This window comes from Helianthus annuus, chromosome 15 (assembly GCF_002127325.2).
Source record: "Helianthus annuus cultivar XRQ/B chromosome 15, HanXRQr2.0-SUNRISE, whole genome shotgun sequence".
Classification (NCBI taxonomy): Eukaryota; Viridiplantae; Streptophyta; class Magnoliopsida; order Asterales; family Asteraceae; genus Helianthus; species Helianthus annuus.
Window position 1 is genome coordinate 60,384,174 of NC_035447.2, and position 72,089 is coordinate 60,456,262.

Sequence of the window (72,089 nt, forward strand, 5' to 3'; positions counted from 1 at the left end):
ATCACAATTCTTGATCGAAAGGTTAAAAGCTTAAGGAATAAGGAAATCGATCAAGTAAAAGTCAAATGGGAACATCGGAAGGGATCGGACACCACTTGGGAGTCCGAAGAAGAGATGAGACGCTTATACCCTTCCTTATTTGGTACGTATTACGATTTCAAGGACGAAAACCTCTTTAAGGAGGATAGACTTGTAACACCCCTAAAATATTAAATTATATATACGTGTATACATGTATAATTATTAATAACGAAAATAAAATAGTGAAATTAAAACTAGGAATAATTAACCTAGTAAAAAATTTAGTTATAAAAAGATGGGAAACAAGTGATGTTAGTCATTTTACATAACCTAAAACTAGAGAGACTAAATTCGACATTCTTGAAAGATCTTTTATTTAAAACAAGAAGTTTTAAAACACACACACTTGGTGTGTGAGAACCCTCTCGTCGATCAAAAACACAGGGCAGGAATAGAGTTCATCTACAAAACCCTAAACTCACTCAATTTCTCATCAAAATCAAAGAGAGAAAACCCAATTGAACTTGATTCTAAGCTAAATTCGTGATCACTATAGTTAGAGGATCACAAGGTATGTTTAATTTCGATCTTTGGTAATGTTTGATTCTTCTTGAATTCTCATAATTGAAGTTATTGAAGAATTCATTGATGCTATGGTAAAATTAGGATGATTAAAGGTCTAGGACACAAGTCTTAGATAAGAAATTGATGAATTCATGTTATAACTGTCACACCCCCAAAATACCACATGCGGAAACACCGCGGGACGTGTTACGTACCAGGGTCAGCCACCAATCACATTGAACTATAACAAGATATTAAATAAAAGTTTCCATTTATTTAATAAAGTAATTTCAAATCACAACTTAAAACCAATACGTTCAGCGGAAGCATAATGTAATTCATCATTCAATTATTTCAAAACAAATGTGCGAAGCCAATGAACATGTATCCAAGAGCCACGACCCATGACCACTCCAGCACTCCCAGATAGAAAATTCCATAACCATGAATCTAACGACCTGCAAGCATGCAGACAAGTGTATCAGACAACGCTGGTGAGTTCAAAGTTTGTTATCAGGATTAGTTACCAGATCTCAGTTTAAAGCTTTTCAGAAATAAAATGTTGTTAATAACTCAAGTACCGCAAGATGGCTCCAGATTATTTGCCCTTCCCCAATGCTCTATCAAACATTGGTCGAGTGGTTAAGGTAATTAGTTCACGCCCGTCCTCCCCGGTATGGTGTGAGGGTGCCAAACCTAATAGCGCTATCAACTAATAACCCCGTTGCCTCCCCGGCAAGTAGTTCGGTATATGATGGGACTTAAATGATAGATATGAGTGTATTAACTAATATCCCAAGTTTAACATTCCAGTTAAACCCATTTACTTGACATTCCTCTCCGGAATATTTACCAGATGTCCCACCCCGGGACGCATGCTTGAAAAAGGCAGTGAACTCACCTTAGATTTGCTCGGTATATTAAGTTACCCGTTCCAGTAAGTCAACCAAACCCTACCGTGGTTACCAATAATATCAGTTTCATAATCAACCAAGTCACGTATTTCACACAGATTGCATTCATCACAAAGATCACTATATAACATGTAGCAAATACTCAGTTCGCATACAAGTTCACATCCCATGTGCATGTCACATAATAACACAAAACAGGTGGGTTTGCTACTCTCATAAGTCAAACCAAGTTTCTCATTCTAAGCAACACATAGATCTTATAAACACAGACATCCATCATCATTACATCATAAACTTTTCTGTTTGTTTACACACATGCATCATCTCTACGAAGAATCCATTCTTCGTGGGATGCTCCCTTGGCGAGAATCCTCCGGCGAACGTCTATCCTTCGTCGGGGTTGAGTACGGCGAAGATCCATATGGCGAAGAATCATACTTCGTCGATAACGAATATGGCGAAGTATCCTTATGGTTTGTCATAAGCCAGTCGACGAAGGTTCATAATTGTTCGTCGAGAAGACCAGTCGACGAAGAACCATACTTCGTCGACTTGGGTTCTTCGTGGGAAGTTTCGCCGCTGCACCTCAACAGGTAAACATGATTTCCACAAGAACCCTAATTACTATTTACCCATTGCTAACCAATTTATCATTTGACAACTTCATACCAGATGAACAGATCAATCATTAATTCACAAGTACCATTCCAATCCAATGTCTAAATCTCGATATACATAACAATCATAATAATCTAACCATGTATAGTCCCCTAGATCATCGATCATCATTATTCATGCTTCTATGTTAGATCTAACAGTTGGTTATCCCAATGTTTTCATCTAGACTTCTAATATCATGTAATCATATCTATCGAACATTAAGTAATAACACATCAAACAACTCATCATGGTCTTATGCAACCTAGTACGACAAGAAGTTCAATCAACCAATGGTAATTATGCACTAACCGAGAGAACCGAGATGGAAATCATGAAGATCTTTGAGAGGGGAATAGAGTTACCGTCGGGTTTACAAAGGAGAAGAGAGGAGTGCTTAGGGTTTGATAATGCAGGTTAAGTTTTGCAAACAATAATAATAACCGTCGGGCTCGTTCTGGGCCGCGAATCAACCTGGGCCGAGGGCCCTTTCGACGAAGTATCCCTTTGGCGAAGAATCAATTCTTCGTCGAGATTGGTTGTGACGAAGACTCATCCTTCATCAGGAAGTGCATGTGACAAAGAACTAGGGTTCTTCGTCGATATGAATTCTTCGTCAATATGAATGTGGTATGCACAAGTTAAGACCAAACATTAGACATTAACAATTTCTAACTTTTCATGCAACAACCAAACATAGTAATACTATACTCATTCCTATACCAGGCACATGATACAACGTAAACAAGTTATGAACACAGGATTGAAAAACAAGTGATGCGTAAGGAAAGACCTTTTAGTCTCGGGTTGTCACATCATCCCCAACTTGAAAGATATTTCGTCCCGAAATTTGATAAGTAGTCCAAAGCCGCAAGGTGTTAGATCAGGATGACTGTGGATTTTCCCCGGGTACCACATCATCCCCAACTTGAAAGGGAATTTCGTCCCAAAATTCACCAGTTGCCGTCGGGTTTGCAAAGGAGAAGAGAGGAGTGCTTAGGGTTTGATAATGCAGGTTAAGGATGACTGTGGATTTTCCCCAGGCAAACAATAATAATAACCGTCGGGCTCGTTCTGGGCCGCGAATCAACCTGGGCCGAGGGCCCTTTCGACGAAGTATCCCTTTGGCGAAGAATCAATTCTTGGTCAAGATTGGTTGTGACAAAGACTTATCCTTCGTCAGGAAGTGCATGTGACGAAGAACTAGGGTTCTTCGTCGTTATGAATTCTTCGTCAATATGAATGTGGTATGCACAAGTTAAGACCAAATATTAGACATTAACAATTTCTAACTTTTCATGCAACAACCAAACATAGTAATACTATACTCATTCCTATACCAGGCACATGATACAATGTAAACGAGTTATGAACATAGGATTGAAAAACAAGTGATGCGTAGAGGAAAGACCTTGAAGTCTCAGGTTGTCACAATAACCTAGTGTTTTCAATGTGTATCATATGTGGGTTATATGGATTTTGAGAAAACTACTTGAATCATTGTGATAATTGATGTTATTTAATTGTTATAATGCAAGTTCAAGTGTCGTTTATGATATTCTTGTCATATTAGTATGAAATTGATGTTTTGATCTGGTTAACTAGTAAATCATGAACATGATAATAGTCTTATAAGGATTACGCCCTTAAGATGTTCGACAAAATGTCTAAATGAACTTGAAATAAGTGATAAACATGGAAGAGTCACTTAATTAATTTAGATAGACGCGTTGTAGGTCGTATATGGAAATATGAATTCTAAGAGATATGTTCGAATTGGATCCTATAGACTATTTGGGTGGATCGTCATGTAGTCAAGGCGGAACGGATAGTCGTTTGAAAGGAAAGCTTTAAAGGTACGCGACTCTATGGTTCGTAAAATTTCGCTTGTATCTTATGTTTAGTTACATGAATGATAATTGAATTGTTATGAAGTTTGGTTAATACTAAAATGGAGGATTTCCGTATGTATTAACCGATCAAAATAACTAGGGTATAGCAATAAGTCAAAACGTAAAAGTGGTGGATTCCACTTAAATGTTTAAACGGGTCAAAATGACTCGAAAAATGCATGTTTGGTTATAAGAAAGCGATGAGTTTCGTTAATAAACCAAACGGGTCAAAATAACCAAAGTAGTGAACTTTGGTAACATAAAGCGATGTATGTCCTTAATAAATGTTAAATGGGTCAAATTGTTGTCTTGACGCGAACCGGGAAGGTCGCACGATAAAAGACTTCAAAATAATGCCCGGATTCTTGAATAATACGCATTATAGTCGTTAGCCGAGAAACGATTAAGGATGAATATAAGTCATAAACTCAGGTTTGAGTATGACTAAAAGATGGCGAATTCAAATTAAAGGATTCGTGTTAAATTCGTTTAAGTAATTAAGGTTGAACAGGTTGAATAAACATACACATATAAATAAGAGCGCATAAATTGCATGTATAACGCTCCGTCATTTTGATTTGTTTATAGGAGTTAATCTCCTAGAAGTTGAAAATTTAAAACCAAGTTATTGTTCATAAAACACAAACGGGTCAAAATAACTTGGAAATTATTATAAGCCGAGGGTTTAAATTTAAGAAAATTGTTTATGTAAATGTTGGATTTTGATTCCATAGTATAGATGATCGAATTACGATCACGTAGGATGAAGCGTGACTTAATTTGGATCAATAACGAAGAAGTTATAATGATTTTTGTAAAACTAAGTTTGGCTGGGAAAAGTACAGACCTGAACCAAACTTTCTGTCGAATTGGGCTTGTCATGTCACGCGACAGCGAAGGCATTATAGCGTCGCGGCACGCGACACCTGTCGCGACACGCGGCATGTTGGCATGACTTTTTCGCGGCACGCGACGAGGCTCATAGTTGGAAAATTTTTGTTGTTTTTTGTTTGAAGCTCAGAAAATTATGTAAACTTGTTTTAAGGATCATAACTAATAAGTTTGAGTGGTTTTGTTTTTAGGCAGCTCATACAAATCTTCGGATGACGATCAAGCATATGAAAGAATTGAACACACAAATCAACAGAGATTCCGCTACTTTAATAGTTTCTTTTGTTATTAAACTTATGTGTAATGATTATAACCGTCTTTTTGGGATGTTTTAAACTTTGTAAATATCGTTTGAAGGTTTTAAAACACTATGTAAAAGTCGTTTTACCCATGTTTTGGAAAAACAGAAATTTTCATGCATCTGATGTTATATAATAATAAAAGTGTATGAAAGGGTCTTACACGGTGGTAGACCGTTAGTTCAGCGATGGTTCTGTTGACTCTTGTTAGATTTGGAAGATAACAGATAAGTGACAAAAAGTACAAATGTGTAAAGGCCTATTATTTGATTACATGGGCTTCAAAATTCAATTCACGGCCCAAGTGGAAACTTAAAAAAAACCTTATTAACTTTTTGAAATGTTTTTTTGGCTTTAAAAACTACTTAAAAATAATATAAGCAAGTGAAATAAGTCTTTTATTAATTTATTAATTTCTTTGTTAATTCGTTATTGTTTTGTTTTATATGAAGCAGTTAAAAAAATCTGCTTTTTTATGTTGTTACCCTTTCTATATAATATAGAGTTAATTGCCCGGATAGTCCTTGTAGTTTCACGTTTTTTCACGTTTAGTCCCCACCTTTTGGAAATAGCAGGTATGCTCCCTATGATTTATTATTTTGTTACTCGGATAGTCCCTAAGTAAATGTCAGTTAGTTTGGTCAGTTAAGTTGGTGTGAAATTACTAATAAATTGTCCTTACTAAACATAAAAATCTGATTTGTTATTCAAAAACTTTTATTAATTAATAATTCAAACCTACCTTTCTTCTTCCTCAGATCTTCATCTTCTCTATTCTACCAAACCCTAAAACCCACACCCCTGCACACTTCAATCACCCAAAATCCATAACCTTTCATATTCAACTTAATCAGATCAACACTAACACCTTGTAATTCAACTTGTCTTAGAAAACATTAAAAGTTGAGTAAAAGCCGATTACAAATGACTTAAAACATAGAAAGAAAAACAAATCCAAATCGATTAATTTGCAGCAATTGACTTGAAATGTGCTCTTGGAAGCAGAAAACCAGCTCTCATTTCTTCAAAAGAGTACTCGATAATCTCTCCCGTCTTCAGTGGTGGAGCGGGTGTCATTGCAGTCTGCATCAAGACAGAACCTGAAGGTGTCATTTGAATAGTGTTGGTTTCAGGATTTCTGTTTTCAACTTCTACAGCAGACATCAAGGATTTAGCAGGGGTTGTTGTGTTGGTGTTTTGAAATGTTTTATGGTGCTTTCTGTTTATGTCTTCCAATAATGTCGTTATGTTGGAATTTGATGATTCTCTTGAAGAGAACAGAGAAAGGGGTGGACGAAAGATCTATTGTTCCACTTCACTGATAGAATGTCACAGCCCCCGATCCCTAATCCCCGGGAACGGGCGGCCGCGAGTCAGTTTCCGTGGTATCACGATATTGTCTAATTTGGCAGCAAAAATTTTCATCAGTATCGTAGTTAGGAAATATTTTATCAGAGTAAACCACCACATTTTATAACATTATACACATGGGTAAAACCCAAGTTTCCAGTATACACACTTTTATAGGAATAAATCCTATTTTATTTAACAAAACATCTATTTTATTCTTAGGTAACTTTATTGCCACTTTTCCAAGCCTTCAGTGCTGTCCAGCTGGCTTCTATTTGGCTTTCACATTTTGTTACCTGAAACGCGTTTTAAAAACATTTTTTCAGTGGGAAATACTGGCAAGTGAATCCTAGTTTAATCAAATTTAAGTAAAACCATTTCACAGTGTACAGTATTGAGGGCGATCTCGCAATTACATTTGTTTCCAAGTTATACCAATTATGACCCGTCGGTACTGTCAGACCTGACTTGTGGAAATTTACTCCTTGACCAGGTGGTAACAAATTTTGTATACAAAACCCCAACATACCCACGATAATTGTATTCTTACAAATACTCAATAACTGCTTAATTAATTGATCATGTGAGGTTTTGTAAAAACAGTTAACAAAAAGAGGATTACTCACATTGTTGTTTTAGGGTTTTCAGTAAGGATTTCCTGGGAATAATCTATAAATTACACAAATGCACGTGTGTTAGTATAATAACCCATTTTAACATTAGTAATACCCTCCCCGAGACGGTATTCGAACGACTACGTCGGGCAGAACCACGACAGCCGTTACGGAACCCTAGATCAATCGGGCAGAGTATCTAATACGTCTCCAGGGTTATAATACTTAGATCGTAGCAGAACCTCACTATTTAGGGGGTATTAGACTCGAGTATAGTGCCCGCTATTTAATTTTGAGAGAAAGAAAAGAAATTTTGAACGATCGGAACTGAAGGCCCGTTGCCCTCTTATATAGGGCTGTAATCTGTCTTTCTCGCGACCCGCGTAAGGCAAAGACAAGGGTTACGCGGCCCGCATCAACCCTGGTCAAACATGTAGCTGGGCTGAGTCGATGTGTACGTCTGCCGGGTGTTGGGCCACGTGGCGGCCCAGGGCTGCGCCATAATTCTGATCTCACGAGGCCCGCGTAAGGTTGAGGTGGGGTTCACGCGGCCCGCGTCAACTTATGGCTTAACGAAATCTGATTAAAACCTCTATACCGCCCACGTGAATGTTGAGGTAGGGTCCTACGCGGCCCGCCTCAACTTAAATAAATTTGTTTTTAATTATTTTTAATGTCATATTAGATTTCGGGCTTGGTTTTCACATATGGGGTATATTTAAGACATATTAGGACAATTTAAATATTTTTAGGGTGGCGAAAAAAAACATAATCGAGGGTGTCGGTTTTCTTGAGGATTGTTACATCCTCCCCACCTTGTTTTAGAGCTCGTCCTCGAGATCTACTGGAATAAGTGCGGATATTTCTTTTGCATTTCTGATTCAAGCTCCCATGTGTATTCAGTTCCTCGTTTGGAGTCCCACTTCACTTTAACCAGAACTAATCTCTTATGCTTGAGATTCTTAATTTTCCTATCTTCAATTTGTAGAGGCCTCTCTACAAACTTGAGTTGTTCATTTACCTCTATATCCTTAAGAGGTACTACAAGTGATTCATCAGCTAGGCATTTCTTGAGATTAGATACATGAAATACATCATGTATTCCTGCCATTTCCTCTGGCAGTTGTAGCTGATAGGCTACAGGTCCTATTCTTTTAATAATCTCAAAAGGTCCAATATACCTGGGACTTAGCTTCCCTCGCTTGATGAATCTTACTACTCCTTTCCAAGGAGAGACTTTTAACAATCCCTTGTCACCTACCTGGAATTCTAACGGCTTACGTCTGTTATCAGCGTAGCTCTTCTGTCGATCACGTGCCGCTTTCAGTCGTTCCTTGACTTGAATGATTTTATCGGTTGTTTCCTGCACTATCTCAGGTCCAGATAGTTGCTTTTCCCCAATTTCTGCCCAACAGACTGGGTTCTGCACTTTCGTCCATAAACTGCTTCAAATGGTGCAGCATTGATACTCGTGTGATAACTATTATTATAAGAACATTCTATTAAAGGTAAGTGATCATCCCAATTACCTCTGAAATCGATTACCCAAGCTCTAAGCATGTCTTCCATTGTCTGAATTGTCCTTTCACTTTGCCCGTCCGTTTGAGGATGGTAAGCTGTGCTTTGATTCAACTTGGTTGCCATTGCCATTTGGAAACTTGACCAAAAATGAGAGGTAAAATGGCTATCCCTATCAGAAATAATTGATAAAGGAATTCCATGTAATGAAACAATTTCATTTACATACAATTTGGCTAATTGTTCCATACTAAAAGTTTCCTTCATTGGTAAGAAATGAGCTGACTTGGTTAGCCTATCTACAATCACCCAGATTGTATCATTACCTTTTCTTGTTTTGGGTAACTTGGTAACAAAATCCATTGTTATCAATTCCCATTTCCAAACTGGCATCTCCAATTGTTGCAACAATCCTGAGGGTTTCTGGTGTTCAGCTTTGACTTGTGAACAAGTTAAACATCTAGAAATACAAGCTGCTATATCCTTTTTCATTCCTATCCACCATAAATTTTTCCTTAAATCCTGGTACATCTTATCACTTCCTGGATGCATCGTATATTTTGACTTATGGGCTTCTTCTAATATACGGTGACGTAAATTTCCTAATTTAGGTATCCAAATTCTCTTTTTATGGAATCTCCAAATTCCATATGTTCCTTGTTATAACTCCTTAATCATCCCTTTTAATTTTTCAGTATCATCCTTGATTACTGATTCTTGTGCTCTTTTAATTTGATCATTTAAATCTACCTGTAGATTTAATTTAAGAGAACCTACCCTTTTTGGCTTTTCGTGATACTTTCGACTTAAAGCATCAGCCACTACGTTGGCTTTTCCTGCATGATATTGGATATCACAATCATAATCACTAAGCAATTCCATCCAGCGTCTTTGTCTCATATTCAGCTCTTTTTGCCCGAAAACATATCTTAAGCTTTTATGATCTATGAATATGGTAAACTTACTACCATAGAGATAATGTCTCCAAATCTTAAGGGCAAAAATTATGGCTCCTAATTCCAAATCATGGGTTGAATAATTCTCTTCATGATTCTTATGCTGTCTAGAGGCGTAAGCTATAACCTTTTGACGTCGCATCAACACGCATCCGTAACCTAACTTAGAAGCATCACAAAAGACTACAAAGTCTTCAGTTCCTTCTGGTAACGCTAGTATAGGTGTATGGGTCAATCTTTGCTTCAGGATTCTAAAGGCTTCTTCTTGTTTTGGTCCCCATTCAAACTTAATGGATTTACAGGTTAACTTGGTTAAAGGAATGGCTATTCTACAAAAATCTCGGATAAATCTTCTATAATAACCGGCCAATCCTAGGAAACTTCTAACCTCGGTTGGTGACTCAGGGGTTTTCCATTTGGTAATCGCCTCGATCTTGGTTGGATCCACATGGATTCCTTCATGGTTAACTAACTGTCTAAGAAATTGTACCTGCTCTAACCAAAACTCGCACTTTGAAAATTTTGTGTAAAGCTTTTCCTTTCTTAATAGACTTAAAAGTAAATGCAAATGCTTTGCATGTTCTTCTTTATTCTTAGAGTAAATTAGAATATCATTGATGAAGACAATTATGAATTTATCCAAATATGGCTTACATATTCGGTTCATCATGTCCATAAATGCAGCTGGGGCATTGGTTAAACCAAATGGCATGACAGTAAATTCATAATGACCATACCTTGTTCTGAATGCGGTTTTAGGAATGTCCTCTTCCTGTACCTTTAATTGATGATATCCTGATCTTAAATCGATTTTAGAGAAAAATCGAGCTCCTTGCAATTGATCGAACAGATCATCGATTCTTGGTAATGGATACCGATTCTTAATCGTGACCTTGTTTAATTCACGGTAGTCAATGCATATACGCATTGATCCGTCCTTCTTTTTAACAAACAAAATCGGTGCTCCCCATGGTGATGAGCTTGGTTGTATGAATCCTTTATCTAACAATTCGTCTAATTGTTTCTTCAGTTCTTGCATTTCGGCTGGTGCCAAACGGTAAGGTGCTTTGGTAATCGATGCTGTCCCTGGTAGCAGCTGAATTCTGAATTCAACTTCCCTGTCTGGCGGCAGTCCTGGCAATTCCTCTGGAAAGATATCTGGAAACTGGGACACTACTGGAATGTCTTTTAGTTCTTTTCCTTTAGTGTTAGTGATTATAGAAATTAAATACACTATAGACCCTTTTCTTATATAACTTGCAGTTTTCATCACAGAGATGAATTTAGTGGATCTAGATGGTTTATCTCCTTTAATTGTGATCTTTTCACCCCTTGGTGAATTTACTTGAATTGACTTTTGATCACATAAAATATTAACTTTATTGGCTATTAACCAATCCATTCCTAACACAACATCAAATCCTGCCAGATTCATTGGGTAGAGGTTTGCAATAAATTTTTGATTAAAAATTTCTATTCTTGCTCCCTGCAAGATTTCAGAAATCCTGACGGTTTCTCCATTGGCTGTCTCTACTAGACATTCTTGTGGTAGTTTAGTTAATGATTGATTTAGAAGTTTGCAAAACGGAGTATTAATAAAACTTTGGTTCGCACCAGAGTCAAATAATACTTTAGCAAAAATATCATTAACTAAGAACGTACCAGCTATGATGTCCGGAATCATCTTGGCTTCACCTGCAGTTAGAACAAATTTGCTCTAGTATTTTTAGTGTTCTTGTTGTTTGCAGTTGGAGCTAACTTCGGACAGTTTAGCTTGATATGACCTTTTTCTCCACAGTTGAAGCATAATCCATTACTGGTTTTCCTCTTGCAATCTTGTTCCTTGTGTCCTGGTGCTTTACAGTAATTGAAGTGAGTAGAGCATTTCCCAGAATGCTTCTTCTTGCAGATCCTGCAATATGGTGCAGAGGTAGAAGCTACATTCCTACGGTTGGAATTCCCAGAACGGAATTCTTGAGTAAGCCTTTGGGTTAGGTTTCTCCTCTAGTCTTCTTCTCTAGTTCGCACAAGTTCATCAGTCAAGGTATTGGCTAGTTCTACAGCTTCTTCTATGGTTTGGGGTCTAGCTGCCTTGACTACATGTCTAATCTCTCCGATTAATCCCCAGATGTAACGGGAGATTAATACCGGTTCAGGTGATGCAAGAGTTGGTACTATTCTAGCATATTCAAAGAATGTGGTAGTATAACCCTTGCTATCTACCCCAGTCATTCTAAGGTTCAAAAACTTATTTGGTATCTGCTCTTTTTCATTGGGAGGGCAGAATTTCCTTTCTACCATATTTTTAAACTCCTCCCATTCCATGTTATAAACCCTGTCGCTTCCCCTTGACCAGAGGATAGTGTTCCACCATTCTAGGGCTGAATTCTTAAATAAATTAGAAGCAAACATTATCTTATCTTCTTCAGCACACTTGCTTATTTTCAGAACAGCTTCAGTTTTCTCTATCCAACATAGAGCTGCAATGGGTCCTTCATTGCCCGAGAATTCTATTGATTTACAGGACCAGAATTCTTTGTAAGAACAACCATATGGCATGGTTCTTCTTTTTTTGAGAATGGGCACTTGAAGTACGGTCCATTGTTCACGCTGTGTTCCGGTTCAGTTGGTCGCTTACTGCTATGCTTACTTTTATAGTTTTATAATTCGCTTCTTGAACCGTTTGAATAATAAATGGCATTGCATCTACAATTCCTTGTGCCACTATATGCTGAACGACACTATTATCCATTTGGTTTCCATTGTTGTTCGGATTTTCATTATTCAGATTATAATTATTTGAGTGGTTGTCGTTCTGGATATTATCATTCTGGTTTTCCTGATTCACTTCGTTGTCCATTTGAATTTTAAACATTTACCACATATTAATATCACCAATAATATGTGAATATAGCCAATCACATGACATGCACTTTTGGTCAAAAGCGTCGAGCATTGCGACTTTTACTCTATTCATATATTATGCATCTATTACACACCAGTACTGAAATTAAAATTACAATACCGACTGAAATGTAAAGCTACAATACTAGTAATATGCATCCGTAGTTTTTTTTCTAACATATACACACATATATTATTATTATTATTATATTATATTATATTATATTATTATTACTACTGTTCCCACCATCACATTCATGGATATGGATTCATCCAAAAATCCATATTGCGCTCGTCGTATTTCCATATGAGACGCTCTCCTACCTGTCTCATTCTCTCACTGCTTTCTAAAATTTCCTCACCGAAAGTCCTAAGTTCTTGTACATTTTCTGCACTCATTGGGGGTGCAGGTTCTAGGACTGGGTTTGGAATCTGAGGTGCGGGTTCCTGGTATGGGGCCTGGTATGGGTAAGGATTTTCTAAGATCTCCCTAATGTATGCATCGTTATCGTAATAGGGATCTTGAGGATCTAACCCTGGATAGGCTCCTAGATTAGGTATTGGCACATTTTCCTGTATCGGGTAGCATTGCACATAGTCCCTAACGTCGTCCCACCAGGGGTCGTAATTGTTTGGGTCTAGGGGATTTGGTGCAGGTACCCTAGATATCTCCTCCGGGTTGAAATCAGGCATTTCTATTTAGTTGTCAGGGTTTTCTATCTCCATGGGTTGGTCAGGAATTGGTGGTTGTGGTTGGGGTGCTAGCATTTGCTCCAGGTTTGGGTCAGCTGCAGTGGTTGCTAAGATATGGATATTAGCTATTCCCCTATTGAGCATATCCTGGGCATAGGCATCAGTTTCTCTTTTGGCTGCGGCTAACACTTGTTGTTCCTGTAACTTTTTCATACGTTTCCTACGCTCGTGTGCTCCCCTACTGAACCATCCCCTCTTTTTCTGAGGAAATGGCTCTTCAGATTGAGCCTTAAACACAAAGATTCCTTCTTCCGTATCAGCAGAGTACCCCGAGAGGGCAGGCTGAGAAGAGGAGGTGCCTTCGCTTCTAGGCGAACCAGACAATTGACGATATGCGTCAGATGGTCCTTGGTCGCTCATACTGTAAACTAACAGATAGTCAGATAACACATAACAAGAAAATACAATTATGCACGTATTTCCGTAATTTATTTCCTAACACTTTGAATTTTGGTGTCAGCGGAACACTTCTGTGGCTGAATCAGTGGCATAGCTCTGATACCACCTTCTGTCACAGCCCCCAATCCCTAATCCCCGGGAACGGGCGGCTGCAAGCCAGTTTCGGTGGTATCACGTTATTGTCTAATTTGGCAGCGGAAATTTTCATCAGAACCGTAGTTAGGAAATATTTTATCAGAGTAAACCACCACATTTTATAACATTAAACACATGGGTAAAACACAAGTTTCCAGTATACACACTTTTATAGGAATAAATCCTATTTTATTTAACAAAACATCTATTTTATTCTTAGGAAACTTTATTGCCACTTTTCCAAGCCTTCAATGCTGTCCAGCTGGCTTCTATTCGGCTTTCACATTTTGTTACCTAAAACGCGTTTTAAAAACATTTTGTCAGTGGGAAATACTGGTGAGTGAATCCCAGTTTAATCAAATTTAAGTAAAACCATTTCACAGTGTACAGTATTGAGGGCGATCTCGCAATTACATTTGTTTACAAGTTATACCAATTATCACCCGTCGGTACTGTCAGACCTGACTTGTGGAAATGTTACTCCTTGACCATGTGGTAAAAAAATTTGTATACAAAACCCCAACATACCCACGATAATTGTATTCTTACAAATACTCAATAACTGCTTAATATATAATTAATCATGTGAGGTTTTGTAAAAACAGTTAACAAAAAGAGGATTACTCACATTGCTGTTTTAGGGTTTTCAGTAAGGATTTCCTGGGAATCTATAAATTACACAAATGCACGTGTGTTAGTATAATAACACATTTTAACATTAGTAATACCCTCCCCGAGACGGTATTCCAACGACTACGTCGGGCAGAACCACGACAGCCGTTACGGAACCCTAGATCAATCAGACAGAGTATCTAATACGTCTCCAGGGTTATAATACTTACATCGTGGCAGAACCTCGCTATTTAGGGGGTATTAGACTCGAGTATAATGCCCGTTATTTAATTTTGAGAGAAAGAAAAGAAATTTTGAACGATCGGAACTGAAGGCCCGTTGCCCTCTTATATTGGGTTGTAATCTGTCTTTCTCGCGGCCCGCGTAAGGCAAAGACTAGGGTTACGCGGCCCGCGTCAACCCTGGTCAAACATGTAGCTGGGCTGAGTCGATGTGTAGGTCTGCCGGGTGTTGGGCCACGTGGCGGCCCAGGGCTGCGCCACAATTCTAATCTCACGCGGCCCGAGTAAGGTTGAGGTGGGGTTCATGCGGCCCACCTCAACTTATGGCTTAACGAAATCTGATTAAAACCTCTATACCGCCCACGTGAATGTTGAGGTAGGGTCCTACGCGGCCCGCCTCAACTTAAATAAACTTGTTTTTAATTATTTTTAATGTCATATTATATTTCGGGCTTGGTTTTCACATATGGGGTATATTTAATTAAGACATATTAGGACAATTTAAATATTTTTAGGGTGGCGAAAAAAAACATAATCGAGGGTGTCGGTTTTCTTGAGGATTGTTACATAGAATGTTTTCGACTTGCAGCTATGTCCAAACCTCTTCTCCCTGAATGTTAAGTTGAAAGGTTGTGTAGTGGCGGATCCAGGATTTTATTCTAATGGGTTCCTTTTGGTAAATTCTCTTTAATTCTCACTATTTTTTTTTATCTAAATTCTTAAAGGTTCTCACTAATTTTTCTATTTTTTCCTAACGCACTGGGTTCCTGGGAACCCACAAATGTGGGCTGGATCCGTCCCTGAGGTTGTGGATTTTGGGTGATTGAAGTGTGCAAGGGTGTGGGTTTTAGGGTTTGGTAAAATAGAGAAGATGAAGATTTGAGAAGAAGAAAGGTAGGTTTGAATTATTTATTAATAAAATTTTTTAAATAATAAATTAGATTTTTATGTTTAGTAAAGAATATTTAGTAATTTCACACCAACTTAGCTGACCAAAATAACTTACATTTACTCAGGAGATTATCCAAGTAACAAAATAACAAACCATAAGGAGCATACCTGCTATTTCCAAAAGGTGAGGACTAAACGTGAAACCACAAGGACTATCCGAGCAATTAACTCTATAATATATTATTTAATTTACTTTAATATAGATCTAGCTTTTTAATAATAAACTTTCATTAAAAAATCTTAAAACAGATAATTATCGGGAAAAAAATGTCTAACTTAAAGTTACTAATATAAAATGGTTGTAGCACATCAATTACAAAACATAAATGTGTATACTTTTGTGTCTATACAAATTACATTGCGACTCCTCGGACATAAAAGTCTGGTTCCGCCACTGATTGTGGACATGGGGTGAGAGGGAAAATTTGAAGAAGATGAGGGGAATTAGATAAGGCATGAGTTATGTTTATATAGGAAATTTATTTAGGTGGGTGAAATTACTTAATTTCCCATTATGTGAGGAGCATGTGACCATTAATTAACTCTATAACATTTTCGAAGATGAACAGTGCAACCAGCTGCCATGGCAGCTTGCAATTCGCCAAGGAATTTTTTTCTTTTTTAACCAGGAAGCTCATTATTCGCCAAGGATTTTTTTTTTTTTTTTTTTTTGCAAACTGTCCATCTACCACTGACGGCTTTATCACCATCGTTGTTACAAAATCAACTCTTTCTTTGGGAAAATTATCGATTCTGCATAAGACGTTTCAGGTGTGGTTGTTTGAATATTCGCACACGACCAGCCAGCTCTCCCACCACCGTTTAAGTAGCACTTTTTCTTTGAAAAATTATCGCGTCCACATACTGGTTGTCTGAATCTATTAAGTCGTTAGAAGACATGCTGCCACCGGTAGCGGCGATAATCGAACCCAACCATCCCCAATCTATAACTGCATGACAGATTGGGGCTCCATTGTTTCAGTCATCATTTAATCGTCGTCAAAATCACGAGCCATGGAGCACCATCAATTTCGATCTGACAAAATAGGCAACATGAAGTCGCCGGAAACCCTCGCCGGTTGACGGGTGGTCCGTAGGACAACCCTTAAGACCTTTAAATAGACTAAAATCCCATACTTTATCCGGTTATTTGCTTGAATTAGGTAATCACAAGATGTTGATGATGCAGGTGTTAAAGTGTTCCAGATGATGGTTTTAGGAAGCATGGATGGATGTTTAAAGTCGGCTAAGAAGGAATTGAAGAAACGGTGAATTAAAAGAAGAAAATAAAGTAAAAGGTCACTCAGTGCCGTAACCTACGGCGGGAGGCTGTAGGCTACGGCACCCTCACAATTGCCACATTGCATCATCGTAAGACAGAAGATATGGGCCGTAAGATCATAATAGGTGCCATAAGCTACGGTGGCCTGGCGTAGCTTACGGCGCCAATGATGAATTCCGGAACTTGCTGACCACCGTAACCTACGGCGGGAGACCGTAGGTTACGGCACCGACTGGTGTTTTCATGTAACTTCCACATTAAATGTTGTTTTCAAGATGTTTTATTGTGTCTTATCATATGATTTCGGTTACTACTTGCTTGGTGAACGATTGGAGAGGAACTTTGGAGAATTTTGGGGTGAAGAACACTATCTTTTTCATTAATCTTGGTTGCTTTGATCTTGTTGAACATTGAAACTATTGTTATGATGATTCAAGCCATGAGTGGCTAAACACTTTGTGATTATCTTGGGTTGGTGGTTTGTGTAAGACTTTGTGCTTTGATTTCATATTTCTAGAATAATGAATTTGTCTTTATGATTTGTTTGTTATGGTGTATGATTGCTTGTTTGTAAATTGTTAATTAGTGTGCTAATCTTGTTCGAAACTATACGTTCTTGGTGTCATTGGCAATCGAGATATCATAGGTAGAATTGGGTTTGGGTATTGATTAATTGATCATCGGGTAACAACCTCGCGTTCTAGGAATCCGAGTACTTAGTTCCCTTTTATCACAACAAGTAATCATACATGAATCATGTCTATGTGATTCTTTCTAGTTGGATGTCAGCACGAATGTCGAAGCAATCCGAAAACCTAAGATAGTCATTTGTCTCTAAATTGTTTACAACCCAAATTTCCATTTTTGCAATTACATTAGTAATCGTAGTTTTTAAAACTCAATCAACCAAACCAACTCTTGCATTTTACTTTCATTACATTTAGTTTAACTTGGTTAATTTAGACACACTTTTAAATAACACATTTTCCACAAACTCCCTGTGTTCGATACCTACTCACCACTAGCTATTAGTAGTATTTGGATTAACTTTGATTGTGACCACGACATCACATCTAATTTTGGTGCCGTTGCAGGGGAGTAGTACGCAACGTGTGTTATTTTTGCTGTTTTTAAGTTTGTTATTTTCTGGTTTACGCTGGGTGTGTTAGTGTGCAGGTATTTATAAGTGCATGCGTACTAGAAGCTCTCATAAGCTTTCACCATTGGCATTTGATCCGGAGATTGAACGAACTTTGCGAGCAAATAGAATTTTGTTAAGGGAAAACACAATTAGCGGTTCACCAACAACACCAATCACACCGGTTACACCACTTCGATACATGGATCCACCACCACCACCACCACCCACTACGGGTGAACCTGTACCACCTTTTATACCAACATCCACTCAACCTTCACCAAATACCACAATTCCAACCACCACCACCGAACCCACTTTACATCATAATGTTACACCAACCAACACCACACAACCCATTACCACTCAAGAAGAACCAACCATTACTTTTAACCCTTCTACTACTATTCCACCATTGTCCCATTTCTTCCCGGGTGCGGGTCAATCATATTCAAACTATACCATAGCACCAAATTCAACCATTGTCCATGCCACTTCTACTTTTAGACCTTCGAACCAGTCGGGTTTTCAGTACTCGACTCTTCCATTTGGGCAATCTTCGGGAATTCAAGGAGATGGTTATGATGAGGGATATGAGGAATTTGAAGGTTATGATGAAGATGTGTATGCTTATGGTGGTGATGGAGATCAAGGAGAGTTCGGTTACGTGCAAGGCCAACTTCAAGGAATGCCAAGTGTTGGTGGAGTGCCACAACAACAACTCATACCACAACACATTAGGCCGAGGCCACAAGGGCCACAAATGCAACGTCCCGTACCATTGTAACAAGTTCGTCGACAGAATGTACAACAACAATTCCAAAGACCAATTCAAAACCCACCGATGCCACAACAACAATTTCAACAACCAATTGCACCACAAGGGCATATAACAAGACCAATGGGTCCTGTTCGTCCAAGGGGGCGGTTTGGTGTACCAAGAAGGCATCTTAGAGAACATGCGAGGGGTATTGAAGCACATTTTAGGCCGGTGATTACTCATAATCCTTCACCGGTGGTTATTCCTCACAACAACCAAGGAAGAACTTTTGAAGTAAGGACTAATTCCTTGCAAAGTTTGCCGAAATATAAGGGTCTAGCAACGGAGGAACCCTATTTCCATTTGGAGGCCTATGACTCGATTTGCAACACTCTTGGGAGTCAAGGTTTTTCGGCCGATGATGTAAAGTTGGTTTTGTTTCAATTTTCTTTGGACGATAAGGCAAAGAAGTGGTTCTATACTTTGCCTTCAGCAATCGTTTACACTTGGGCGGAAATGCAACAAATTTTCCTAGATGAGTTTTATATCGCCCAAAAGACCAATGATGCTAGAAAGGGGTTGAGTAGTTTTCAACAACAACAAGGCGAAATGTTTCATGAATCCTTCGAGCGCTTCAATATGATGATCAAGAATTGCCCGCATCATGGAATTGAACTTTGGGAGTTGATGAATGCCTTCCACGAGGGGTTGAGTGCCGAAGATGCTCGTGATTTGATGTCCATTACAAATGGGTCTTTTGGCACAAATTACGAGAATGATGATTGGGAGTTCTTGGAACAAATGGCAATTACATCAAAGAGGAAAGCTCAAGCATCAAGGAGAGCACGACCGGCCGTTACCCGAACACAAGTGCATGAAATGGACGATGGTAATGTTTAAACCTCTAATCAAATTTATGATGTTTGTGCTATTTGCAATGAAATAGGTCATGCGGCTGAGAATTGCCAAGGAATGGTGGAAGGGCAATATGAAGAAGTTCATGCGGTACAAGGTCAAGGAGGGGGTGGTAGAAACTATAACATGAATTCTAACACTTACGACCCCGGGTTGAGGAACCACCCGAATTTTCGATATGGGAACCCTTCAAATCAAGCTAACCCGAACTTTCAAGGATTTCAAAGGCAATATTAAACGGGTCATAGCTCTTCAGGTGGAAACGAAGTAATGGAGATGTTGAAGGCGATGCAAGTTGAAATTGTTGGATCTGAGTTTGTTTCTGATTGTATTTTGTGTTTGTAATTTAAATGAAAATGGATGAGTGTGCAGCGGAATTATGATGAAAACAAACTTTACATACAATCAAACGAGAGTAATACTTTGATCAAACATCTTCATAATGAATCGGAAGATTGAATTTATTTCAATAACGATTACAATGATTGATGAATGAATGCAAACTCCCCCTTAGCCAGAGCTCAGTTGTTTGTTCGTGCAAAGAAGACGATGGTGCAAAAGAGCTAATAGAACAGTACAAAGTACTGATATATTTATAGGCACTTGCAAACTACTGAGCATCTTAGCTGACGTCACCATGAAAGTGACATCTAACCTCCTAACAAACTCTAACCTATGATCTATACAAACACTGCTGTGTTAACTACTGTTATTACATTATATTACAAAACAGACTACTGATCAGCTGCTGCAACCTTCCACTGCTGTGAACCCAACAGCACTTGTCCGGATCAGCAGAGCTTGACTCAAAGCAGTAGATTGAATCAGCAGGGCTTTAGTCTTTCATCAGGTCTTTACATGAGCAGCAGTTGTAGGTCAGTGTTTTGTAAGACCAGCAGATAGGAGGTCAGCAGTTGTTGAAATCACTTTCAAGGGGAGAGATTTGTACGTAAATATCTGCTTATTCTGGATCCACTGCTCTGATCCAGTTTTGGCTTTAATTATCTGTTCCTCTGATAGGGTTCAATCCCAACAATCTCCCCTTGGAACAGATAATGCCAAAACTCTTCATTATTGTGGACATTTATTGCCTCATCAACAGTTCCCTTATCTGTCCTTTAAATTGTAGTTCAAAGTTAAGGGCATCTGTGTCTTCATCATCCCTGCTAAGTGGTAGATCAAGGAGATCCTGCAAATCTTCAAGACTCAGGCCAAGAGCTTGTTCCCTTGATATTTTCTCCACTTCTCCACCAGACCTGAGCAAAGTCAATACGCATGTCTGTTTGTCAGTTTCCCACTTTTGTATTTTTGAGCCTGGTGGGTTTCTTGGGAGATGTTTATTTGCAGAGGTATTTGGTGAGGCTGGCCTATTCATAACTGGCTGACCAATATTTGCAGTTTGACCCAAACCAAGAGTTTCTATGATCATTTTCTTTATGCCTTCTTTTACAAGGTCATCTCCTTTTATCAACTCTTGGATGGTTTCAGCTCCCAACTGTTTGTGTGACCTTCTTTTATAGATGGCAGCACCAGTTGGAGCAGTGGTTCTCCTGATTTGCGGCTTTGATGGTCTTTTTGAAACCTCAGCTTCAGGATAGTCAGACTTTTGAGGAACTTTTGGATCTTTCTTTCTTAATTCCTCAAACCTTTTGTAGGTGATCCTGATCACATCTTCTTTCCATCTAGCAATTTGTCTTTTGTTTCCATATTTAGCAGCAACCAGTTCTTCTCTCATTCTTTTTAGTTCTACCTGTTTGTCAGGTACATTCTTTCTAAACTTTGCCCAGTCAGGAGGAGTGTGAGTGACTTCCCTTTTTATCATGTCTTGAATTCTTGCTGCTTCGTTTTCAAGCTCAGGAACAGTCCACTCTTTGTACATGTATCTCTCTCCTTTGTACTTCTTGTGAGCCATGATGCTTTCAATGTAGTCTTTCTTCAAAGTTTCAGCTGCTCTTTCTGAAATTTGTTGACTGACATTTTTTGCAAATTGTTCTAGGGAACTGACTTGTGTGAGCAGATATTGATAGGTTCTAGAAATTTCTTTGTCAGACTTCCCTTGTGTGTTTCTTTTCGAGATATCCTCTGCTTGCTTGGCCTTGATCTTCAAATATTCATCAACATTTTTAGGCCAGGGATATCCTCTTATTGATGGCAAACTCCTTTTGGCAGGGTCATCCTCATAGTAAAATGATTTTATTTCTTCTCTAACAGCTGCTAGTTCAAGAGGAAACTGAACACATGCAGGAGGTAAGGGCTTGTGCATTCGAACTGAAGAGAGAGCAACTGGTTTTGGTATTGTGACAAGAGCTAAAGATTTTGAAGATGTTTGAGATGGTGAAGTGTCATCATCTTTGAGAATTAGCCTTCTCCTCTTTGTTTGAGGAGGGGCTGATGATGTTTTGGATGGAACAGTGGTGGTGGATGTAGTGGTAGTGATTTGTGATTGACTAACAGTTGTTGAAACAACTGGTGTTTCAACCACTATTGTCTTTGCATCAGATGTTGTAACAACTGCTGTCTTCTACCTTTTGGCAGGAGGTGATTTTGTTTTTGGTGGTGATGGTGGTAAGGCAGTGGATGTGGTGTGTGTTGAAGTGGTGTGTGCTGAAGTGGGAGCAGATGTTGAAACTACTGAAGTACCAACAGTAGTGGGTACAGCAGGAGTTACAACAGCTGTTTTAGGTGGTGGTTTTGGAACAGACTTTGAACGTCTGGTTGGAATGGATTTGGGTAGCCTTACTCTTCTTGTAGGCTTCTTCTTTTCATCAACAAGATTTTCATCATCTTTTGACCCTGAAGTACCCTGATCCGGATAATCCACCCGGGCTTTCCTTTTGGCCTCTCTATCCCTTTTTACACTTGCAACTGCTTCTGCCAGTGCATTAGTGGTCACATCAATTTTCTTGCTTCCATCTGGCAGAGGGATCTGTTTGGTCAAATTTGAATTTTCTGGTGCAATGTAGAGACCATCCTCTATTCCCTTCTTTTTCCATTCCTGAATTTTCTCCCCCTTTTTGGCATTATCTGGGGGGAAGTTGATCAATGAAGAGAACTGTTGGAGGAGCAGTGCCAGTGGTGTGCAGGATCTGAGTTTTGAGAGCCTTTAGATCAGCCTAAGTGTTCTTGAACCTTGACTCCATTGCATTTCTCAGCTGTTGAACATGTTTTTCATGTTGCTGATCTGCTAGTTGTGCTTGATGATGGAGAAAAGGTTGAAATAGATTCCAGAGCTCATTTGTAGCATATGCCTGTGGTGGAGCAGGTGCTTGAGGTGGAACAGCAGTGGATTGCATCTTTTGAGTTTTCAACACCTGCTATAGCATGTTTTTAAGATCTGCAACAGATGTATCTAACTTTTCAATTCGTTCCGTCAAATCCTGATATTTTAAATCATCACCCAATTTAATGGGATCATCTGATTTCCCACTAACAGTGGTTTTATCAGTGGTAGAGGTAGGGAGTATACTCCAAACATTAACCACTGATGCCTCTTTTTCTTGGTACTGGGGTCTTCTTGACAACCTTTTGATGTTGCCAGTAGAATAAATAAATCCACTGGTGGTTGGCAGAGGTGCTATAAAAGGAATTGCCTCCAAGGAAGTCTTATTGATGTAACCACTGTCCAACTGTAAACCAGTGCGTTCAACAGTTGTAGTGGTTGCTTCACTTGGATGACCACCAAGAGTTACTTGTAACTCAAGGGGTGTAACCTCCTCAGGTTGTGTTGGTGGGTTAGCAAGGAATGATACATCAGGCTCAGTCAGTTGTTGAGGTATATTCTCATTAACAGGTGATTGAGAAGGACTGAGTAATGCCTGGTTCAAATCGATTGCATCCAACAAAAGTTGTGTTTTTGGTGGAATTGTGGATCTGAGGTGGGGTGTAGAAAGAGAAGTTGCCCCGGGCATTGGGCTGTGGATGATGGAAACGAGTGTTCCCAGAGCATCATAATGTGGTGGCCCTATGTGTACAACCTGTTCTTTTTGTGAAGAAGCAGGAGGAGTTTTGGTTATGGGTTGAGATATTTGTACCAACTGCTGTGAGGAAGTAGCAGCAGTGGTTTCTTGTGACATTTGTGTTGTCACAGGCAGTAGCTCTGGTATCTCATCCTCCGGAGTTGCCGTTTTGATTGGTTTGGGGGGTTTTTGATTTTTCTTTTTGTTTGGCTTTTTGGGATTTGTAGGTGTGGGTTTCAAAACAGTTGGTCTGCTGCTTTGATCACCTAGAGCAGTGGGCTCAGCAGCAGATACCTGAGGAGCAGTGGTAGCTGCTAAATTCTGCTCAGGCACCTCTGCTTGTGTTTTGCAAGGTGCTAACATTCTTGAAAAAGTTTCAGTTGTTAAGCTGTTTATTTGAGTAGACTCACCTTGATTTATTGCAGCGAAATCATCCTTACTGAATTTCTTTTCAAAATAGTAACTTAGAAACCTTGGAAATAGTAAGAATGACTTTGTTTCAACATTATTAACCAAATCTTTAAAGATTTCCCGAGAGTAGTTAAAATTTTCTTCTTGAAGAATTGCATACCCCAGATTTTGAATCTTTAAAGGGATTTCATTGAAAGAAGTGGTCTTGTTTGAAACACATAGTAGGAGGGTATGAAATAAAAATCTGGTTGCAGAAGGAAAATAACCTTTTTGTAAGGTAAGTTTCTTCATCATTGTGGCTTCATACCGTCTTTCAATGAAGTCAGTTTGTAACTCGTTTTTAGTGAAAGAAGTTTTACCTTTCTGATCATCGAGTTGAAAGACCTCTGAAATGGATTGTGGTGTGATTTGGATAGCTTTACCCTTTATAGAAGAGTGTATGGTGGTTGCAGTGTCTCCTTGTTTTTCAAGGGTTGCATTCTTCCAGAACTCCTTTTGGGTCTCCAAATAGATTGGTGCATTGGCAGTGAACAAAGTTTTGTACTTTGATTTTGCCATGATGTTAATGATGGAATTGAAGACATCGGTGGTTCCTGGTTTTGTGAGAAGACCCAGGAGATTGTGAGATGATTTATATGGGATTTCAGTGAAGATTGCCTTTTGAGAGGCTGTTTTCGATGATGACTTGGATGTGGGTTTTGCGGATGGCTTCGATTTTGTCATTTTGAGTAGAATGATAGAAGAAATTTGTGAAAGATGAGATGAAAAACTGCTTTGAGAAAAGAATTTTTAAGAATTCAATTTGACAGTAAAACCTTGTTTTGGTGGTGAGTGGGGGATTTTATAGGGAAGAAAGTGAATGCTGACGTGGAAGCCGTTACAAAAGGTCTGACCACTATGTACTGCCGACGTGACAACCCCTGGTGAAAGTGAAGGACAGTACTTTGATGAAAGTGAGAGATGAAGGCAGTGGTAAGAAAGCAGTGGATGATTTTCACTATCAGTGGATAGCATATCAGTGGATAAGACACTGCTTTTGAACAACAGAGATTATCAAAGGAATGAGAGAACAGGGGTTGACTTTCAGCAGAGGATAGACTATTGAAGTAGAGCAGACTTTTGAACAATCAGTGGTTATGGCAGACTTTTAAGGATTATAATGAAAATTTTATTTTTAGCTATTTTTAAGGATGAATTTTTGATTTTCTGAAAACATTTTGTTGCTTTTATTCAAGGAAAAACAAGATGTTGCTTGTTATTCCATGTTCAGCGTCCCAATCCTAGAGACCAAGCTTTCAAAAGTGGTTGTATCAAGTGCTTTTGTGAGCACATCTGCCAGCTGGTCTTTAGTTGGGACATGATGCAGAGAAATCAAACATTTTTCATAGCAATCCCTCACAAAGTGATGTCTGATGTCGATGTGTTTGGTGGTAGAGTGGGAAACTGGATTTTTGATGATATTTTCTGCTGCCTGGCTGTCCAACATGAGTGGTGTTTTTAAGGCAGTGATACCAAAATCCAGTAACTGATTTTCAAGCTCCTCAAAAGTAGAGGATCCCATTGGTCTTGGCAGCAGCCATCATTGCACAATCACATTGAGGATTTTCTTTATCTTCAGCTCTTTCTTCTTTCTCACCTGCTTTTTCTTCTTTCTTTTCTTCCTTGTTCTCTTCGGACCATGGGTCTGTCAGTGGTTCAATCAAGGTACCTGAACTTTCTCCCAACAATAATTCATCAGCCACAGAAGTAACCACTGTTTCAGTCACCTCATCCACTGTTTCAATACTCAGCTGTTCCTCTTCAGTTTCAACCCCCTCCTGTATTGACTCTAATGTTATCAAACAAAATTCATTATGAGAAGAATTATTGGAAGCATAGAGTGCAAAATTTTCATCACTAAGGTCTTCAGGCATACTGCTCCAGTCAATAAACCCTTGAGTGAAAAAACTTTGTTGATCTGGTTGTACTGCTGCTGGAGCAGTGGTTTGAGGTGCAGGCTGCACTTGTGCCTGAGGGACAGGGGTTTGAACATATTGGATCTGTGGAACAGTGGTTTGGACATAGTGCTCTGGCACAGGGGCAGCAGCATAGTGAGCAGTGTTCACTTGAGCTGCTGGGGCATATTGGGTATAGTGCACAGTGACTTGATTTTGAGGTCTAGGATTTGAGCTAGGATGAGTAACTATGGGACCAGTAGTTTGACTCCTACATTCCCTAGCGAAGTGTCCCAACCTATTACACTTGTAGCACTTGATTTTCGATTTATCCAACCCAACCCTTAGATTCCCATGCAAACCTAGGAATTTTCGCGCTGTTCTTTTGTAAAATTTGCTAGTTCTAACACTTAGCAAGGCCAGTTGGTGCAGAATATCCATTTCCTCTAAGTCAGTGGGATCAAAATGTTGTAGATCATTGAGTTCAAAGCTTAGATTGCCTGACATCTGGTTTTCGTTTGCAGTGAATGCAAAACTTGCAGTGTGAGGATCAGGGTTGTTAAAATTTGCACCAGCAGTTATGTCAATGAAGTGATCATAACCCTGATCCTTAGCACTACTCCCAGATTCTTCTTGACCCAGAAGAGCAGTGTTACCGAATGTATAATCATCAACGGTTTTTCCTGACTCTTGTAACTTCCTTTTCTGGTTCAACTCCCTTTCGTAGGTCAGGAGTCGACCGTGGAGTTGGGTCAAGGTCAGATCCTTGAACTCAGGTGAATTTCGGGTAACAAAAGCTATGGTGTCCCATTTTTCTGGCAGTGACCTGAGGAACCTGCTATTTTGGGTTGAGTTTGTAAAAGTGGTCTTAACAAGCCTCAGTTCACTGATGAGACAACTGAAATGCTCAAATTGTTGCGTCAGTGATTCACCTTTAACATGACAAAATGTTTCATACTGTTGGTTCAGGATTTCCCTATTGTTCTCTATGACTTCTTCAGTTCCCCCAAACTGTTCCTTAAGCGCGTCCCATAACTCTTTGGCACTGTTACAGTGTAACAGTCAGGCATATATTTCATTGGGCAGCGCTGATGCTATGATGCTAAACGCTTTAGCATCTAGTTCGATCTTTTGAAAGTCGGTTTCGGTATAATTTTCAACAGGTTTTGGAACGAACTTTTTAGCATCTTCAGCGTTTGGCACTGTGGGAACATGGGGACCAAAGACGACAGACCTCCAACAACCTGTGCTTTGTTGAGCGAGGATGTGACCCATCCTCCTCTTCCAGATGTTGTACTCATTTCTTTTTAGCATTGGTGGTTTAAAAAGCGAGCCGATGTTGTTTTTATCATCCTGAGATTGTGACGTCATTCTTGTTGTTTTACAGACACTGAGTAATCAACTTTTAATGGTGATTAATCCTTGCTCTATTTTTCAACAAACGAACAAACGATTAGTATCAACTGTTATGAGCTGAACTATTTACGTCAAAATGATTGTTAAATCAAATTTGACTGTCCCGGCTCTGATACCAATTGTTGGATCTGAGTTTGTTTCTGATTATATTTTGTGTTTGTAATTAAAATGAAAATGGATGAGTGTGCAGCTGAACTATGATGAAAACAAACTTTGCATACAATCAAACGAGAGTAATACTTTGATCAAACATCTTTACACAATGAATCGGAAGATTGAATTTATTTCAATAACGATTACAATGATTGATGAATGAATGCAAACTCCCCCTCAGCCAGAGCTCAGTTGTTTGTTCGTGCAAAGAAGACGATGGTGCAAAAGAGCTAATAGAACAGTACAAAGTACTGATCTATTTATAGGCTCTTGCAAACTACTGAGCATCTTAGCTGACGTCACCATGAAAGTGACATCTAACCTCCTAACAAACTCTAACCTCTGATCTATACAAACACTGCTGTGTTAACTACTGTTATTACATTATATTACAAAACAGACTATTGATCAGCTGCTGGAACCTTCCACTATTGTGAACCTAGCAGCACTTGTCCGGATCAGCAGAGCTTGACTCAACGCAGTAGATTGAATCAGCAGGGCTTTAGTCTTTCATCAGGTCTTTACATGAGCAGCAGTTGTAGGTCAGTATTTTGCAAGATCAGCAGATAGGAGGTCAGCAGTTGTTGAAATCACTTTCAAGGGGAGAGATTTGTACGTAAACATCTGCTTATTCTGGATCCACTGCTCTGATCCAGTTTTGGCTTTAATTCTCTGTTCCTCTGATAGGGTTCAATCCCAATAGAAATGCAACGAATGAATCAACGTGATGCGGTTCGGATGCAAAAGGACAAGGCCCGTGATAAAGCGATTCAAACTTTGAACACCAAAGTGGGTTAACTTGCAAGTGAAGTGGCGATATTGAAGAAAGCAAAAGGCCAGCTACCAAGTGACACGGTGATAAATCCCAAAAACACTAAAAGTGTTAATATCAATGTGGTAAGCACCATTCCTAATAGTGAATTCAATGAAACATTTTTAACATCTTCTTGTCAAGAGAGTGCAGGTATAGGAAGGGATGCCGAGGTTGAAACGGAGAAAGAGCATGGAACACCACTTGTGCCGATCCGAGTGGGAAAATTAAAAATCCCCCATGCATTATTGGATTATGGGGCGAGTATGAGTGTGCTACCAGGTGACTTATATGATATGTATGATTTTGGTCCACTTCAAGATGCAAACACCATGGTGAGTTTGGCGGATGAAAGTTGGAGGTGTCCACGGGGAATAGTTAAGAATGTTATGATTCGATTGGGAGAATTCGAATACCCGGTGGATTTTCTAGTTCTAGATTATGCTTCTACCAAAATGGCAGCACAACAAAGGGTAATTTTAGGTCGACCGTTTCTATACACAGCAAATGCTCAAATCAATTGTAGAGACGAGATTATTACCATGATCGAAAAGAGATTAGTTATGAGTCCATTGAAAGGAAGGGTGGTGAGTCTAGTGTTTGTATGAAAAATGTGTGTCAAAGAATGAAAATAAATAACCCACCGAATCGTGAAGAATGGGTTCAAACAAGAGTGTATTTGATTACCCACCGAGTCAAAACGAGACGGATGCATTTTGCTCAATGGCACGAGGAAGTGATGGAGATGGCAGGAACCGTTTCTTTGAGCCACCCTAAATGGGGGTGGCACGGTCTGGCTGAAGACCTGAAAACTTAGCGCTGCTCGGGAGGCAACCCGAGGTTTTACACGGATCTTGCTATTTCGTTATTTTTCTATGTTTCAGGGCCATGACAACATTCAAGTGTGGGGAGGATGTACGGATATTTGTGTGAAGGTGGTGATAGAAAGTCGGATTATCTACAACATCTGTTTTGTCAAACTTCACCAGGTCATGTACTCTTTCCTTAGTCTTGATATGTTCTTTAGCTTTGAAATATTGGTAGTTAGTTTGTTTGCTTTTGTTTAAAAATAAAAAAAATACAAAAAGAAATTTGGGGTTTGAGAGTATAAGCAAATGTTAGTGTTTTTGTTGAAAGCGATCTTCCCTTCAAAACCATACATTGGGACAATGTATCCCAAGTGTGGGGATGGGGGAAATTTTTGGGAAGTTTAAAATTTTTGTAAATCCAAGCGAAAATTGTCAAAAATTTGAAAACTTGATATTGTTCCACTTGACACACAGACACCCAGTCCTAGTCTTTTCTTGGTGAGAATTTGGGCCACATATGAGTGTTATTGATATTTCTTTGTTTGAGTGGCAGTGTGTGTAGTGTGTTAATAGAACTTGTGTGTGAATACTTGTTAAATCCTAGAGTTAGCATGCTTTTGGAAATGATAGGGGACTTTTAGGTAGCCTCGTCTAGATGTGTGAGAGTGCGGGATTGGTGGGTTGGACCTCATACGTTACATATATGAACTTGGTATTGTGAGGGGTGGGGGTTTGGTCCTTAGAAAGCCATGTTTGGGCCTTAAACCATTCGGTTGTGACCCAAACCTACTTCCTACATAAATTTTACCTATTGAGATGACCCGGTTTAGGAGATTTAGTATGTAGTGTTGATGTTCTTGTATATTTTATTGAAGTTTATGAAAAAAAATGAGAAAAATACAAAAAGAAGAATTTAGTTGTGTTAGTTGTTGAAGTTGATGGTGTTTTGTATATAGTTGATGTTGCTTTGTTTAGTAGTTAAAATAAAAAAAACCGGGTCAAATCAATTAGCTCTTTCATATGTGTTCCACCATTTTCCTACCTTTGCACCTAGCCCCGTTACAACCCGTAAGTTCCTTGGATTCAAAAGCATACTAGATATTGGTTAGGAGGAAACTTGATTTTTATACAAGCTTATTGTCGCACACACACACACGCATTGAGTGGTTTAGCATTACATGCTAGTAATTCTTGTCACCGAGAGATTTTTGTGAGGGGTGTGTCTTGTGGCATGATTGAAAGTTAATAAAAGGACGACATATTTTAGCTTGGTTTGCATGATTGATCGCTTGTGTTTGTGAATAGTTTTGAATGAGTTGCTTGGGACAAGTAACGGGTAAGTGTGGGGATGTGACGGGTGGTCCGTAGGACAACCCTTAAGACCTTTAAATAGACTAAAATCCCATACTTTATCCGGTTATTTGCTTGAATTAGGTAATCACAAGATGTTGATGATGCAGGTGTTAAAGTGTTCAAGATGATGGTTTTAGGAAGCATGGATGGATGTTTAAAGTCGGCTAAGCAGGAATTGAAGAAACGGTGAATTAAAAGAAGAAAATAAAGTAAAAGGTCACTCAGTGTCGTAACCTACGGCGGGAGGCCGTAGGCTACGGCACCCTCACAATTGCCACATTGCATCACCGTAAGACAAAAGATATAGGTCGTAAGATCATAATAGGTGCCGTAAGCTACGGTGGCCTGGCGTAGCTTACGGCGCCAATGATGAATTCCGGAACTTGCTGACCACCGTAACCTACGGCGGGAGATCGTAGGTTATGGCACCGACTGGTGTTTTCATGTAACTTCCACATTAAATGATGTTTTCAAGATGTTTTATTGTGTCTTATCATATGATTTCGGTTACTACTTGCTTGGTGAACGATTGGAGAGGAACTTTGGAGAATTTTGGGGTGAAGAACACTATCTTTTTCATTAATCTAGGTTGCTTTGATCTTGTTGAACATTGAAACTATTGTTATGATGATTCAAGCCATGAGTGGCTAAACACTTTGTGATTATCTTGGGTTGATGGTTTGTGTAAGACTTTGTGCTTTGATTTCATATTTCTAGAATAATGAATTTGTCTTTATGATTTGTTTGTTATGGTGTATGATTGCTTGTTTGTAAATTGTTAATTAGTTTGCTAATCTTGTTCGAAACTATACTTCCTTGGTGCCGTTGGCAATCGAGATATCATAGGTAGAATTGGGTTTGGGTATTGATTAATTGATCATCGGGTAACAACCTTGCGTTCTAGGAATCCGAGTACTTAGTTCCCTTTCATCACAACAAGTAATCATACGTGAATCATATCTATGTGATTCTTTCTAGTTGGATGTTAGCACGAATGTCGAAGCAATCCGGAAACCTAAGATAGTCATTTGTCTCTAAATTGTTTACAACCCAAATTTCCATTTTTGCAATTACATTAGTAATCGTAGTTTTTAAAACTCAATCAACCAAACCAACTCTTGCATTTTACTTTCTTTACATTTAGTTTAACTTGGTTAATTTAGACACACTTTTAAATAACACATTTTCTACAAACTCCCTGTGTTCGATACCCACTTACCACTAGCTATTAATAGTATTTGGATTAAATTTGATTGCGACAACGACATCACGTCACCGGTAAACCGATTCACCATCGTCGTCCTATGGTCATCGGAGACCATCGTCATACCCTAGCGGCCTAGCCCAACTGTTAAGATGTTCAATGGTGGATGATAGACGGTCGCTAGGATATTTGCGGCTGTTAGAACGGTGGATGATAGATGGTTTTGAGATTTTGAGACTAAAATAAGGAATGTAGATCAGTGGTATAGTGTGCACCTGCTTTACTTTACTGCCTATGTTACCCACAATTTTGTAATTGATGAATGGATACGTGGTACTGTCTTCATTTAGCCAGGTTTCACTGGGTTGTAGAATGCTTCTAAATAACCCTTGAATTTAGGTAAATTTTAATTTAGAACTTTCTAACTTCATAATTTTCATCATGTACCCCTATATTTAAATCTAATGAAATACAACCCTTGGAACACTTTAGTAAAATCGTTGAAAGTAGACACATATCGATATTAATTTAGTATTTTAATTTATTTTTATATTTGAAAATGTTATTTCTTCCGCTTTACCACCCCGTGTAAATTTCTTTGTATGGTTTTGATCTATGTAAAAAACAGATAGATATTTTCTTGACATTTCTTGCGGTTACTACTATACTGAGGGTCAATGTCGCACCAAACTAAACCGATATCGATTAAAGCCCCGCTGCATAGCTCGGGCATTTTTACTAGTTTATTCACATGAGTTATGGATGGTGCTAGTCGCAGGACTCAAAATAGTTAGATAAAAAGACGTTGGGGTACATATGACAAAAGTTTCCTTTTTGAACTAAGGGGCTGTTTGGTAGCCTCTGAATGGTCATTAAGAGTCTACCTCTTAATGGAACCATTAAGAATTTTACCAATGAAAATGTAGAAGAATGTGACATATGATGATTTACCATTCAGAGGTTACCTCTTAACCATTCAGATTTGAGGTTACCTCTTATTTATTCAGAGATTTTAAACCATTAAGAGATAGCATCTGAATGGTCATTAAGAGGCTACCAAACAACCCCTAATAGTGTAAAAGTGATATAACTCCATATGGGCCAAAATCGTAATTTACTCGATTAGAAAATTTGGCTTGTGAGTATCTGGTATTGTAGCAAAAAAAGTAGTATTTTAAAAGCTTGATGTTCAAGTCTTTGAAGCACCTTAGTCTCCTTTTTGTGCCACGTTTATATAGATTGAGATAGCTATTCTTTTTTTTTTTTTTGCCACGTACACGTGCTTTACACCTCTTCTTCTATCTATGCATTTCCGTTGCTTGCTTTGACGCTTGATTCGATTGCATGTGGTCTTTCGATGTGTGTTGATTTGTGCAATTTCTGTTTTTTTTGTTGAACAATATTTGAGTATACTTCTTTCGCTAGCCTGTTCAATTAGGCATTTTTGTGTCTCATATGTTGGTTATGCGATAGGCTTTGTGATTACATTTGATGGAAGAATTGTATAGTCAGGGATTTGCTTTGAATCTCTCTCTTCAATATAGAATTCCCCCTTTTATGTTGATTGTGGGTTATGTGATTACAATAGTTCTAAAATTTTCAAATATGCTGTTGTGACTGTTGTTTTTTATCTAGGTGTAATTTTCATTCAAACAGAGTTGTGTATAATATTGTACAAGTAATCAAACCATAAATGTATAAGCCGTCAAAGCTACTTCATAGTTTTGATATTTTACAATGTTTTATTTTTATTTTCCTCCACAACTTAGAAAATAGGGCGTTTTATAAAATCCAAATATGTCTTTTGCAACGTGCTTAGTTTTTACTAACGTTTAGTCGAGAGTTACTTTTTTTTTTCAAACTGAACTGCAGATATTTTAATACTTTTGCCACACCGTGCAAACGGGTGAATAGACATATACAATTGTTTTTTTAAATATGGACAATCCAAGCGAAATGACATCTTTAAAGACATTAGGTCGGCCACAATATATTATTATATCTTTTAAACAACAAATCTTATTTTTACACTAAATTACACCATCACCTGGATCGAACCTTGGTATCCTCCAAAGTAGCCAACCTAGCCACTTAGATCATAGGGTATGGTGGGGCTTGGGTTGGGCATTAGTTGACACGTGGAATGGGGTGGCAAACATGGGTAACCCACAAGAACACACGGTATGGTGGGCGGGGGTTTGGGGGGCGTGGGTTTGGTGGGCTTGTGGGCTGACCCGCTGGGCAGACCCAATAACACAAATTTAATTTTTTTAATAATTTTAAATAAAGAAAATTACAAAAAAAAAAAAAAAATTCCTAACTTTTATATTTGTTTTTTATCTCTTCTCTCAACGCAAAGACTATTTCTAACTCGTCACCCTGTAGGTGATCAATCGGCTGGGATAGAATTTTCAAATCATCCCGTCTTTGTTTCAGGGCATCTCTAGCGGCATCTCTAGCTTCTTTGCTCCTTCATATTTCGGCCCTTTGTTGTTGGAATACGTTGAATGTATCCAACTTGCATGAAATGTCATCCAACTGGTCGCTGTATATTCCCCTACGCGAGCCAGAACTCCCAGCTGAAGGCGATGCCGTTTTTTTAGCACGCCTTCTTGAGGCATTTCTTCCATGCTCAGGCCGGTTTGGGCTTGGCGAATCATCCAAAAGGTCCTCAAACTCTTGATCTCGTGCATCAGATTGGGCTTGGGACGAGGCCCTTGACCTTTTGGAGGACGAGTTAGTTTCGCTACAAATGGGGATAGTCGACCACTTTGGATGAAATTCAACAATGCATGAAACGGAAGTCGGTCTTCGTATTTGATTTGAATCCATTTACTACATTTGCCGAAACATCGGCTTCGGTTTCACCACTTTTAGGGTTTTGCTTTGCTTTATTTAAAAAACCACTAAATTTTGTAAGTTGGGTGCTTATCTCGCTCCACTTTGAGGATAAGCTATCGTTTTCACGATAAGTTCCCCTACCCATTTCTTCATGAAATAGTCTACTAACCGATTCCCACAGGGCGGTTCGATGTTACGAATTTCCTATTTTAATAAAAAAATATTAATATATTACAAAGTTATATAAAAAATAACCATTCCATTAATATAAACAAAGGTTAAGAATACCTAAAGTTGAATGTTGAGATTGTTCACACCAAGCCCTCGCCAATGCAAGTTCTTCAGCGTAGACCCATTTTTGTTGTTTTCGTTTGGCGGTTTCAACAACTTTATCCTCCTCGGTTTTTTTCTTATGACTTCTCTTTTTGATGGGTTTCGATGCGGAAGGACCATCATTGGGTGGTTGAGTTTCGGGAACGGTTTCGTTTTGTGAAAGGTTGATGGGCGATTGTGTAAACGGGGTTGGTATCGAATCTTCGTGATACGGATCGGAAGCATACTCAAATGGCTCAAGAAACTATTGATAATCAAAGACGATAAATCGAACCAAAGGGTTCAAGAACAAAGTTCTTATCATTAAAATTCAATCAAAAACTACTTCAACAATAAACCATAGATGCCCTACTTATACTAACTAATTAAAAGATAAACATGGTAAAGATAATTCAAATATTAAATAAAAGATAAACTTGATCTTCGTTATTTAAAAGATAATCTCGATCTTTTCTATTTAGATTCTCCTGCGTCATACTCCCCGTCTTCGAAAAAACTCGTCCTCGAGTTTTGTCTTCGAACCAAAGCCACCCGGATCAAAAGGCACATCAACCCGATTCTTCTTTGTTATTATAATGGTGACCCGCCTAAATAGCTTAACTTCACGGGTCGTCTCGCCAAGCTTAGGACGTATACCACCTGGGTCGAAGGGAGCACTGGACCGTCTCTTGTTCACATTCATAAGCCCACCCTTTGCATTAACAATATCATATAAAAGGCTTAGTTTTGCTATTCAAAAAGGGGTAGCGGCGCAGCTTGTTGCCCGTTTACCAACTATTTCGATGTAAATTTTTCTCCTATTTGAATATCATATAACATATATAAACTAGTTATTAACAATAGGCTTCGTCGGACCAACATTTGATCCCCCATCACTAATTAATATGTAATCCATATTAATATAATTGTTATTTAAAGTCACATGCCCAAATTTATTTTGTAAGCCCATACGAGATGCATGGAGTTGTGGTTCAGTAACTTTAATTGACAAATTAGATGGGCTAATGTAAACTGTAGGAATGATATCATTAACTTTAATTGTTGTAAGCGTAGTCTTCACCACACCCCGTGTGCTTTATCGATAGAAACGTCTCTCTTTTGTAAAATAATCATACCTCGCCGTTGAACTTGTCTTCCTTTATTATTTTTCGGCAGATTGCATGGATATTCCAAACGAAGCACGTCGCCAGCTACAACACCATTGTTTTCTGCCTTTGCAGCTATACGAAACTCGCCAAAAAATAGTCGTGTCTCCTCTTCGGCTTCACTTTCATCCAATAGGACAGTGCCCGAATCAGACCCGTCATCTGTCAAACTCTTCTCATCCTGTTGAACTCCAATAGTTTCACCTAAAACACCAACAGTTGCCCAAGAATACCATTCATCGTCCTCGTATTCATCATATACGGGAGAAGAAACATAGATAAGGTCAGGCTCCTCGTTGCCTCGGGCGGCGAATCTACGGGGATGATAACCATCACATGATTCACGAAAGTTTTCATCGTCCACAATCTCGTTGCCTCGGGCGGCGAATCTACGAGAATGATCACCATATCCTCGCGGATTAAAAGGAACTCCGTCGTTGCCTCCGGCGGCGAATCTACGAACGGAAGTTTCTTCTTTTCCACGTAGAGCCATTTGAAAACCAAAAGCTCTGATACCAAATGATACGGATCGGAAGCGTACTCAAATGGCTCAAGAAACTATTGATAATCAAAGACGATAAATCGAACCAAAGGGTTCAAGAACAAAGTTCTTATCATTAAAATTCAATCAAAAACTACTTCAACAATAAACCATAGATGCCTTACTTATACTAACTAATTAAAAGATAAACATGGTAAAGATAATTCAAATATTAAATAAAAGATAAACTTAATCTTCGTTGTTTAAAAGATAATCTCGATCTTTTCTATTTAGATTCTCCTGCATCACTTCGGAGTGTGGGAAGTTAGTAAATACACGATTCCCAAGAAGCGATGCATAACTCGCTTCATGGGGCATAGAAGAGTGTATGAAAAATGGACGAGGAATTGGACGAGTGGGTGGTGGGCTAGGATTAGTTTCTTGGATTCCATACGGGTTGCTCGGGTCAAAAGGACGGTTGTAAGGATGCATTTTTTCATATTGTAGAAGGAGAATTTGAAAATGTATAGAAGATGTGGTTGAATGTGGCAAAAAATGGAAGAAAAATGTGAGTTTTATAGTGAAAAAATGGAAGAAAAAATTAATTTTTTTTTATTTTCATATAGCCGTTGGCCAACGGCTAGCCCAACGGCTATTTTCTTTTGGCCATTGACAATCCGCCAACTCACCTTGCTCAACCGCCCCACGCCCGGCTTGAAAGCCAAGCCCCAAGGGGCCACGCCCCAACCCAAGCCCACCTAGGGTGGTGTCTTAGGCGTTTTACCCCAATCCACGCCCCAACACAAGCCTCATACCCCATGGCCTTACCACTGAGCGAAAGTCCAAGTGGCATACATCATTACGTTTAAAGAAATCTATAAGATCCTCACAAGGCTATTATCAAATAATATAAAAGAATCAAAAATACATACGAATTGAAGGAGAGACTATTTTAATCAGTTAGGCTTTTAAGTTACTTATAAATCGTAAATATATGGTAATTCATTCATTGGGCTTTGAATAAAAATGTGAGTTTTTATTTTAAGTATCATTTTTTTTCCACAGATATTCTTATATTAAACATAAAAAAATTACACTTTGAGACGAATTTGAGCCATAGCACGGGCGGTCCCTCCACAACCTTTTTGTTTGCCACTGGGTGTGACACTTTCTTAGACCCTCTGTTGTGAGACTGCATATCACGCCGGAGCCATCTATGACGCCCCATAGCGCCCGGCTACACCGTTACGAACGACACTATGGGGTAAGTTTTTGCCTCCCCGCTATGTATATCACGGCATTACCAGATGTAAAACTTTCATCGAAACGGTGCTCCAAACGATGAAAACGGTGCGTCAGTTCGGGTGTTTAAATTTCCAATTAACCAAAATCAAGTCACTTGGAGCACCATTTCGAAGTAAGTTTTACATCAAGGGACTCGTATAATCGTTCTGATCAAAAGCCTTAAAAAATCTGCTTGTAGTTTGGAGAAAAACTTAACTCCGTTAAGTTTTTTTAAGGCTTTATATAACTTGAGTGTGTAGTAGGGTTATATATGTATGGGGATTTATATATATGTATGTATTGGGGAGATACTCTCTTAGTTTTTGTTTTCTAAGCGATGTGGGACAAAAAAAAATGATATAAACCTATCGAGCCAGCTCACGAGCTGAGATTCGAGCCAGGCCAAGCTCGAGCTCGGCTCGTTTACAAACTAAGCCGAGCCGAGCTGACTCGTTTACAATTGAGCCAATTTCGAGCCGAGCTTTCTTCAAGCTTTTTACAAGCGAGTTACGAACCACGAGTTGTTGAACACCCCTACTTATCACATAACCCATCACTATGAACTATGAGGCTCCATAGGTATCTACCCCTACACATGTCATTAAGAAAAAGGTTATTAACTATTACATAGAAAGTGCTTCAATCCATCTGATAGTGAGCATTTTATATTTCCCAAACACAGCTTGAATTTTGAAGCTACCATTTTCATAGGTTAAAACATATTATTTTTTAAGAACTAAATAGTTAACATGACAATTAAAATATGTTTCTTTGATTTGCTCGTAGGATAAACTGATTTTCAGACACAATGAAGTGTAGACTAATCTTTAAACCATTTCGAAAGATCTCACTTTTCTCAAAAATCTTAAGACTATGGGGTGTGAAGGGGCTTGGGTTGGGGGTATTGTTTAACACGTGGCGAGTATGGGATTCACAAGGTAATACTCAAAAACTCTAGGGTTGTGGTGTGGCGTGGCTTAGATTGGCATAACCGGCCATGTGGATTTTTTTTTGTTTGACAACGGCTGCTCTCAACGGCTAGATTGAACTAGCCAACTAAAGCCAGCCATGTCACTCAACCTCCCGTCCCACACTAGACTCAATTTTCACGCCAAAGAGGCAACGCCATGCCCAACACAATCCACGCCCCACACCCCAAGTCTAAAGATACAATATAAAAAACACATTATATGATTAGTATTATGGTCATGAGAAGTCATTATACAATGGATATATTAGTTTTCCGTTTCACCATTTTACCCTCCTCGTACATCCACATCTCTTGTCTTTTTCTTTCCCATCTTTCAACTCTTAGTAAAATCACCATCAGAAACCATAGATTTGATTTTGTCTCATTGGCTCCCTGACTTAGTAAAATCACCATCAGAAACCATAGATTTGATTCTCTCATTGGCTCCCTGAGTTCGTACTCTATATATCATATATTATTTATATGTGTATATCTATACCCCTTCTCCCTCAAAAAAACACCCTTGAATTTGAACAACAACGGCGATGACGATGAGCTCCACATCAGCTGACTGTATTACAATCCTTGTCAAGGATCAGGTTAGGTTTAACAAACACATAGACTACTTTGGCTACTTAATTTTTGTTGCAAAAAGAATTTTATCGAAACTGTTGAGTCCAAGACGAGATCAATGTTTTGAGTTCGAGCTCTCTTAAGTTAAACAAGTCAAACTCGGGACATGGCTTGTTACACCTTATATATATTACACTTTGTACAATATACTTTAGCTCTTTAAACGAGTACTTCCGGGTATAAGACTATAAGGTCACCGATATACTTAAACTAGTTATAGAAAATGGTTTCATTTACAGCTAAAACTTAAAACACTGAAAAGAAAGGGTAAACAACCTTTTTTTCACCTTTTAAAATTAACATAGATTACATAAGATGTAGACTTAGATGTCCATAAAATAGCTTGGAACACATGAATGATCTATTGAAAAATCGATGTATATATTTGAGTTTATTTGCCTTACAAGTTCTTTTTTTCTTTTTAAAAAACTTAGTTCCCTGATATGCATTATTTAACTATTTGTTGGTGTTCTTTCAGCACGACCATAAGCTTTTTTACAAGATTCACAAAGGTAAACCCGTAAAGAAGGTTTTGATGGATTTTTGCAAGCGAACAAATGTCGATTTTAGAAGCGCCTACTTTCTTCTCAACGGGTCTCGGTTTGATACCAATCTTACCATTAATCAGGTAAATGGGTGATAGTCAATTTTGTTTTACAAATGCGTACCGGGTATTTTAACAGTTTATTTGTTTATTGTATTTTTGAACACATGAAGAAGGTGTCTAAGATATAGGGTGAAACAAACCATTTTCTCCATATTTAAAACATATTCACTACAGCAATCTTCGTATGATGAGTCAAACTTTTACATGGCACTAAAAGTCATTGCAATAGGTTTAGCGACAACACGTTGTCGCTAAGTTCCGTCACTATAGGCCTGTCCCTAAAGTCTATTAAGTCATTGGTAAAGATGACGTAGAAATAGGTGACCCTCTCTTTTGACAACATGTCGTCACTAAAGACTCATTTTATCAGATGACTTTTCTTGTAGTGTTAGTTTTGACGGGGAAATAAGGATGTGTTTGGTAAGCATAATTCAATATTTTTGAGGGGCCTTTATCTCATGGTTTTACTTTACAATAAAAGTATTAATTGAATAGTATATTAAAAGTATATTATTGTCACATAGTCACCTCCTTTAAAGTTAATTTAATTATAATTATAAGACAACATTATAAAGTACGGGTTAGGTTCATTAGTGAACAACTCCCTTGATTGTGAACATTAGTGAACTAATCCTAACCCTTGATTATCAATACACAAATGTATACACTAGTGTATTTTACGATTTGATGATGTAAATCAATGGTAAGGATTTGTTCACTCAGTTAACAAATACACTAGTGTTCACTCTAGAACTCCACCCTATAAAGTACTATATAAAAATATAATTAAAGAACACATTATTGATTTTTCCCCGTCTCTTTACGGTTACTGATATTTGTGATTTGCGATCTAACTCCTAACATGACAAATTTTGATTGTTTTGTACATAGCTTAATATGGTGTGATTTAATTTGCGATATAACTCCTTACTCGACAAATTTTATTGTTTTGTAGCTTGACATGGAAAGCGAAGATGAAATTGAAGTCATGTCCCCTATGTTAGGAGGTGGATGTTGATATTTGCCATTCTAGCCATACAAGATCAAGTGAGAAGGATCATGTAGTTACTTTAAGTTATATATCCAGTAATGGGTTAATTTCCTAAGTATTAGCATAGTGAGTTGGTTTTATTTCAAGTCTTACTTTCCTTTTGTTTAGTATGCCTATAAAAGGCTAGGTTATTTCCAGAATGGTTATGAATGAAAGAAATGAATTAGTCCTATTAATCTCCTAATTATCTTATACCGCCTCAAAAGGCTATTTTCTCCTGCCTCATGGATGCTTGTTTAAAGAGTATACTCTTTTTTTAAATGGCAAAATCAAATATATATTGAATTGATCGAGGCTTAAATTGAAAAGTAAAATAGAGAATTGGTTCGCATGAATTTTGTTGGTTTAAAGAGTCACAAGTACGGTCTCTTGTTTGATTCGGGCTGATTTTATGAAACACACTTTTGTTAGACTTAGCTGCACCTATTAAGGGTTGTAGTGTTCAAAATATCATGGTTCAAAGGGTCGCAATGTGTGATTACCATTCAATCATTGTGACTCTTGACTAAGAAGATGCCTATTCGTAGGCATTTCATAAACCACATTCAAAAAATCACAAGGACACCTATGTATAGTAGTAACAAGAAAATTATTTTATGCTCAAACAAACACGTACATCACTTGTTTCTCTTAAGTCTTAATAGGGGATTACTAGATAATTATGCCAGCACCAAAGAATATCTATTCTGCAAATCTTTGTAAGCTCAGTAAACTCAACCGGTTTATCATGAACATGTTGTCTAGTGCTGATAGGTGATAAGTTTACCACTCATTGTTTCATTGTCTGTTGGAAATAATTTGGTAGAAACTCAAAGCACATTATTCAACATAACGGGTGAAATTGCTTTAAAGACATATATCACACTACAAATCAAAGAACTTTAACCACAACAAATATATCACACTACAAATCAAAGAACTTTAACCACAACAAGATCCATTGGCACTCCGTTGGTGAAGCTGCGATCTATTTGTACAAGTCCATGTGAAAATCAGATGTGGACAAAGACTTCAAATTAAGGATTATCGATGGAGCTTACCAACGAATTACCAATGGATGGTTCACCGACGACATATCCACAAGAGGAGCACCAACAAACTTACTGACGGATTACTGATGGATGCTTTTCCGACAAATCACCCACAACGCATTCTCACACACACCAATGAAGGTTTACCTGAAATCTTATCCGAACTCAAAATCAACTAAAAAGGGAAAAAATATTGAAGGAAATCACATCGAAAATCAAACCAACAAATATTCTTCAGATTAGTGATTACCGAATGACAACCTGCAAGGACTACAAATACTTTCTACTTTAATTTTGTACAATATTTAGGCTCTCTTCGGAGATCCTACCGTGATTTTCTACACGTCACCAACAAGCACCACCTATTATGGGTCAAAATCAAGATTATTATTTTAGTTTTTTATTTTCTAGAAATTTCATGTGGTGATCAAATTATCAAAATAGTAAATCGTCATTGAACCGAAGCATTTAAGGTTTACCGGGAATTTAATTCCTAACAAAAATGACAAGAAAACGTGATCCTGTTAACCTTAAAATATAATTGTTATGTATCCTTTTTTTTATTAGGGAATTGACATGTAATAATCTCAACTAGACGTCATTGTTCATTGCCAGTTCTACCTTTGAATATTCACCATGCGAGTCCCACCTTTCACATATTTTTCCTCCACCGGTCCTCAGTTAAAAAAACTTAACGGAGTAAAGTTTGTTTTTTGTTTTTTTTTTTTCTGAATTACAAACTGACGTATTAGGGCTTTGGATCAGAACGAGGATACGAGTCCATTAATGTAAACTTACCTCGAAACGGTGCTCCAACCGACTTGATTTTTGTTAATTGGAAGTTTAAACACCCGAATTGAAGCACCATTTTCATCGTTTGGAGCACAATTTCAAGGTAAGTTTTACATCATTCGACTCGTATCCTTGTTCTGATCAAAAGCCCTAAAACGTCAGCTTGTAATTTAGAAAAAAACTTAACTCCGTCAAGTTTTTTTAACTGAGGACCGGTGGAGGAAAAATAAGTGAAAGGCGGGACTGGCATGGGGAATATTCAAAGATGGGACTGGCAATGACCAATAACGACTAGTTGGGAACTAGAGTACTTACCCTTAAATGTCCCTTCCTCCTTTATAAGGGTGAAAGTGAGAAGTAGGGCTCTAAACGAGCCGAGTCGAGCCAAGCTCGACCTAGCTCGAGCTCGGCTCGAACTCAATTCGAGCTGGCTCGGCTTTAGCTCGAATTATAAATCGAGCTGAGATTTGAGGCTCGAGCTCGACTCGATTAAAATTCGAGCCAACTCAGTTCGGCTTGATCTAGCTCGAACTAACAAAGAACCGCAAAATTTTACTACTTAAAAAGCCCTAATAATAAATCTTTTCATTGACTAATGGCCATAATTGCAATTTAAATTAACCAAATGGCTAAATATGCAAGTATAAATAGTTAGCTCACTTTGTACATTTTCTTTACATTCTTTTATTAGGGAGATACTCTCTTAGTTTTTGTCTTCTGAGCAATATGGGACAAAAAAATGAAGGATGTAAACCTTATCGAGCCGGCTCACGAGCTCTCGAGCCGAGCCAGGCCAAGCTCGAGCTCGACTCGTCTACAAACGGAGCCGAGCCGAGCTGGCTCGTTTACAACCGAGCCAATTTCGAGCCGAGCTTTTTTCGAGCGAGTTTCGAGCGAGCTGCGAGCCACAAGTTTTTTGAACACCCCTAGTGAGAAGAGGTAAACTTCCACCTAACTAATCATCTATTGTCATCTCAACTCCGCTCTCTAAGTCCTCTCTTCCCCAAAAACATAACGGGTCGTCACCTCTCTTGGGTAGATTTTTTCTTTTTTATAAATTAGAAATAATTAATAAATAAAACATATTTTTAACAAACTAAAAGTACAATAAACTAAAAAAGCATTACATTAAATTAAAAATAATTAAAATTACATTTAATTAAATAAATTAAACTAAATAAAATTACTACTCTTCGTCGGATTCCCTCAATAGCTGGGGTAAAACTAGTCTTCCGAGATGCTCAATGAGATCATGTTTTAGTCTCCAATGTGTATCTTCATCCATAAGCTCGTTTCACACCCTGTTATCGATAGCAGGCTCGACCGGAGGATCCCGAATGTGTACCGGTGCTATCGTGTTTCCGTCGTCTTTTAAAATCATGTTATGTAAAATAATACACGTATACACCACATACCTTGTTTTTTTTTTCCACAGTCCTAACATGCATTGGCCGATTCATTCTACCTCATTTTGACTTCAAAACACCAGATGTCCGTTCCACGTCTTTTTTTACCGCCTCGTGTTGCTTCTTGAACTTCTTTTCATTTACTAGTTAAGGATATGGAAACGATTTGACAAACACGGACCAGGATCCAGCCACCAATCATATTGAATAATTATAATAATTATAACAACCCTCCTAAAATTTTTCTAACACCCTAATATATATTAAAATATTCCAATATGTCCTAAAATACACCCCGTATGCGAAAACAGGGCCCAAATACCTTTATTTTTATAAAATTAAATAAAAACAAGAAAAATAGGTCTCTCGCGGGGCGTGTAAGCCACCCCCTTGACCTTACGCGGGCCGTGACAGCTAGACGGTTAGGCGACACCCTGAGCTGCCACGTGTCACCACGCGTGTCGACCCTATACCGCTGACTAGGCCAAGCTAGGCCCTAAACCCCTACTACGCGGGCCGCGTAGACCTAGGTCTCACCTTACGCGGGCCGCGAGGAGCTGCGAATCAGCTCCTATAAATTGGGAGCTCAGCTTTCAGTTTCAATTCGCACCACGAACAACTTTCTCTCTCAATTTTCTGTAGTTTAAGCTCTATAGCAGGAATAATATCCCTCTAAATATCGAAGTTCTGCTCCGTTGTAAGTATCATAACCCCTGGATACGTATTAGATACTCTGCCCGATTGATCTAGGGTTCCGTAACGACTGTCGTGGTTCTACCCGACGTAGTCGTTGGAATGCCGTCTCGGGAGGATATTACTAATGTTAAAATGGGTTATTATACTAACACGGGTGCATTTGTGTAATTTATAGATTTTCACCAAGAAACCCTTACAGAAAACCTAAGACAGTAATGTGAGTAATCTCCTTTTTGCAAATTGTTTTTACAAAACCTCACACGATTAATTATATATTAAGCAGTTATTGAGTATTTGTAAGGAAACAATTATCGTCGGTATGTTGGGGTTTTGAATACAAAATTTGTTACTGCCTTGCGAGGAGTAACATTTCCACAAGTCGGGTTGACAGTACCGTAGGTGGTAATTGATATGACTTGGAAACAAATGTAATTGCGTGAACACCCTCAATACTGTACAATGGTTTTTACTTAAACTTGATTAAACTGGGATTCACTCATCACTATTTCCCACTGACAAAATATTTTTAAACGCGTTTCAGGTAACAAAATGTGAATGCCAAATAGAAGCCAGCTGGACAGTACTGAAGGCTTGGAAAAGTGGCAATAAAGTTACCTAAAATAAATGGATGTTTTATTAAATAAAATAGGGTTTATCCCTATGGAAACGTGTGTATTTAAACTTGGGATTTCCCATTTGTTTAATATTATAAGAGCGTGGTATTTTACTCTGATAAAATATTTCCTAACTATGGTCCTGATGTAAATTCCGCTGCCAAAACTGACAAACACCAGATACCACCGAAACTGGCCGCGACCGCCCGTTCCCGTGTTGGTTAGGGGACGGGGGTTGCGACAGAAGGTGGTATCAGAGCTAAGCCACTGATTCAGCCACAGAAGTGTTCTGCTGACACCAAAATTCAATCTGTAAGGAAATAAATTACGGAAATACGTGCAAAATTGTATTTTATTGTTATGTGTTATTTGACTATTTGTTAGTTTACAGTATGAGCGACCAAGGACCATCCGACGCGTATCGTCAGTTGTCTGGTTCGCCTAGAAGCGAAGGCGCATCTTCACAGCCTGCCCTCTCAGGATACTCTGCTGATAATGAAGAAGGAATATTCGTGTTTAAGGCTCAATCTGAAGAGCCATTCCCTCAGAAAAAGAGAGGATGGTTCAGTCGGGGAGCACATAAGCGTAGGAAACGAATGAAAAAGTTGCAAGAACAACGAGTGCTAGCAGCAGCTGAAAGAGAAACCGACGCCCACACCCAAGACATGCTTAATAGGAGTTTAGCCAACTTCCACATTTTAGCAACCACAGCAGCCGACCCTAACCTAGAACAACTGATAGCACCCCAACCATTACATACCATGGAAGTAGAAAATAACCCTGAAAATCAAGTTGAAATGCATGATTTTAACCCAGAGGAGATACCTAGGGTACCAACACCTAATTGCTTAGACCCATATTATGACCCGTGGTGGGATGACAATAGGGACTATGTGCAACGTTACCCCATACAAGAAGACATGCCCATGCCGAATCTAGGAGCTTACCCAGGTTTGGACCCTCTAGATCCCTATTACGATAACGATGTATTCATTAAGGAGATTTTAGAGAATCCTTACCCATACCAGGCACCCACCCCCATACCCTGAACCCATGCCCCAGATTCCAAACCCAGTCCTAGAACCTGCACCCCCAATGAGTGCAGAAAATGTACAAGAACTCGGGACATTTGGTGAGGAAATCTTAGAAAGCAGGGAGAGAATGAGACAAGTGGGAGAGCGACTAGTCTGAAAGTACGACGAACGCAATATGGATTTCTGGATGAATCCATATCCGTGAATGTGATGGTAGAGATGGTGATAATAATAATAATATAATATAATAATATATATGTGTGTATGAAAAAAAAACTACGGATGCCTACTACTAGTAGTGTAATTTTAAATTTCAGTTGTATTGTAATTTTAATTTCCAGTTCTGGATTGTAGTAGATGCATATATATATATATATGTATATATATATATTATATTATATATAATAAACATAAAGATTTGGGCTGATGTGGCGTGTTCTTAGGACTTCTCAAAATTCATTTTGGCGGGAAAATGAGCTGGGTTTTTTCCTTCACGCGGATCCTGTTTTGAGCAACCCGAACACCCATGTACTCGGACCCTATATATTATATATTATCACAAGAAACCCTAACAGCCGCATGTTTCCAATCCACCCTTCTTTCAATCCCCACTGTCAATTGCAAAAAGTCTTCTTTGAATCCTCATCAATAATACGAATTCGATCCGTCGACACAGCGACAAATCACAACCTAACTTCTCCCAAACCCTAAATCCCACCATCGCAGTTTTGCTTCATCTGTTCTTCATCGATTCATCTTTGATAATCGAAGGTATGTTGTTAATTTCATTCCACCTATGATTTTTATTGTTAATCTTTTCCTTTTCCTATTCCATTCTTAAGAATCCCATCACAAACCCTAAATTCTCTTCAAAACTTTATGTTTTCTATATCTACACCTTCAATTTGATCACCTTTTTAACTCACTGTATCTAGGGTTTTTTTCATGGCTTCATCCATTTGCTTTCTCTGTCATTTGCAATCAATGATCATATCTCAACACAATTAGTTTGTTATTTATTATTTATTTTTGTTAATTATAGATCCTCGGTTTCTATTGAGGATTGATTATATGAAGTATAATTTTTTAGTACCCGGTAGTCCACAAAATAAGCACTGATTTCAGTTTTGATGATTACTATTGGTATTCTGTTTTATAAACCAATAGTTTTCAATATTCATGCACTTTTTTTGTTTAATATGTTTAGTAACCTAAAGCTCACCGTTTGATTATGTTTAATATGTTAAATTTTATTTTTAAACTGATTTATATTTTGTAGTTTACTTGGGACTTTTTATGCATTATATTGTTAGATTTAGTTAGTTTATTAAAATTGTTGATACCAATTATCTTGCACCTTTTTGAATTAATGCTTCATTATTCAAATATTTTTAACTAATTGTTCAATTGGAATGAATACGTATTAAATGGTTGGCATTTTAATAGGCCCGTTACTATGTATGCCTCATTCTTTCCGTTTGTTCTAAACTTATAATGACTAATATGTTTTTCAATCATTTCATTCAAATTATTTTTCATCAATATGAAAATGAATTTGATGCTCTTTAACGTCTTGCGTTGCCCACTCCAATCTTATCTGGTAATCCCTATCTTTAAACGATTTCGTATTTATCTATTATTCATTTATTTACACTTTGTTTTAACTTAAGATAAAGTATTTACCTTCATTACTGCATCATTCTCTTTGGAGCTCCGATTTTGTTCATATATAGTATAGATTTGAGCTCCGATTTTAGCTTTTGTTCCTATTAGGGTTTTGCTTATCGTAATCTTACTGTGGTTCCACCTGGTCTTGGTATTAGAATTATTATTATATTTTGTATAAAAAAACTAATCAAAGGCAATGGGATGATTAAGATGAGGTGAGTCAGGTGACTTAACACCATTTCATTTAGTTTTGTTTTTTTTAATTTGGTTTAACCCCCAATTTGATTGCCAATCAAACTGGTTAGCATCATAGTTAGCCGATTTAATTGAAGATAGTTCAAAAGTGTTTAAGCAAACTAGCTGTATAGGTGGTATCTAATCTTACCATTTTTGAAATTGTGTGACACTTTACAACTGGGTTACCATTCCCTATCGCAGTTATTCCAAAAAGTTTGGTTCCGGCAACAACTCTATCTAAACAACCGACGTAAAGGTAAGTACTTCACTTTTCTAACTTGAAATTTAGTTACATAAATCTAACGTGCCACTGTCATTAGGTTTTGGTTGGCTATTTGTTGTTTGAATGTGACATATGAAAGACAAATGAATATCGAAGTGATTGATAGTAGTTATAATTGGCGAAGTCAATTCGTTTTCAACAGCATCAGCTTTTGTACAGGCTGCTCCATTTCTAACAGAGTACTCTAGCATGTGTTGGTCAATCAAATGCATCTGGTGGAAACATGTTTTCAAGCACTCCTTCATGCTTTTATTTTCGTTTAGAGAGGATTTTGAAACTAATGGACGTGGAGCATATTTCGATCAATATGGGAAATGATGTAGTCATAATCATAATATGCTTCCATCATGTTATTTACTAGGCACAAGGAAATGAATTCTGAACAATTCCATAACTTATTTTATATCATGTGTTTGTTATAATATGCAGTGGATATAGGTAATGGTATCAATGACAAAAAGCTTTATGTTAAGTGTGCAATGTACATTGATGGTGCTCCATTTTGGCTTCCCATGAAAACCAGGTTGCTATAGCATTCCTTGTATTGTATTTTTTTATTGTTTTAGTACAAAACTTTTATTAATTAATAATGATGAAACTATGTTCAGGCTAGAATTTTCTGGTCCACCCTTTTGCTGGGTGAACGTTTACATTGAGTGCCAGATATGGAGACTTGACTACCAACTCTGAAATTGCAACTGTAAGTTAATAATTAATTGCTAATGTTTTGATTGTTTAAATCTCTTGGTATGAAAAGTTTTCCTTTTAATCTATTTTGTACGACTTTTATGTCATTTGGCTGGTTATCATGTTATTAATTTGATATTCTACTGTAGCTTAGTCAAGCAAATTTTTTTTGAATCGTTCAATTTCTTTTAACGTGTAGGTTTGAGCTGCATCTTCTACTTTTGATCCATTATTTAGAAAGAGAAAAACCTTAAAATAAATTTGCAAATTCACTTGTGTAATCTAACCCAGTTACCTTGCCATAATGATTACGTGAAAGCTGGTGTGTTTGTAACTTTCATCATATTTACTTTTATGTGAATGCCTAGGTAAATAGGTGTGTGGAGATGCTTTAAGAGTTAGTTCATAATATGGCATTTGTACATCCTCTTTTGTTATACCGACTTATCTGTTTTGGTTGCGTTGAATAGGATCATGGGTGGGAATGACAAATTAGTGAAGTTGGTGTAAATAAATGCAAGTTTTGAAGATGGAAGATTGAGCTGTGGTTTCTCAAGTTTCAGAGGAAAAAGGGCAACCATGGAAGACTTCTTTGATGCCAAAACTTGCAAGATCGATGGGCAGACCGTCTGCCTATTTGGGATATTTGACGGTTATATTCTTTTTCGGTTCATATAACAGACATTTTTATTAACAAACAAGAAACTTTTCATCATTTGTTCTGAATACACAATATATATGTTTGTATAGGCCATCGTGGTTCACGTGCAGCCGAGTATTTGAAGCAAAATCGTTTTAACAACCTCATGATGCACCCTCAATTCATGACAAACACTAAAATGGTCCTAAGTGAGTCCCTATTCATGAAAACCATTCCCTATTATTCTGTAGAAAAATATTATAAGTAGTTTGTTAACCTGGAACCGGGTTGCAGGTGAAACTTATTAAGGAACCGACTCAGATTTTTGGAGTTTTAAAAGGATAATTCGAGTGATGATGGTTCTACTATGTCAACTCGAGTAATGAGTTAGTCAAGATTTTCCAAACCGCTAGAGAACTTTGTCAACCGATGGAGGTGCTAGGATTTGCTATTTTTTTACATAGTAGCGTTAAGGAAGTTAGTTATGATAGGCCGCCTGTTGGTGTGATTGGTACTATAATTTATGAAAATAGTCCTCATGCATCTGATTTTGATATAGTGTGTCATTTATTATTTAAATTTCTATGAATTTGGTTGGAATCGAATTAATATACATATTGAAAGTCATGAGTATGGTTTTAAGTTTGATGAAACTAGATGTTATTTTTTTATATGTGTTTTTTTTTTATTTTGTTTGCAGTTCGATATTGATCCAGCCAACCCTTCATGGCTTTTTGTTCTAACGACAAGCATGTGTTTCAATTTCTAGAACGAAAGGTAATGCAATTGTTAGTCACACAAGAATGTCATTCCTAATTTAGTTTTATAAGGGTTTTATAATATTGTTTTTTTTAATTCTAGAACATTAGGACGAGTTGATCAGAACTGCAAAGCATCTAAAAAGGTCCGGTTGATAGGACATATTTTTTAGTCAAGGCAAATTGATCGTGTGTTGCAGACTATCTAAAAAGGTCCGGTTCATAGGACATATTTTTTAGTCAAGGCAATTGATCGTGTGTTGCAGACTATAAATCCTCACAATGTAGAGGTTCGTTAGTGGTCCGTTAACACTTGAAATCCTACCATAAATTTAGTTATTGTTAATACTGATTTTTGTATTAAAGACATCTTATTTGGCTTTTAATAGATGTATTTTGGGTTATTTGGTGGTTTGGGAATTTCTCAAAATGTTCTATATCAATAGAAGCATTATGTAAGTCATGGTTAATGGATTTATAGGATACTGAAAATAGTTTAAGTACCCAGGTTTTCTGGAGGTGTAATGATACAAATACATATTTGAATAGTTAAGCACTTCTATAGTCCATATCCAGTTGTAAAAGTTTTTATTGATGTTTATTTTCAGTAAAACTAATGTACATTAGCTTCATAAAATAAGTTAATTTGTGTGGATATGGTATGTATAGATTAATAATTATATGCTCAGCATAACATTTTATAAATTCTATAATGCAGAAAGTGTGCATTAGCTATCGGTGTGCTACAATTAGAAAGGCATCCGGTTATGCCAGAGGTGCCTGTTGCTTCATTTACTGGCGAAGAATCGAACGCGAAGACTGTGAATGAACCGATTGTGGATCCTGATGCACTATCGTTTGGGTTTTTGGGCCAGATCCCTAGAAACTTTAGTTTGTCACACTTAACGGCTGATTTCAACATCAGTTCAGGTTCTCTCTCAGTGATATTTGTACATAAAAATTTACTCTTTGTTACTAGAGGTGGGAAAATGGACGAGTCGGGTAATGGGTTAAAATGGGTCTGGTCTGATTGGTTGGTATTAGAAAAGAGTAAAATGTGGTCATGCGGAAAACATTATTTACGTTTGCCAAAAATGGCAGGTTCCATCCTTTATGTTTAAAACTTGCCGATTACATCCGCTACGTTTATATTTTGTTACCGAGTTAGTCCTTTAGCACTAACTGAGTTTGTTCTAACAATTAAATCCCCTCACATGCCAAAAGTGTGAGGGTATATTTGTCAGTTTCTCTCCAATTATTATAAAACCAACATCAGCATTCAAACCACAATCTTATGGTATTCGCTTTGTTATTATTACCGTGGGTTGAATACTGTTGGTTTTATAGGAATTGAAGAGGAATTGACAAATATACCCTCACATGTTTGGCATGTGAGGGAATTTAATTGTTAAAATAAACTCAGTTAGTGATAAAGGACTAACTCGGTAACAAAAAATAAATAAACTTAAAGAATGTATTTGGCAAGTTCTAAAGATAAAGGACGGAACCTGCAATTTTGGCAAGCGTAAAGGATGTTTTCTGAAATTTACTCTTAAAAAATGTACAATTAGTTTTAGATATATGGTAAGAGGGAAAGTGGCACAAAGTTTATGGATATGATTGTTACTATTATCATAATCGGTTTCATTATATATAAAAAGAGTAAAATGCCATATGCGTCCCTGAGGTTTGGATTTGCTATTTGTTTACATAGTAGCATTAATGTGATTCTGTTGAAGAAGAATGGCTGGAATCGAAGTATGCAAAAGTGGCTTTATGGGGAGGTGACGAATTGGGCTCGTAACTGTGCTCGTAAGCTTTGGTTCAGTCCTACCGGGTCCAGAAAACGATATTCCCTGTGTAACAAGTACTGGCAGTCTACTAGAATGAGTATGGTATCTGTTTTTTTGGCTTTGTGTTTGTTGGTTTGCTCATGGATTCCCCGAGTTTGGATTCCGGTTATGCTATCCCGTGTTTGGCTTCCGTTTTCTGGATTAAAGCATTGGATACAAAATTGCAAAGAGGTAGTGCTGCTGATTAAGCTTTGTAATGGCTTGATGCTGCGAATTCTTTTTCTGTTGTGGGCTTCCAAATATGATACAGTTCAGAGCTGGTGGCATCAGCCTGTGCTTTTATTTTGGACCAACGGGAACAGCAGGTTCTTCTGCAAATATAGGGGCATATCGGTCATTGTCCAGCTGTACAAAGCCAAGAAATACTGCTTTACCAACGTATGTAATGCTGTCAGGGTTTTAGAATGGATGCTGAAGACTAAAAGTTGGGTTGATGAGCATCTGGGTTTGTGGTCCGGGTCTGTGATCATCTCGATCTGGGCTTTGAGCTCCATGTTTAACTTACGTATTAACTTTGCGTCAGAATTAACTTGGCATCCGAGGTTATGGTCCGGGTTTGTAGTCCAGCACCAGCTCCGGGTTCGTTGCCAAGGTCCAGGTTTGTCTGTCAGCTTCAACGTTTATTTTGGTTATCCGGGGTTTGTTTGTCAACTTCCGGGTTTGTTCGGGGATTATTCTGGCATACAGGCCCTTCTATGCTCCTGCTCCTCCATTATAAGCTGGATTTGAGGGCCCTGCTTTGGTTAGAGGTTTGGTTATAATGACTGATTTGGGCTGTAATTATTTCATCTACAATATATTCTTGGTGAAAAGAAAAAAAAATAATAAATAATTAACTAGATGTCCAGCTTGCTAATGAGCTGTAATTATTTCATCTACAACATTAAGGCACCCTAAGGCGACTATGATACAATCAACAGTGCATGCATTTTTGTTGTTTAAATGGTAGTGAAAGCATAATTATAACATTTTAATGTCAAAATTGATTTTGAATTAGAAATAAAAATTGGATTTGAGTTTGAAAGCTAAAATTCAGGTTGATTAGAAAAACCTAGATTATGATATATACTAAATAAAAAATTAGTATATGTAATATCACTAGGTTTTCACCCGGGATTGCTTCCTGGCTCAAGAAATTTATTGTAACGTAGATAACCTAAATAATCTCAAATGTAATGATACAACAGTCTCACGAATTAACATAGAAACAATATACATGGATTAAAAGTTGTTTTTTAAGACCAACCATAAAAAGCTTTATTAAAAAAAGCAAAAACAAAGTAAGAAGCTTTGAGCAGCTAAACCACTACAAACAGTTAAGATAAAAACATTAAAATTCCTCTGGCCCACCTAAGTAATTCTCGACTCCTTTGATTGGTGTTTGATCCACAGGTAACTCAATGTCTTTATTTCCTCCATAACTTTGCCCACAGGAACCTGGTCTTTATTAAAAATAACCAAGTTCCACATCCACCAAATGCACCATAAAGAGATCATCACAATAGCTTGGATGGTTTTTTTTTTTCTTTTTGGTAGAACCTTGGCAGAGCTCATGAAGAGTCAAGAGAACTTTAATATTAAACACAACAAAAGGAGGCAGCCTACACCACATAGCAATAGGCTGCCAAATTGTTTGGGAGAAATGACACGAACCAAACACATGCTCGGCAGATTCGGCGACGTCGCCGCAAAGGACACAGAAAACAGATGGAACCGCGATATTCTTAGCTTGCAATGCGTCATAGATGGGGAGTCAACCCCGCTCCACCCTCAAAGCCACAACCCACACCTTACGGGGCACCTAATTATTCCAGTTTAGGACAAAATTCGAGGGAGTAAGAGTGTTCAGCTACAGAAGCTGCTTAATGTTCTTAACCGAAAACGAACCTGTAAATGTTGTCCTAAAGCTAAGAATCTGGGGCTGCATGAAGATCAACCCTTTCAACCAGGAGCCGAAGATCCTACAACTCCCTAAGCTCCTGGAGGCGAGTAGGTCTTCACTTCCAAACCCAATTAGGACCATCCCTATCAATGTCGGGTTTGAGGTAGTCCTCAATGAAACACATTTTGACCTGTTCAGGGTCAAACAAGCTGGCAAAGACATGCCTCGGAGGAACATCCCCAACCCAACGATCCATCCAAAAGAGGATGGTGTTTCCATGGCCAACCACCCTCAACAACGCTTTCTTGAGATCCAACTCTGCGTAATTTGAAACTGAATCAACCTTAGGGCAACCACCTCTAAAGACTAAACATATATATTCTTACAGCATTCTATATATCATCAAAGTGATTTAGTGAGAATGAATCTTAAGGTTGCCAATTTCTTACCTTTTTTCCACACTATTTTCTGCAACGTCCATAAGTTCTTTGTTGTTTCCAAGATGAATAATGTGTGTTTTTGGCATCCAAATGCTGCATATTAAAGCATACAACTTTAAAACTAACAACCGTCACATTAACCCATTTTGGTACTCTTTTTTTCTAAACCAGCCCGTTTCAAGCCAAGCCCGGTTGGAACCCATTTTCACTCAAACCCAAATGACATCCTTTTAAATGGCCCGTTTTGACCCGTTAGCCTACCCAACCCACCCATTTAACCATGCTCAAGTTCAATGAAATATGTTCCAATATATATGATTGTACTCTAGCAATTAGTGGGTACTAAGTGAAAGAAAGGAGCGAACAAAAGCATACTTTAAGCGCTCATGGGTCCTATTTTTCCAATATTGAGTTGTTATAAATGAATCAATCATAGACCCGAAAAACACTAGCAAATGCTTAATATAATCCAATCTGAAGTAATGCCCACGCCTCTCATGAATCCACTTTAACACTTTTGGAAGCACGTGAGGGACATCTTTGTGCAGACAACCAAAACAACCTTTATGGCAGTATCCATAGCTTTATTACCCTTAGCAGATAAAACCTAAAACACATCAAGATTCAAGAAAATAATAATATAAGCAACCCAAAATAGTATCTATAGCTTTATAAACACTAACCGATATTTGGAAATTAAGATTGATTATTCATCCTCAATACAATATGATAACTTGGTTTTAAAAGGCACGTATAGGCGCATAGCGAGCTGAAAACGCTTCAGAGGCTTGAGGCCGCACCTCATGTGTATGTGGCATGACTTATCCTAAACCCCAAAACAAAAAAAAAAGAATTACCAATCAACATAAGACCCTAAAAATGAAGAAACGTTGTTTACTTGAGCAACTTAAAAAACACCTAACATGAATTAAGGAATACAATTCTACAAACACTTGGCGTGCACAACAATTAAGCAGAAATAAAACTGAGGAGACCCTAATTTAACCTTTCATCAAACATTTAATCAACTACAATTCACGATAAGCATAATCAATACCGCAAAAACAGTCAATAACACAAATGACACAAGTCCACAAGAAACAATGTTGACTAATCCAACACAATTTAAAAGTGAATCTAAACCGAAAACCTAAACTCCAAACCTTTCTTTTCCAAACTCTTTTAATCCAAACTCGTTTCATCATCCGATTTATGGCAAAAAGAGTGAAGAGTTGTTCAATCAGCAGGTCTTTGCAAACCAGAACTTGTACCGATCTCAGTTTCATTCCCTGCGACAAGAATCCAAATCAATTTCAGAATTTTGTGATGAAGCTAAAAATTTATATGATTCTTTACATGCAATTGAAGATCCAATCACTAAAGGAAGTCTTGTTTTACAGATTCTAAATGGATTGGACACTGATCATCAAATGTTTGTAAGAAACATTGAAAATAGTGATTCTAGACCTAATTTTTCTCAATCATGGGCGAAATTACTTACTCATGAATCTCATCTGAAATAATCTGCACCTCAGTTCACAACCTCTGTACCGATATCTACCATGGCTGCTATGAATATTAATGCTTTACCACATGAATCTTCAAATAATCCTATGTAGTTTGTCAAATTTGTGAAAAACCAGGGCATAAGGCTTCAGTTTGAGATTCATAGCTATCAAGAATCATCCCAAAGCTTGATATTTTCACCAGATCTCTTACAAAGTACTGAAAACACTTTTGATTTGACCCATTTGACGCATTAGATAGAACGTAGTTTCAACCACTGTTGTAACTCAACAGTTGATTAACTCACTGTTTTAATCCAACAGTGGTTTCAACCACTATTTTAACCCAACCATGGTTTAACTCACTGTTTTAACTCAACAGTGGTTTAACTCACTGTTTTAACCCAACAGTGGTTTCAACCACTATTTTAACCCAACAGTGGTTTAACTCACTGTTTTAACCCAACAGTGGTTCAACCACTGATTTGTAATAACTTATTAATTAAACCCTAATTCTTACATAATTCAAGACTACATGGTTTAAGGTCCTATCATTTAGGCCATTTAACATTTTGTGGGTCTGGTTTTCATGATGTAAGAAAAAAATGAAGAAATGAACCAGCAGAATTTCAAACCATTTGAAATAATCGAATACAACCACATTCCTACTCTCTCAGATCGTCAGATCGTTACCTGAATTTAAGACAAGTAAACGATTTTCATTAGAATATATAGCTAATCAAATCTTTCTAGTTTTGCTAATTAACCAATATGCTTCGATAAAACTTAGAATAAATACATAATGTTTATGGTTTTTATTCAAAATAATGAGTAACCAATTTGTAAAATCTTACAAAAATTAATTTTGACCTTGTGGAAATGGAGATTCACATATAAGCAAACTATAATTTGTATGCGTATGCACATATAAGAGATTGAAAAGGAGATTCAATAGAGATTAGGAGATGAATACCTCAAGCATACTTAGATCAGAGTTTGATTGAACTTGTCATTAGCACAATATAGCTGACACCGAATCCTAGTAGAGCCGTAACCGCTACCCTGCATCACCTGAGCACCACTCCCGACAGGTCAGCGGTACAAACAAATTTTTAATATAAGAGGCATGGCATGATCTGAGCACAACTGGTCAGCAAATCACGTTTTCAGGTTGAATACGTGAATGGTGTTACTGAATTTCTTAATGTTTCCTCTATTTTCATTTAGCTCTGCTACATATATTGGCTGCTGAAATGAATGTTGTACATGTAGACATCATGTAGCCTTTATTTGTAACAAAAACAATAGTGTTAGCTATAACAACTTAATCAAATTACAAACAATTAGTTTAAATAGATATTGTATATAAAAAGTTATATCATGTATATAAACCTGATTGGCAACAAATTTTTTGATTTTTAGTTTCTACCAAGCCATGCCTACCATAGGCTTTCATCTTCGTCTTTAACTATTTCTTGTGAAAAGATGATATTATACAACTACATGAATTGTTTGACCATTTATATAGAAATGTGCTGACAATTAGGGTTCCAAAGAACAATAAACAAATATTTATTTCCTCGTCTATGATTTCACTGTATATAGAGCTCTGATGCCCACCAAGCTTTAATTTTGCAAAATAAATAAAGAGAAAGTTCATCAGTATACATGCAACTAAAAACGTTTTGTTAGAATCTTCGTCGAATATATCGAGACAGGCTACAAATTAGGATGAACTTACGCGATACTTGAAAGCACACTCGGGATTATGCCTCTGGCAACCTCCCAACCAATACCAACAATCTCTGGGGTTCAACCTAGCAATCTCATTGTGCCTGAACTCACAGCCAATTCCCTAAAAACATAATTATCAACATAGTTATTTTCGAGAACAGTTCTTTCAATTGGGATATAAAATGCTGTACCTTTTCGATCACCATATTAATGGCATTTTACTTGATTAATAACATAAAAGAAAGGTGCAACAACTACTTTTAAATAAAAGCCTAATGAACTCTGGTTTACTTGATTAATAACATTAATAGAGCCAATCTCAAATTCTAAACCACGATTTGGTGTGTAACCCTAAACTTGGTAGTATCAAAATTAAACCTAATTTTGTAACAAATTTTACCTCAATGCAAGGGGAATATGGTGACTTCTGGCACAATTTACCTGCTCGATCTCTCTTTAAGTTTGCCCTAATTCTCGGCTCTGCTCATCAAAGCAACACAGTTACAAACCAAATCACGTTACAAAGAATAGAAGATTTCAACTCAGAATACAGATAATCGAAAACAAACATGTTTGTTGATTACAATCAGATGCACATCTTCATTCAGTATCAACAGTTGTGATGAGCAGAGCCTCCATTTGAACTGAAAAAAAATGAACAGAAATAGGTCAATTGATCGAGCATAGGGAAAATAAAAGGTATAATCGAGTAAGAGAGGAAGAATTGAGGTATAGAAACCCTAGATCGAGCATAGGGCAAATAAAAGTACCGAGAGCGGTCATACATGTCGAGCTGGTGTCGGATCTACAGAGATTCAACACTCAGAAAGCATAGATCTTGAAGCGAGTGGAAAGAAACCCTAGAATAGTTGAACAACAAAATGAAAATCATACAGATCTATACATATATCAACAAAATGAAACCCTAGAATCGTTGAACAACAAAATGAAAATCAATAATTCAAAATTAAAAGGTACCTAGAATCGCGATCTGGTTTTTGAATCGCCAGAGAGAAGAGAGAGAAGAGGGAAAAGAAATCTGGATTGAGAAGCAGACAAAAGGATTAAATAAAGAAGGGGAAGGCACTGTTGGGCGGGAAAAATGAATTGAATATGGGCAGAGGTTCATCAGTGGTTTGCCCTATTGTATATGTGGGCAGACCTTTCAAAAAGTGAATGTGGGCCATCTTGTTTATGAAATCAGTGGTTAATAAATAAAGGAAAATGAGCAGGGGAAGGCATTGTTGGGCGGGAAAAAGGGCATTTAGGGGCTCTCTGGTGTTGACACGTGGCCCAAATCACCTTTCATTTATTATATATAATAGATAAGAAAATATGTCTATACTCTCAAAAGTGCTTTCCATATATGGGCCTATTTTTTTATTTTATTTAGTTGAACAGTTAGAAATAAAACACATCGACCCATTGTTTTCCGGGTTTTGGATTTTTCGGGTCGTGTAGTTCGGGTTTTTGGCTGGGAAAAAGTGACCCAATAACCAACCCATTTAAAGTTTGGGTCAGTCGGGTTTGGGTATTCGGGTTAGTTCGTGCCAGGTTGGTCGGGTTTCGGGTTTAGATGTAAAATAAAAATATGTATTCGATGCCAATGGAAAACCAACAAATAAGACGTCTAATGTCGTCTATAAAGAAGTCTTTGGTAGCTTATAATGTAAACTGTTGCTTTTTTATTCCATTAACATGTCAGTTATTTTTTATGATTTTAAGTATGTATTGCTTATAAATAATAAGTATATTAATAACTTTCTCCACCCCAGGAAGCATTTCCCGGGTGATAACGTAGTATATATATGCGAAGAAAAATTTTAATGAGAAGAAAAAGAACAAAGGGTACAATTGTAAAACACTAAATAGTTTTTCTCTCATTTCATTTATTATTATGTTTGACTAATTAATTACTCATAAATACTATCATCCTTCACACTAAAATGTTTTACTTACACACATTAAAAGTTATCCTACAAATTTCAAAATTTAGCCTATACATATTGAAATTTATCCTACAAAACTCGTAACTTATCCTACACATCTTGTAATTTATCCTACACTATAAACGAATTTTTATTTTTATTTTTTGAGAAAATATATATTCAAAAATAAGTTACAAATTTCATATAGTTAGTTATTAAAGAGCAAGACTACAAATTAATGATATATGTAAGTTTACCAATTTACCCTTATAGTAACATTGAATACAAATATTAAATAAAGTCAAATAAAGCATTTCTATTGGTTGAAATCTCTTCTTTTTTTCTTCTTACAAATAGTTTCTTCTCATTTGAACCCTCCACTATATATATATATATATATATATATATATATATATATATATATATATATATATATATATATATATATATATATATATATATAAAGAGTAAGTCACAATGATCGACGCTTTTGACCAAAATGCGTGTCATGTGATTGGTTATATTAAATATTATTTTGTGATATTAATACGTGATAAATGTTTAAAATTCAGATAGACAACGAAGTGAACCAGGAAAACCAGAATGATAACCACCCGAATAACGATAATCTGAATAATGAGAATCTGAACAACAATAACAATGGAAACCAAGTGGATAATAGTGCCATCCAACACATAGTGGCACAAGGAATCATAGATGCAATATCATTTATTATCCAACCGGTTAAGAAAGCGGATAATAAAAGTAAACATAGCAGTAAGCGACCAACTGAACCTAAACACAGCGTAAACAATGGACCCGTACTTCAGGCGCCCATTCCCAAAAGAAGAAGAACCATGCCTAATGGTTGTTCTTACAAAGAATTCTGGTCCAGCAAACCAATAGAATTCTTAGGCAATGAAGGACCCATTGCAACTCTATGCTAGATAGAAAAGACTGAGGCAGTCTTAAAAATAAGGAAATGTGCGGAAGAGGATAAGATAATGTTTGCTTCCAATCTGTTTAAGAACTCTGCCTTAGAATGGTGGAACACAATCCTCCTATAGAATTCTCGGGCAATGAAGGACCCATTGCAGCTCTACGCTGGATAGAAAAGACTGAAGCAGTCTTAAAAATAAGCAAATGTGCAAAAGAGGATAAGTTAATGTTTTCTTCCAATCTGTTTAAGAACTCTGCCTTAGAATGGTGGAACACAATCCTCCTGTCTAGGGGAAGTGATAGGATTTACAATATGGAGTGGGAAGAATTTAAAAACATAGTGGAAAGGAAATTCTGCCCTCCTATGAAAAGGAACAGATAGCAAATAAATTCCTAAACCTTAGGATGACTGGAGTAGATAGCTAAGGGTACACTACTACATTCTTTTAATATGCTAGAATCGTGCCAACCCTAGCATCACCTGAACCAGTATTAATCTCCCGTTATATCTGGGGATTAATTGTAACACCCCGTGTTTTGAGAGTCAAAGTCAAAGTCAAGATTGAAGTCAAAGGGAGAAAAGATTGCTAATTGCAATCTGTCTCTCCTTGCTCGATTACTGTTTTGACTTCTTTGACTGTAGTTAGTCTAATTTATGTTATACGTTAGTTGTATTATGTGGAGTACTCAGTTAAATCGAAGTAATCAAAGTATATTTATCAATACGAATCGTTTTATGACTTTGAATAGCAGGAAGTAACAATGCGATAAAGCTAATTAAACAATAATCAAACTACTCTAATCATCATCGAACTCGAAACTCGAATATTGCGATGGTTGGTTATTGTTATACGTGTGGGTGTGCCTTATGTGTTATTTGTGCATGTTTACTTTATGTTATGTGTGGTAATCACTCGAATCAATCGAAACGCAATCGAACTCAATCGCAATCGAATCGAAATCGCAAACCGAATACGAAATAAGGATGATTATATGTAGATATAGTATGATAATTGGTGGAGAAGAGACAACGCAAGATATGAAATAGTTGGGATTAAAAGTAATTTGAATAGGAAACTCTATCGTATCCTCATCGGCCTTAATCATAACCGAAATATCAAAAATCGTCGCACCGAACACTCGAATTAGGTAGCTGAACGATCAGGCTACCAGCCGATCGAACAGCCAGCCGATCGGACTGCTGTCCGATCGGTCAGCCATTACCTCTTTTGGCATCCTATAAATACCCCTGTCATTGTCAAACTTTCTACTTTTGGAAACCTCTGTCCGACCAGTACGCTCAACTCACCTTTTCTTCGATTTATCTCAATCCCGGTAAGATTTCGCCCTAAATCTTGTACTTTCTTGATCTACACGCACTCCTACACCTTTCTATCATTCAAATCTTAACCTTTAACCGTGAAATCATCGAGATTCAACTGTTCTAGGATGATGTCATCATGGTGCTCTTGAAGAACTTCATGTTTTGGCCTCAATCCACCAAGAAAACTTGGATCTAGCCGATTTCCACATAAATAAACAAGGATCTCTCATAGATCTAAACATACACATGGTAAAAAGGATTGAAAGATGGTTTTCCAACTTTCTTTCAACTCTTTTACACTCAATGCCTTCAAAGCCGATAGAAATGGAGCACGAGCCGACTTACTAATCATCATAGCAGCTATGCGGTTCAAGATTCGGGTTCTATCACGAGGTTCACCGAGTTCGGGTTAAACATGAAACAACCGTCCCGAACAGTTCACTGACCGGGTTTGGGTGATTCCTGTCCGATCAGAAGAACCAAGTAAAGACGAGCTTTCTGTTGTTTGACTCGTTGTCAAAGTACCTCGATAAAACGACAAAAATCAGAACAACCAAGTGTTAGACGAACAGGCTGATCGGGTCAGGATGTTGACCGATCGGACTGCTGTCCGAACAGACAGCTAGCCGATCGGACAGTCAGCCGGTCGGCTAGCACATGGTCCCACGCTTAATCAATTTCTTTAATGTGGAGTATTGAACGAACTGTTGTTCGATGGTACTACCGTCCGATTGGATTACTCTTCGGATCATGAGATACTATACTTCAACACTTAATTGATTTTTTTCAATATGTTCGATGCACTAGGAGTGCCACCCGATCAAACAGCCGTCCAATCGGATGACACCCTGCTGAGAACTTGTTTTGCTGAGGTACCTAGCCGATCGGGTTGCCGGCCGATCGAACGACCGTCCGATCGACCGACTTGAAAGACAAGGATACTTTAATGTTTTGAAATGCTACAACAAAAACTTCAAAAGTCAAAACATCATACACAAACACATCCTACTCAAAGGAAGAAACAATCCACTCGAACAGCCATCCAATCGACACCCGTCTGACTGGACAGCTGTCCGAACGAACTGTCAACCGAACGGTCAACCGTCCGATCGGACTGTCGTCCGATCGACCAGCCGTCCGATTCTACAACACTTGATTCCGTTTTACGCGTTGCTTATCGTTATGCTATCGAACTATTCAGGCTAATCCTACTCTCAAGCGCTCCCTTCAATCCATCAACCGCTGTGAGTATACTTAAACCCTTTTTTCTTTCGCACTTTTGGGTGTTACATATGTTACTTATTCTAAATCACAATCGAACACACTACGCAATATTTAAACGCTAACCATTACCGCATGTATTACGTGACTAAATGAATGCTTGTTGTTATGTTTACACGTGGAATGCTGTCTACCTGCCTTAACGCCGATAGTACTATAGTTTGGACTCAGCACCCGTTCACACGGGGGTTGTTAAGGACAATTACTTTCATGGATTACGGTGTGTAACACCTCGAAATTTTGTGTCCAATAATGTGTTAACACGTGTCATAAGTTTACACGTGGTATTAAATACTAAATAAAGGACTAAAGTTGACAAACCTTAAAAGTATGTAAATTCGAGGGTTAAAAATGTCAACGAGGGGTAAATATACTGTGTAGTAACCCTAAATGATGCTCGTACCTTCAAACGAATGAATCATGGATCGTACGGAGCGAAATACGGAAGAAAGTGAGAGATTACAAACTACAGGGGTCAAATGTGTCAACATGTTTAATTTATACCTCTGAGTGACCCTTTGACGAACCCGAGACTTTGTAGCAGTAAATTACGCTCACTAGAATGTACAATATAAATTTCGCAAAGTCCCGTTTTAAAACGAGAAAGTTATGATCAATTTCATATGCGAGGGGTCAAAAGCGTCAACAATAAAAGTTAAGGCTTTTCGGATAGTAATTAAACTAACCGGGGACTTAACGGCAAGGGTAAAAGTCACGAGGCCCTTATTTGTAAATAATTGAGGCCCAAATCACAAAGTTACCCCTTCGAAACCGAAAGGTCAGGTTAATGATTACAAAAGATTTGAAAATCTTGAATTTCAGGCCTCAGGCGGCCCGCATTAGAGAAACAAGGAAGTTCAGGCGGGCCGCGAGCCATATGAAGATACGGTTCCTGACATAAGGATTCAGGCGGCCCGCGTGAGCCCAGCCTGAACCTTAATGCGGGCCGCGTCAAGTCCCCAGAAGCAGAAAACTCACACAGATTCAATGTTTGAGCTTGTAACCGACCTTGGATGCATTAATTGAAGCATGGGCGCCCCCTACATGTCCCCTAACACTCAGGGACAGCTGCTGATCATCCATGAGCAATAATAGGTTGAGTTGTAATGATCTTAAGCTCAAATTTTCACTATAAAAGGCAAGGTAGTGCACCATTGTTCATCACACCTTCAAACAACTCATCTGCTCATTTCTGGAGCTCAAGAGCATTCTTCTAACATCTCTGGTCGTGCACCAAGCTTCTGTAAGTATGCCTAACCCTTTGTGGCTTAGTTTTCCATAGTTTTAGCTTATAAGTCAATCCGTCGTAATTAACGATTGACTTTACGATAAATCACAAATGGTCCAGTGGTTTGTCGAATCAAGGGTAGTTGTATGTTGGTAATCATATGGGCTTTAAACCCCTAAAAGGGCACCCTCTGATTCCCACTCTAACTAATCCGAATGTCGAGTCAAACTTGATTAGAAAAAGTCAACAGAATGCTATTTTGCGAAATTATGCATAATCAGTAATGTAGATGGCGTGTAACCTGTTTTAACACTCATAAAACATGATAATAAGTATATTAACTAGTCCAAGCTTGTTTGATCCGACCATTTACTGTTTTGACCCGGTTCGGAGCCTAAAGTCGCAAAACTTTGACTTTTGCTTTGACTTCAGTTCTCACCCGTTAAAGTATGATTTAGATATGCCTTAGGACTCTCTTAGGACCAGGTTACATGATGGTATAACCCTCTGTGACCGATTCATTGTTTGTCCGAGTCTTTTACACCTTTCCGTTAAATGCTTAAAAGTCGACCGTAACGCCCTTTTTAATTTAAAACGAGAATTTCGGACATGTGAAAGGACCATAACCTTAGTTACTGATTTCTAAGCATGTCCTTAAAATTTCACGTCGATCCGAGGTCCAGAATAGGAGTTATGCTAAATAGCGCAGTTACGGAAACTTTAGTAATTAAATGGCGCAATTAGCATAACGCCTATCTAAACCCAGATTTCGACACCAAACCTTTTACACACTGATGTAAAATAATATTTTGGGATTTTTTAAGATTTTTAAGTATTTTTAGCCTGCTCATAACCTGCGGTTATGGCATCGGTTCGGTAATTACCGAATATACCCTTTTCGGACATAACTTGAGTTCTACAAAGTCTTTTGACCCGATTCCAGTTGCTACTGATTTTAAATAATAAATAGAGTATTTTGAACTTTATAAACTGTTCGGAAAACTCAGATTTCCTGTAGAACTCAGAAACCTCTTTTATAAATCTTTAAAATGACCGAAATACCCCTATGGGGCATAAAATGGATTTAAACTCGTTACGTGCAATATGGAAGGTATCCTACTGATACCACAACCTCTTTAAAGTATATTGACTTAGGAAACCTGTGTAGGACTCTTACGGTTAACCGTTACGCTTTTTGCGCGCACGGTTCGGCTTATGTAACTAATTTTCATAAACTAGCCGAAACGAGTCAAACCTTATTGTTTTGACCTCAAAATCCAGAGTATGGCTATTATACCCATATAAAACAAGTCTTCAGACTTGTTGGGTCCAAATCACATTCCATTCCCGGTTTTCGCCTTTCACGCGATTAAACCGTAATTATCCTTTGAAACTGACCGGTCTAAGCTAAGGCTAAATTAAAGACCCGTTAGGATTCTAATAGGTTATTTTAAAACTTCGTTCCAGAATAGGAGACCAGTAAAAGATATTTGCAATTTATTCGATTAAGGATTAATGCTTGCTCAGGTAAATACTTTTAACTTATTTTCCGTTATACGGGCTTGGGTTATGGTATATAAAATACCGCTTGATCGGGCATCAAATCTTCCATCGTTTGGTGGTTAATTTAATAATTTGGTCGGCTCGTTTAAACAGTTTTGCTTACTTAAACGCCTTTGGGGGGTTAATGACCATGTCCCGGATATCCCTGGCAGCATTTTACGAAATGGCCACGACATAAGCGCGGAGTGTAGGCGTACACTCGTCAGTGCATAAATAGTTGATGTGGTGTGTCTATTGATCTTTAACCTGGTACGTCCGGGCTACTGAACGCATAAGGAACATGTAATTCGTTCACAAGATTACAAATTTAAATAATTCTCCCAAGTTATAAAGAATTTGTGCCTTGTGCATTCAAATCAATTTTTATTAAACCTTTTACAAAAAGTGTCGGTTGAATGTATTCACCAGTGTAAACTGACGTATTTTCCTAAAAAGATTAAATGCAGGTACTAAGCGTAATTGGCTGGATATTTCTCCTTAGCATCAATAAAGAGTCTCACAAGCTTAAGATGCCTACGTCTGTTGAACAATACTTATATTTTATTTGATCCCCTGTGGATACATTTCGACTATTCGTAAATACATTTGATATTACAAACGATGGTTGAAATATGTTTATCTTTATGCTTCCGCTGTGCATTCATATATTGTGTGGTTTGACTATATTGTTGCTAACTACGTCACGGTAATACCCCACCGGGCCCACTGGTGAGACACGTGGAAATTGGGGTGTGACACGGTGGTAATCATGTATTGCGAACTGCCTCGGGCAGTCAACCCGCAGTCATTGGTATCGATAGATCCATGTCGATAATTAACATGTATCGTTTTCCTCTGTGTACGTGCTGGTTATGCGTAAACTATTTCGAACTCTATATGCTATTATTAAACTTGTATGCTCACCTTTACACTATGTGTATTGACTTTTATTTTAACGTATGTGACAGGCAATTAGGATGCTTAGCTGCTAGGAAGGCGAGGCTAGAATAAGCGTCTAGAGCATAGTTGTCTGTAGATCTTGCAGCAAGAGTCTCTAGAAGCAGATAAATAATATTTATATTTAAATCTGAGTTGTCGGTACGAAATTATTTGCCTGGATTTTTGTCTGTAATAATTTATTTACTGTTCGAGCTACAGTATGGGACGTATTATTTAAATTGAATAGTAATGATAATTGTTATGGAAACTTCTGGACAATCTGTTTCGCTCAGTTCCATGCCTCGATATTTCCGCCGTCGGTTGGGGTGTGACAGATTGGTATCAGAGCCATAACTATAGGGAATTAGGCAGACTCGACCTAGTCCGGGTCGATGTCTTAGAGACCTAGACTATAGTTAGGACCCAATAGACCGATTCATGCATGTCCCTAAATGGACTATGTATGAGCTTATTACTATTCTTCGCTATTCTCGCCTATGCTACACGATCACTGCACTCGAATTTTCAATAATGAAAAAGCGATTTAGTCAAGATTAGGTGTGAAAACCGCAAACTCTCGACTAAATTGTTTGATCAATGCTATTTTATCAACTTATCAATGATCTCTTCATTATTATTTTTCAATAACGAACGCTTGTCTAACAGGGGAAATTATACCAAACCAGGAGTGAAATCCATATTTTGATGAATAATCTCCTCTATTTTATTAAAATCCAGTGGAAGTTGTCAAGCCAGGGGTGAAACCCTAACATTGATGACTCGCCCATGTTTTATAAAACTCTCACCAAAGTCTCGACGGACTCCAACGATCTGAACTCACAATGTGACTAGAGGGATGTGCGCCGAATGCCCAAGAATCGAGGCAGAGGCCCTATCCTGAAAGTCAAAATGTGTATGACAGATCCTTGAGAATAGTTGAATCACTTTGGGTAGTCAATGTCAAATAGCCGCAGACAATCTATTTCTCGATTTTTACATGTTTCGATTCTGAGCCCGCAACTGCTGACTCTGATGACTCGTTGATTTTATGTGTTATATGTGTTTAAATGTTTACATGTTTAAACTTTTGAGATTTATTCGATTTTTACACTCATTTCGATCGACACACACGAATCGCATTGCTCTTCTATTCAAAACGGTAACAAATCATCGCTATTAAGAGGAAACGCTGTACGCTATGATGCTCGCTATACTATACGCTTGTACTATACTAATCGCTACGATAGACACAATCGCTATATTCGAATAATCGCGAGCTTTGAATGATAGGTGTCTGTATTCTGACTGCCTCTGTGACTAAATGCGTACGTGTCTCTGTGTTTCTGTGCCTTACGTGCTTACGTGCTTATGTGACTACGTGAATCTGTGATTATGTGCCTATGTGTTTATGTGATACATGCTTCAACATGTTCCTAAGCTTTAGTAAGTAGTAGACGTGTAAGTTGAGATTCGATTACGATGTGTCTGAGACCTACGATGATGTCTGTTGCAGACAATGTCGTCATCTGGACACCGAACCCCACTTACCCGCCAAGAAAAGAGAGACAAGCGTCTTGCTGCTATCATCGCCAAGCAAGTAGCTAAGGCTGTGAGTGAAGTGTATGAGAACGTCAGCAAATCATCTGAGGAGTCGAGAACTGAAGCTCCCAAACATGCTGCCAAGACTGTTTTCAGCTTCAAACAGTTCAAGGCATGCGGACCAAAGGAATTCATCGGAGAAGATGGCCCAATAGCTATGTTTCAATGGTTCGATTCCGTCGAAGTCACTCTGCGCCAAAGCGACTGTCCAGAAAATCTCTGTACCCTAAACGCAACCGGCATCTTCTAGTCCCGAGCTCTAGACTGGTGGATGGCCGAACGAAACAAACGCGGGAATGATGCAGCTTATGAGTTGACTTGGGAAGAGCTGAAAGCCATTATGATGGACGAATTCTGCCTTCCCCATGAACGCCAAAAGCTGGAGGACGAGTATTGGAACATTAAGCAGAAGGATGGAGACAACGCTGCCCTGACTGCTCGCTTTAAGCAGCTCAGCATTATCTGTCCCGATCAAGTCAAGACGCCAGAGATAGCAATCAAGAAGTACATTCGAGCTCTACCCGACTGTGTTGCCGATTTTGTTCACGCCGCGAAGACCTCATCAATTGAAGAGACTTACTTGCTTGCCGCCGAGATCAACGACAAGCGAGTAAAAGCTAGTTTCTGGGATAAGCCCTCCAAGTCTCTACACCAAGCTACCACTGCACCAACCGCTGAAACCGCCTCTACTCAACCATCAAAGTCATCACGCCGCAAGAAGAAGCACAACAGCAGCTCCAACAACAAGAACTGTGTTGTTACTACCACTGCCGCTCCTCTACAAGCCGTACCGGCTCAGCAGCAGTCTCATCATCGACTAGCACCAGTTACTCCAGCACCGCCAGCAAAGCGTGCATACACAGGTCCCCACCTGCTCTGCCCGACATGCTCATATCATCATCCAGTAGGTCTCGCCTGTCATTTCTGCGCTCATTGCAATTTGTACGGTCATTTCACTGCGAATTGTCGCTATGGTCCCCGTAACCCCACAGCTCCTGTCACTGCTCATCAAGCTCTGCTCCCTGCCCCGCAAGGCCAACACGCGGCTCAGGCACCCGCGATCAACGCTCGAGTCTGCTTTGCATGTGGTGATCCTAACCACTTTGAAAACATGTGCCCAAACAGGGTTGTGAAGTAAGAGCCCCAGAAGCAGCAGCAGCCTCAACAGCAGCAACAAGCAGCACGCGCCAGAACTTTCAACATCAACGTGCGCCAAGCCCAGACCGACAACAACGTGGTCAATGGTACGTTCCTTGTGAATGGTATTTATGCATCATGTTTGTCCGATCGAGCTGCTTGTCCAATCAGTCAGCCATTACCTCTTTTGGCATCCTATAAATACCCCTGTCATTGTCAAATTTTCTACTTTTGGAAACCTCTGTCCGACCAGCACGCTCAACTCACCTTTTCTTCGATTTCTCTCAATCCTGGTAAGATTTCGCCCAAAATCTTGTACTTTCTTGATCTACACGCACTCCTACACTTTTCTATCTTTCAAATCTTAACCTTTAACCGTGAAATCATCGAAATTCAAGTGTTCTAGGATGATGTCATCATGGTGCTCTTGAAGAACTTCATGTTTTGGCCTCAATCCACCAAGAATAACTTGGATCTAGCCAATTTCCACATAAATAAACAAGGATCTCTCATAGATCTAAACATACACACGGTAAAAAGGATTGAAAGATGGTTTTCCAACTTTCTTTCAACTCTTTTACACTCAACGCCTTCAAAGCCGATAGAAACGGAGCTCGAGCCGACTTACTAATCATCATAGTAGTTGTGTGGTTCAAGATCCGGGTTCTATCACGAGGTTCACCGATTTCGGGTTAAACATGAAACAACCGCCCCGAATAGTTCACTAACCGGGTTTGGGTGATTCCTGTCCGATCAGGAGAACCAAATAAAGACGAGCTTTCTGTTGTTTGACTCGTTGTCAAAGTACCTCGATAAAACGACAAAAATCAGAACAACCAAGTGTTAGACGAACAGGCTGATCAGGTCAGGATGCTGACCGGTCGGACTGCTGTCCGAACAGACAGCCAGCCGATTGGATAGTCAGCCGATCGACTGGCCAGCCGATCGGCTAGCACATGGTCCCACGCTTAATCAATTTCTTTGAACTGGAGTATTGAACGAACTGCTGTTCAATCGGACTACCGTCTGATTGGATTACTCTTCGGATCATGCGATACTATACTTCAACACTTAATCGATTTTTTTTCAATATGTTTGATGCACTAGGAGTGCCACCCGATCAAACAGCCGTCCGATCGGATGACACCCTGCTGAGAACTTGTTTTGCTGAGGTACCTAGCCGATCGGGTTGCCGGCCGATCGAACGACCGTCCGATCGACCGACCTGAAAGGCAAGGATACTTCAATGTTTTGAAATGCTACAACAAAAACTTCAAAAGTCAAAACATCATACACAAACACATCCTACTCAAAGGAAGAAACAATCCACTCGAACAACCATCCGATCAGACACCCGTCCGACTGGACAGCTGTCCAAACGAACTGTCAACGGAACGGTCAGCCGTCCGATCGACCAGCTGTCCGATCCTACAACACTTGATTCCATGTTACGAGTTGCTTATCGTTATGTTATCGAACTATTCAGGCTAACCCTACTCTCAAGCGCCCCCTTCAATCCATCAACCGCTGTGAGTATACTCGAACCCTTTTTTCTTTCGCACTTTTGGGTGTTACATACGTTACTTATTCTAAATCACAATCGAACACACTACGCAATATTTAAACGCTAACCATTATCGCATGTATTACGTGACTAAATGAATGCTTGTTGTTATGTTTTCACGTGGAATGCTGTCTACCTGCCTTAACGATGATAGTACTATAGTTTGGACTCAGCACCCGTTCACACGAG

At 38.2% G+C, this 72,089-nt stretch overlaps 1 protein-coding gene, 1 long non-coding RNA gene and 1 other non-coding gene across 3 annotated transcripts; 2 read left to right on the forward strand and 1 right to left on the reverse strand.

The window, feature by feature from the left end:
- Nucleotides 1–19,417: 19,417 nt before the first annotated feature.
- LOC118487772 lies at nt 19,418–19,523 on the reverse strand. The gene has a single exon (XR_004882715.1). It is a non-coding gene; the product is annotated as a small nucleolar RNA R71 (small nucleolar RNA).
- Nucleotides 19,524–39,274: 19,751 nt separating this feature from the next.
- LOC110870931 (small ubiquitin-related modifier 5-like) lies at nt 39,275–41,336 on the forward strand. Its single transcript, XM_022119987.2, has 3 exons — nt 39,275–39,467; nt 39,980–40,129; nt 41,064–41,336. Exons 1-3 carry the CDS (start codon nt 39,414–39,416, stop codon nt 41,124–41,126), a joined length of 267 nt encoding a protein of 88 aa, XP_021975679.1. The 5' UTR covers nt 39,275–39,413; the 3' UTR covers nt 41,127–41,336.
- A 7,264-nt stretch (nt 41,337–48,600) lies between these two features.
- LOC110872340 lies at nt 48,601–53,775 on the forward strand. Its single transcript, XR_004882161.1, has 9 exons — nt 48,601–48,893; nt 49,350–49,443; nt 49,529–49,620; nt 50,078–50,259; nt 50,358–50,456; nt 50,542–50,682; nt 50,948–51,024; nt 51,724–51,935; nt 52,748–53,775. It is a non-coding gene; the product is annotated as an uncharacterized LOC110872340 (long non-coding RNA).
- The last annotated feature ends 18,314 nt before the right edge of the window (nt 53,776–72,089 follow it).

Excerpts from the sequence above, each read along its gene's own strand:
- LOC110870931 (XM_022119987.2), top strand. The coding sequence starts at position 39,414 with ATGACGATGAGCTCCACATCAGCTGACTGTATTACAATCCTTGTCAAG. Across the intron at positions 39,468-39,979 it reads CAATCCTTGTCAAGGATCAG|CACGACCATAAGCTTTTTTA; the intron begins GTTAGGTTTAAC and ends GTGTTCTTTCAG. Across the intron at positions 40,130-41,063 it reads CCAATCTTACCATTAATCAG|CTTGACATGGAAAGCGAAGA; the intron begins GTAAATGGGTGA and ends ATTGTTTTGTAG.